General features: G+C 41.8%; 1 long non-coding RNA gene across 1 annotated transcript; it reads right to left on the reverse strand.

Annotated features, from left to right (window-relative positions):
* Positions 1–23,456: 23,456 nt before the first annotated feature.
* Positions 23,457–51,725, reverse strand: LOC129487402 (uncharacterized). Its single transcript, XR_008659312.1, has 2 exons — positions 51,558–51,725; positions 23,457–23,801 (listed from the first exon to the last, which is right to left on the reverse strand). It is a non-coding gene; the product is annotated as an uncharacterized lncRNA (long non-coding RNA).
* Between the last annotated feature and the right edge of the window lie 20,364 nt (positions 51,726–72,089).

Genomic DNA, 72,089 nt, shown 5'->3' on the forward strand with positions numbered 1-72,089 from the left:
TGAAGTGTGAAAAAATTGCTATAAAAATTATTGTGATAATTGTGAAAATTTAAATATGGGCTATGTATCAGATAAAGTATTATATCAATGTTACATTTCCCGAATTTGATCCTTGTACTGTGGTTATAGAAAAGAATATTCTTATTCTTAGGAGACAGAGGTAGAAGTATTTAAATGGAAATGAGCATGATGTCTGCAACTTATTATCAAATAGTTTCAGAAAAAATATATACAGAGAGGAACAGGGTGAAAAATCAAACCGAAAATGTTAACGAATTTTGAATCTAGGTGAAGTTTCGAGGTATGTGGAAGTTCTTTGGACTATTCTTGTGACATTTCCATATATTTATTGCTTTTCCATATATTTATATAGAATAAATATATTTATTTTTATTCCATAAATATACATAGCATATATATTTATATGACTTATAAACCATCATATACATAGTGTGAGTCTCACATTAATTACCAATTGCATCTTTCTAAAACATCTATAAAACTCTTAGCTTGGAGGCATTTATAGGTACTTTAAATTTAAAAGTAATAAGGATAATAATGGTAGTAATAATTCAGAGCCACTTAACTAAGAGCTTCACACTAGCTACATTTTTCTGCTTCAAGTTAGTCTCCTGTGGTTGGACACCCTTATCTCATCATCTATGATACTTGTAGACATAAGCATGCCAGTGTCTGTGTACAGAGTTTACGTTAAATTTCTTTCATTTTAATTGATTTACATATTTATTTAATACATTATTAAATATTGTTATCACAGAAAAATTATCAGTACAGTATGAAGAACTTCTTTCTTTGAATCATGGAATGTAAGTTACCAACCTTGATATCCCAGAACTGATGCAAGGCAGATGAGCCCCATAGTGAGGCTCAGTCCACAAGGGTTCTTGGCTTTGCCCAGGAAAGAATTCAGGCGCAAACCGGAAGTAGAAGAAAACAGCTTAATTGAAGCGGCAGTGTTCCCCCTCTGGTGGTGTTATAGCTCCATGACTGCTCCTGCAGAGCAGGGCAACCCCCTAGGAGAGAGTAGCAGCTCAGGGCAGTTTTGCAGTCATATTTATACTCCCTTTTAATTGCACGCCGATTAAGGGATTATGCAGAAATTATGGTTTATGCAGAAATTTTTAGGGAAAGAGTAATAACTTTTGGGCCATTGGGCCATTGCCATGGAAAGGAGTGGTAACGCTGGGGTATTGCCATGGCAATGATAAATTGACATGGCACAGTGGTGGGTGTGTCTGATTGGAAAGCTTCTCCCCGCCCACCCGAATCCTGTTTTACCTAGTCCTCAATCTAGTCTGGTGTCTGAGCCCCACCTTTGCAGTTGAGTCATGCATCCTACCTCAGAACCATAGAATACTTTAGTGCACATTTCCTGCAAAACCACAATTCAACCACCAAAAATCAGAGAATTCACGTGGATACATAATTGCCATCTAATCCTCAGACCCTGTCTCACGAGTTGTCCCAATAATGCCCTTTACAGCAAATGGATCCACTTTAGAACCATAAGATGGATTTAATTGTAGGTCTGCTCATTCTACTTCACTCTAGAACTGTGTCTTTGACTTTCTTGACTTTTATGACCTTGGCACTTGCAAAGATTACAAGAAGGTTACTTGGTAGAGTGTGCCTCAATTTGAGATTGTGGTTTCCTCATGATTGGATTTAGGCTGGTGTCTTTGGCAGGAGGGTTACAGATGTGAAGCTGTGGTCTTCTTATCATCCACTCTTGGTAGGACACTATTTTAACATGTCCTCTTAGTGGGAATATTCGCTGTGGTCATTTGAGTAAATCTAGTGTCTGCCAGACTTCTCCAAGATAAAGTTATTCTTTTATAATAAGTGTTTTGTGGAGGGGTACTTTGAGAATAAATATCCCCTTCGTTATCACATTTACAAATTATTAATAACAGTATGGATTCATAGTTTTCTATTTTATGCAGTAGGTTATAAATAACTAATATTATTATTTATTTTGAAATGCAAATTGTCCCAGATTTGGCCAGTAGGAGCCCTCTCAAGTTGGTCCTCAGTCCCTTTGACATGTCCTCATCATTCCCTGAGCACTTTCCTTTTTTTGTTTTGTTTTGTTTTCTGAGATGGAGTCTCACTGTTGCCCAGGCTGGAGTGCAATGGTGTGATCTCAGCTCACTGCAACCTCTGCCTCCCGAATTCAAGCGATTCTCCTGCCTCAGCCTCCTGAGTAGCTGGGATTACAGGGACCTCCCCCACCATGCCTGGCTAATTTTTGTATTTTTAGTAGAGATGGTTTCACCTTGTTGGCCAGGCTGATCTCAAACTCCTGACCTTAGGTGATACACCCACTTCGGCCTCCCAAAAAGCTGGGATTATAGGCATGAGCCAGCACTCCCAGCATCCCTGAACACTTTCTTAGTTTCTGACACAAGAAATTTCTGTCTCATCTTATGCTTTGTCTACCCAAGCCCTGAAATAAACCCAGTTTTGTCAGGAAACTGGTTCTTTTTTGGAGGACAATGGTATTGAGATGACCAGATCTGGGTGCTAGTGATACAGGAGGTGGAAGGAAGCTATTTAGGCAGATAGTGAGGGAAAAGAGTCTTTGGCAGAACTTCCTTTTAACAAAAAGCAGCCCAAGAAATCACTTATTTTCTAACAAAGAGCAGCCTGGAAGCTCTGGCTGCAAACATAAATAAGGAAGCTGGAAGCTTGCACTGGGAGGATGCCAGCAGCTGCACAGATAGAAAGGGCTACCTGGGGCCAGGCACGTCCACCATGGGGGCTCCTCCTTTTTTTTAGCACGTGCACAGTAAGAAAGAAATGAGCAACGAGGAGTAGCTCAGGCTGAGTACCCGCCTGCATAATAAAAGGTTAGGATGAAGGCTGTCAGAGATTCATGCCCTATGCAGATGGCACACTTGGTCCTAACAGTTTTCTGTGCCCTATTTAGATCAGATACCACCTCCACACTAAGTCATCTATGAACACCCCTGCATTTCACTTGAGCACGGCAGCGCTTTTTCCGGGACCCCTCTCTGTAGCGGAAGGCTGCTGTCTTTATTTCTCCTATTAAATTTCTGCTGTAAGCCTCACCCTTGGCCTGTCGCTGTCCTTCATTTCCTTGGCTGTAAGACCAAGAACTCTGGGCGTCACCCCAGACAATGAGACCGCTTCACTAGGAGTCTTGTTCACTGTCTTTGGAGCATCAATTCACCCAGACCCTGTCAGTGGTCAGAGCCAGGAATATATGTAGATCTATTTATATGTCTTTATCTACCTCTGTGTATATTAAAAATCCACGTGTGGCTCATGCCTGTAATCCTAGCACTTTGAAAGACCGAGGTGGGCGGATCACGAGGTCAGAAGTTTGAGACCAGCCTGACCAACATGGTGAAACCCCATCTCTACTAAAAATACAAAAATTAGCCAGGTGTGGTGGTGGGCACCTGTAATCCCAGCTACTAGGGAGGCTGAGGCAGGAGAATCACTTGAAACTGGAAGACAGAGGTTGCAATAAGCCAAGATCATGCCACTGCACTGCAGCCTGGGTGAAAGAGCGAAACTCCATCTAAAAAAAAAAAAAAAATTTCCATGTGTTCACACATACTGCCCATTCCAATCCAAGAGCACTGGGTTCATTTAGTTTTCTCCCCCTCCCTAGCAGTAAGAAATCTGTCTCCTGCATAACCAAAAAAGAGAATTTCAGACCAATATCCTTGATGAACATTGATGCAAAAATCCTCAATAAAATACCAGCAAACTGAATCCAGCAGCACATCAAAAAGCTTTTACACCATGATCAAGTGGGCTTCATCCCTGGGATGCAAGGCTGGTTCAACATATGCAAATCAATAAATGTAATCCAGCATATAAACAGAACCAAAGACAAAAACCACATGATTATCTCAGTAGATGCAGAAAAGGCCTTTGACAAAATTCAACAACACTTCATGCTAAAAACTCTCAATAAATTAGGTATTGATGGGACGTATCTCAAAATAATAAGAGCTATCTATGACAAATCCACAGCCAATATCATACTGAATGGGCAAAAACTGGAAGCCTTCCCTTTGAAAACTGGCACAAGACAGGGATGCCCTCTCTCACCACTCCTATTCAACATAGTGCTGGAAGTTCTGGCCAGAGCAATCAGGCAGGAGAAGGAAATAAAAGGTATTCAATTAGGAAAAGAGGAAGTCAAATTGTCCCTGTTTGCAGATGACATGATTGTATATCTAGAAAACCCCATCATCTCAGCCCAAAATCTCCTTAAGCTGATAGGCAACTTCAGCAAAGTCTCAGGATACAAAATCAATGTACAAAAATCACAAGCATTCTTGTACACCAATCACAGACAAACAGAGAGCCAAATCATGAGTGAACTCCCATTCACAATTGCTTCAAAGAGAATAAAATACCTAGGAATCCAACTTACAAGGGATGTGAAGGACCTCTTCAAGGAGAACTACAAACCACTGCTCAATGAAATCAAAGAGGATACAAACAAATGGAAGAACATTCCATGCTCATGGGTTGGAAGAATCAATATCGTGAAAATGGCCATACTGCCCAAGGTAATTTATAGATTCAATGCCATCCCCATCAAGCTACCAATGACTTTCTTCACAGAATTGGAAAAAACTACTTTAAAGTTCATATGGAACCAAAAAAGAGCCCGCGTCGCCAAGTCAATCCTAAGCCAAAAGAACAAAGCTGGAGGCATCACGCTACCTGACTTCAAACTATACTACAAGGCTACAGTAACCAAAACAGCATGGTACTGGTACCACAACAGAGACATAGATCAATGGAACAGAACAGAGCCCTCAGAAATGATGCCGCATATCTACAACTATCTGATCTTTGACAAACCTGACAAAAACAAGAAATGGGGAAAGGATTCCCTATTTAATAAATGGTGCTGGGAAAACTGGCTAGCCATATGTAGAAAGCTGAAACTGGACCCCTTCCTTACACCTTATACAAAAATTAATTCAAGATGGATTAAAGACTTACATGTTAGACCTAAAACCATTAAAATCCTACAAGAAAACCTAGGCAATACCATTCAGGACATAGGCGTGGGTGGGGACTTCATGTCTAAAACACCAAAAGCAATGGCAACAAAAGCCAAAATTGACAAATGGGATCGAATTAAACTCAAGAGCTTCTGCACAGCAAAAGAAACTACCATCAGAGTGAACAGGCAACCTACAGAATGGGAGAAAATTTTTGCAACCTACTCATCTGACAAAGGGCTAATATCCAGAATCTACAATGAACTCAAACAAATTTACAAGAAAAAAACAAACAACCCCATCAAAAAGTGGGTGAAGGACACGAACAGACACTTCTCAAAAGAAGACATTTATGCAGCCAAAAAACACATGAAAAAATGCTCATCATCACTGGCCATCAGAGAAATGCAAATCAAAACCACAGTGAGATACCATCTCACACCAGTTAGAATGGCCATCATTAAAAAGTCAGGAAACAACAGGTGCTGGAGAGGATGTGGAGAAATAGGAACACTTTTACATTGTTAGTGGGACTGTCAACTAGTTCAATCATTGTGGAAGTCAGTGTGGCGATTCCTCAGGGATCTAGAACTAGAAATACCATTTGACCCAGCCATCCCATTACTGGGTATATACCCAAAGGACTATAAATCATGCTGCTATAAAGACACATGCACACGTATGTTTGTTGTGGCACTATTCACAATAGCAAAGAGTTGGAACCAACCCAAATGTCCAACAACGATAGACTGGATTAAGAAAATGTGGCACATATACACCATGGAATACTATGCAGCCATAAAAAATGATGAGTTCATGTCCTTTGTAGGGACATGGATGAAACTGGAAAACATCATTCTCTGTAAACTATCGCAAGGACAAAAATCCAAACACTGCATGTTCTCACTCATAGGTGGGAATTGAACAATGAGAACTCATGGACACAGGAAGGGGAACATCACACTCCGGGGACTGTTGTGGGGTGGGGGGAGGGGGGAGGGACAGCATTAGGAGATATACCTAATGCTAAATGACGAGTTAATGGGTGCAGCAAAACAACATGGCACATGGATACATATGTAACAAACCTGCACATTGTGCACATGTACCCTAAAACGTAAAGTATAATAAAAAAAAAATAAAAAAGAAATCTGTCTCCTGTTACCCTCAGTCGATTTACTTATTTGATCAATTCCCTAGTATGTCAGCACTCTGATTCCTGCCACCACCCACTCCCCCGTAAGAATGTGTTGTTCCTCGCCACACTTGGGCTCCCATACTCCAGGATTTCGCTGCCATCTCTGCCTCCCTCCATGGACTCCCCTGGATTTTCTTAGGGCTCTGACTCCCCAGGTGGCCAACCTCCTGCACAGATGCCTTCTCACCCAGCCGGGGCTCCAACACTCCCACATCAGGCCACCTGTCTCTGGAGACATTCTTCCCGTGCTCCTGAAGTTCTAACACCAGTGGGACATTATCCATGCATGCATTTCCTCCTCCCAATGCCCAAGACTGAGAGTTCCTTCATCTTCTAGCAGGCTTGTCTGTTTGTCACCATTATAAAATCAGATGAAAATAACAAGGAAAGTGAAATTTACATGGAGGGAATTCTGCAACTGAAAACACATCAAGGTATTTACAAGCTTCAATGCTGCAGGCTAGACTTACTGAGTTATCAATACGATAACCCATGAAGCTTTCAATTCTCTGAGCTCCAGTCCTATGACATTTGTTGAAGTATTGGAAGCTTGGTAGACAGCATGGGATTCTGAAGCCGAAAAGACAGAACCTGCTCTTCCTCCCTTCCCAAGATTGTGGAATGTTTTATCAGTGTCCCAGATAATATCAAGAATTTAGAGAATGTGCCTCAAAGCCTCCTCCATTTTAGCAAAGTCATCTGCCCATTCTGTTTTTATTCTTAAACAAGTCTTCAGATGTGCCAGATCTTCTCTTATCACTGAATGACTCATGTATTGAGCAGTTCTCTGCCCAGTATTTACTTCAACGATTCGGATCACTCTGGCACGATGATGATGGCACGCTGCATTTGTTTCTCCTCTTTTCTCTGACTTTCAAGAAGCTGTAGGCAATTTAAATGGTGTGGAGGATGCCATTGACGTGGTACCTTTCGGGCCTCCACTCTCAGCTCTTGATCCCCATCTCAACTTTCAGCTTTTCACCAGATGCAGCATTGCATGCAGGAAAGAAGGTGGGTTTTGGAGGCAGTCAGATATAGTTCAAAATCTGTTGAAGTGAAGCTTCATTAACTTATCTGTAGAATAGTGTCAAAAGTTATACGCATTTTGCTAAATTTCTGTGAGGATTTGGGACAACATCAATATAATGGGGAACATAATTTGACCATATTGTATTTGATTTTTTTTTTTTTTACTTCCCGCTTTCCAAGTACATGGTCTTGATTCTAGTACATTCAAGGCACACATCAGCCTGAGAAAGGGGGATGTTTTCTATAAAAGGAACGCAAAACAAAATTAACAAACAACAGTGCAACAGCTAATATTCAATTTCTGTCTTTCAACCTATGATTTATGTTCTATCAAAAAGATACAGGCACTACCATGTTCATCATAGCACTATTCACAATAGAAAAGACATGGAATCAACCCAGGTGCCCATCAACAGTGGACTGAACAAAGAAAATGTGGTACATATACACCATGGAATACTATGCAGCCTTAAAAAAGAATGAAATCATGTCCTTTGGAGCAGCATGGATGCAGGTGGAAGCCATTATCCTAAGGGAATGAATCTACACAGAAAACCAAATACGGCATGTTCTCACTTATAAGTGGGAGCTCATGCCTATAATCCCAGGACTTTGGGAGGCTGAGGTGGGCAGATCACCTGAGGTCAGGAGTTGAAGACCAGCCTGGCCAACATGGTGAAACCCCGTCTCTTCTAAAAGTGCAAAAAACAAATTAGCCACGTGTGGTGGCACATGCCTGTAGTCACAGCTACTCAGGAGGCTGAGATGTGAGAATCACTTAAACCCAGGAGGTGGACATTGCAGTGACCAGAGATCATGCCACTGCACTCCCTCCTGGGCAACAGGCAACAGAGTGATACTCGGTCTCAAAAAACAAATAAATAAAGTAAGTGCAAGCTAAACATTGGGTCCTCATGGACATAAAGATGGCAACAATAGACACTGGGGATGATTAAAGGAGGCAGGGTTAAAAAAACTACCAGTTGGGTACTATACTCAGTACCTAAGTGACAGGATCAATCTCACCCCAAACCTCAGCATCATACAATATACCCAGGTAGCAAACCTGCACATATACCCCATGAATCTTAAATAACAACTGAAAAATTAAAAAAAAATTAAACCCCTATGGTTTAGTTGAAAGGGGCAAAACATTTAGAAGTTTAAAAACATAAGAAGTGTACTTTTAAATGGAGCAAAACAAAAGCCTATTGGATGAGGCATTTGCCCTCAAAAAAGATTAGCTGAATTCATTTCTTTTTCGTTAGCATTGTGGGTTAAACTGTAGAGTTTTATGTAAGGTACAATCAGCAGAAAGAAGAGGAAAGCAACTTGCCCTTTTCCAGCCCTGAAACAAAAACGTAAAGGAATAGGGATTGAGAAGGGAGAATTAGATGGAAGGAGAGCCACGCCCAATTCTTCCCTGCAAAGTGTGCTGTACATGCTAAGTTCGTGGACTCTTGTCTTGTTGCTTATTGAGGTCCCAGGAAGGAGGATACCTCCAGAGCAGCCTCATACCAAACAGAACATCATCCATCATGGTCAGGCAGAGAAATGCCTGGGAGTTGAGCTCCTCAGCTCCTCTTCCTTTCTACAAGGTAAGGACACTGGAGTCCAGGGCCAGCGGGGCTGCTGCAGGGCTGCTCAGATAAGGCAAAGTGATCCACAGCAGAGGCTGAGGATACATCATCTGGCCAGGTGACCACATGGAAGAGAAGGCAGGTTCAGGAGTCAGTAGGCAGTGAGACAGGAGGAGACTCCTGGTCAGCTTGTGGAGGTGACTGGTACAGCCCAGAGCATTGCCCAGAAAAATGGCCCAGGCATTCATGAGCCCAAAACAGCAGGATTGGAAGCAGTCGATCAAGGGACATCATCCTGGTGGGCAGCAAATGTTGCCAGATCACACCCCAAATCCAGCACGAGATCAGGGTGCCCCTTTACCCCAAACCCAAGAGGCTATGTGGTCTCCCCTCAGTGACTTCTCTGCCAACTGCACCATCTTTGAGGGCAGGCAGGGAGAGAGGGGGTGTTTGGAGAGACCCTTTTGCTCTCAGCTTATTTCTTCATTCTCTTACAATTTTTATCTAAATTAGATTTTTTAAATCCAAAAAGTATTATTTAATTTTCTTAGGTTGGGCTGTTTAAACCATGATAAAGATTTAAGTTTTGCTTCATCCCACAGAGAGTGGGGGAAAGGTACACCTATGAAGGTCTTAGAGTCTTTGACGACTGAAGCTGTTCGTACCTGACTTGTTCCCACAATGCTTTTAGGTACAACTCTGTCCCAGTGACTTCCACCAAAATAAACAGCCAAGAAACTGAAAACAGGGCCTGAGCACAGCCAAGTCATGTTCCAAGAAAAGTTATTAACATCCCATCTGTCCCTGGATCTCTCAGCCAACCGTGAGTATGCCACTAGTGGCCAAGGATAGGAGAATGGGGAGGACCGCTGACTTCCATTTACTTCTTTATCGATCATACCCAGTGAATTCACCTCTTTTCCATTTTTAAGGACCTGATGTTAAGAGCCTTGAATTTCATGAAAACAAGAGAAATTATTAGGGAAGTTTTGCATGTGCTAATCTAAGACTTTCTGCTACTCTGGCCACGGTAGGACAGCAATATCAGCCATTTCTCACTCCCATGTGTCCCAGGAGATGACAACAAGGAAAAGCCTACATACCACATCTGAGTAGAGACTTAGCTTTTTATTCTTTTTTATTTATGCATTTATTTTTATTTTATTTATTTATTTTTTGGGGGGGTCTTATTCTGTCGCCCAGGCTGGAGTGAAGTGGTAGAGTCTGGCTCATTACAACCTCCGCCTCCCAGGCTCAAACGATCCTCCCACCCTAGCCTCCTGAGTATCTGGGACTGCCAGCACATGCCACCACACCCAGCTTATTTTAAAATTTTTTTATAGAGATGGGGTTTCACCATGTGGCCAGGCTGGTCTCAAACTCCTGGGCTCAAGCAATCCACCTGCCTCGGCCTCCCGAAGTATGGGGATTACAGGCGTGAGCCACTGCACCTGGTCTAGACTTACTTTTTTAAAAGAGCCTTGAGCTCAAGTGAATTTTAAAGACTTGGATTAAAGGAAGAAAACAAATCACAAGGCAAAGCAGGAGAGGAAAGTGCACCACCTGTAACTGTATCATAAAACATCAGTGATTCAGCCTGGGAAGCTGCCCTGCCAAAATAGTGTTTTCAGTGTGCTTGGAACATAATTTGTGCTTAATTTTAAATGAAACTGATTAGAAGTATATCTATATTTTATTTACCAACAAGGCCAAATGACTCACTAGTGTGAGCTGTGTGTCTGCCCAAGCTTTGCATGTGCTGAAGTCTATATAAAAGGATTCCTAATTCGGAAGAGACAATGGGAATTTTCCGACTGGCAGCTCCCGTCTTGGTTAATTAGATGGTATTAAGAAGAAAAAGGTTGGCCACGTTATCTTGAAGAAAGTATTATTAGAGATGGCAGTAGATCCTAAAACATTTAATACCCTGTGTTCTGGTCTCTAACGTGCCATCTGGAGTAGTTACTTAGGGAAAATTACAACAAATTGATAGAAATAATAAAAAATTGCCTCAACTAACAAAAATAAAAGCTCTTTTGATGAAAAATAGCATTTTAAGTGTAATTTGTGAATCATGATTTGACAGATGACAAATATAGGTTTTAAAGTGGCACAGGACTTGTGTCTCTCATTAGAATCACCACCACATATGTACTATTAAAACTCAAGGGCCGGGAGTATTGGCTTATGCCTGTAATCCCAATATTTTGAGAGGCTGAGGAAGGTGGATCACCTGAGGTCAGGAGTTTGAGACCAGCCTGGCCAACATGGTGAAACCTCTGTCTCTACTAAAAATACAAAAACTAGCTGGAAGTGGTGGCACATACCTGTAATTCCAGCTACTTGGGAGGCTGAGGCAGAAGAATTGCTTGAACCCAGGAGGCAGAGGTTGTGGTGAGCCAAGATTGCGCCATTGCACTCCAGCCTGGGCAACCAGAGCAAGACCTTGTCAAAAAAAAAAAAAAAAAAAGTCGAGTAACTTCTCCAAGACCCGTTTAAAACACACACAACCTATTAGAATGGCCCAAATCCAGAACACCGACAACACGAAATGCTGGTGAGGAAGTGAAGCACCAAGAACTCTCTTTGCTGGTGGGAATGCAACATGGTTCAGACCCTTTGGAAGAAAGTTTGGAGATTTCTTACAAAACTAAACATACTCATCATATGATCCAGCAATTATGCGCCTTGGTATTTACCCTAAGAAATTGAAAAGTTGTGTTCACACAAAACCTGCACGCAGATATTTATAGCGGCTTTATTCCTAATTACCAAAATGAGGAAGCAAGCAAGATGTCCTTCAGTGGGTGAATGGATACGTAAACTGTGATACATCCAGACAATTGAAAATTATTCAGTGCTAAAAAGAAATGAGCGATCAAGCCATGAAAAGAGATGGAGGAAAGTTGCATGCCTATTACTAAGTGAAAGCAAGCAATCTGTAAATGCTGTGTGCTGTATAATTCCAACTACATGACATTCTGGACAAGGCAAAACTAGAGACAGGAAAAAGATCAGCGGTGTGGTTACCGGGGCAAGCAGGGAGGGAGGGATGAACAGGCTGAGCACATTTTTAGGACAGTGAAACTATTCTGTAGGATACTATAATGACAGATACATGTCACAATCCATAGAATGAACAATACCAAGGGTGAACCATAATGTAAACTATGGACTTCGGGTAATAATGCTGGGTCAATGTAGATTCATCAGTTGTAACAATTGTACTACTCTTGTGGGGGATGCCAATGCTAGGAGAGATTATGTGGGTCCTAGGGCTGTGAGTCTACAGTTTATCTCTGTGCCTTTCCCTCTGTTTTGCTGTAAGCCTAAAACTGCCCCCAAAAAATTGTCTTAAAAAAATAGCTATCAACTCACAAATCTCATACATATTTTTCTTTATTTTCTGGCTTAAACAAAGAAGGAATATTCTGATGAGTTACTTTGTTTTTAAAGTCACAGATAAAGAAAATTATATCATGACAACCTTTTTTCAAAAATTTTCTCATGCTCTCTACCAGTTAGTTTAGGATAAGCAGAAAGACTGAAAGGCTTAAGACATGGTTCTCAGAAATAATAAACAACGGTGAACACACCTGCTGTTTACTTACTTCTTGCCAGGTGCTACAAAACACCTGATGGAAAATGAGGGAAAAGTGCTGGTCTCACAAAGGTCATTTCAGCTTTATCCGGGCCCATTGGCAAGTAAACACCAGCAGAATCCTTTTGGACCAAGGACAGCAATATGGTAACTTTACAGTGAAAGCTTTCCATTTTTTCCTTCAGAAATGTCTTTTTTTTTTTTTAATAAGTGGGGCAAAATGGAGGTTAGGAGATAAAACTTTCTTCTGACATGTTTCATTTCTGGTTTTGCTAACAGAATTGCTCATCATTTTCTCTTTGAGAAAAAGCATTTTATCATTCTGAAGCCTAGAGCATGCTTGGAAAAGAGGAATAGTTCTAACCTCAGACTCATAATTTCAAAGCATAGATTCCGTAGTCATATCTAGTTATATGTTTTGAAATTCAGTTCTCTTATGAGTAAATAAATAGGGTTTGGAATGTTTCGTTGACAAAAAAAATTGTAAGACAGGATGAAAGCGTCTTTTAAAGTTAATGATCATGTGATAGCACACTGCAAAGAAAAAAGCCCAGATAAAACACAAAAAGTAAAGATAAATGGAATATATTTTGGCATAGCCAAATTACCTGCTACAAAGAGGAGTAGCTATGCTTTAGGTGGAAAATAAATGAGGCACATTCTGTCCAAAACAAAACTTTTTGAAGGGAATATATTTCATTGAAGTTTTTAAAGTGTGGCTGAAGCTATTATCTAACTTTATGGATCCATTAAAAAATGCCTACAAGAGAACTCTGTGGACTCCCTTGCCTTTTCTGTATCATATTTAGGATCATATATCTTTCCTTCTGAAGGGGGGAAAAAACCCATATCTAGCTGGTACAGGATAATCTCTCGATTAACCAGATAATTAAGCAGCTTTGACCTGGATTCCATAGTGCCAGTGACGTAGCCCCTGGTGTTTACCCTAACACACCTCCTGGACTCCATTACGTAAGTCATATGCAGAGTCCCCAGGCCTTCCCACTCCCACCTGTGGGTAACTCAATCACTGATCTCTGTGTCACAAATGTTACTCCATGGCCAAAAGCACTCCATAGTTTGAGAGGGTTCTTTTTAGGGCATGGGGTACCATTTAATGCAAAATCTACTTTGAAATCTTCAAAGATTAAATGCTGTTTTATCACTGATTTCAAAGTTCGAAGACGTTTAAGAGCGCTTATGATCTGGTCTTATCATCTCTTTCCAGCTTTTCTACAACTCTCTCTCCCATTATCCCACACTGTTACACAGCTGGAACACTAGGGTGTTTTTTTTTTTTTCTTGTTTGTGTGTTTGCTTAATGCTTCCACTAATTTGTTTCATTTGCAAAAATCTGCTTCTCCTCTAATTCTGACTATTTATGTCTCACCCACCCTTCCTCCAAGCAGCATTTAAATGGCATTTCCTCTGTGAAGTCTTCCCTGGATCTCTGTCAACTCCAGGCTAGACATAATCTCTTCTTTCCTTTTGTATTCTCATAGCAGTTAGCTAGTACTTCTCTTATAAACAGATGATCATATTCTAGTTCACATTTGTTATTCAAATGCAACTCTTATTTTCTCTAATAATAACAACAACAATAATAGCATCTACTATTGTTTTGAGGGCTCACTATTGCACGAGCACTACCTAGCTGGTGCTTTATTCCTCACAGTAACTCTATCAAGCAAATATTACAATATCTGTTTTACAGATGCACAAACTGAGGCTTAGAGAGCTTAAAGCAGTGTCCAAGACCACAGAGCCACCATGTGCTGGGATTTAGTAAGTCCCCAGTCCAAATTTAGAGCCTATTATCTCAGCCACTGCTATATTGCTAGATCCTGAAGTTCTTTAAGGGAAAAGAGAGGGAACTCACATTTACTGAACACCTAATCTCTGCATGGCACTGCAGCAGGAACTTTCATGCGTATTATCTGATTTATCTGTGAGTGAGATGGTATAATCCACATTTTGCAACTGAGAAAACCAAGCTTCACCATAAATACATATGTTTTAAGGGGAGCTGACTGGATTAAGATATTTATGGTACATATAAGTGATGAAAGATTGATAATCAGAATATATAAACATGTCCTACAAGTTAATGAGGAAACTAATAACTACCCTATAGGGAAATGGGCAAAGGAAATGAACAGGCAATTCATCAAAGAAGGAGGCAGAATGAGCCAAAATCTATGAAATGGTGCTTAGCTTTACTAGAATTAAGGAGAATACAAATTTAAACAATGAGTTACAACTTCATACTCATCAAATTGACAAAAATTAAAATATCTAATGGTCCCCAAATGTTAAGGTAATGAGAATTTTCATACACTGGAACTGGGAATAAAAATTGATACAGCCATTTTAGAGAGCAATTTCACTTCTACATACTGTAGAAGTGAAACTGGAGGTTTGAATTGTCCCAAGATAAGTACAAGTGTGTTCACTCCAGTATTGTTTAGAAAATATAAAACTATGATATTATAATATAATGGAATATGTTACTAAGAAAAAAGAATAACCTATATACATCAAAAATAGATAAATCTTGAAAGCATAATGTGATGACACAACTAGAGGGCACTTTCTGTGAATGAGAAAGTGGGCTGTCACCAGAAATCAAATCTGCTGGTGGTGTGATCTTGGACTTTCCAGGCTCCAGAAGTATGAGAAATAAATTTCTGTTGTTAATTTTTTTAAGTTGCAAAAGTGTTGACCAGCCTGGCCAACATGGCAAAACCCTGCGAAAAATACAAAAAAATAGCCAGGCGTGGTGGCACATGCCTGTAATCCCAGCTACTCCGGAAGCTGAGGCATGAGAATTGTGTGAACCCAAGAGGCGGAGGTTGCAGTGAACCGAGATGGCACCACTGCCCTCCAGCCTGGGCAACAGAGGGCCACTTTGTCTCAAAAACAAAAACAAAAACAAAAACAAAAAACCCACCACAACCAACAACAAAAACTCACTTATGGAAGCAGAAGAGGAGGAGAAAGCAGGGAGGAGCCAATCTTGAAGACATCATCACTCTGTATTTATACCTGATTCTAAGAGTCCCAGAGAAACATCCTGATTATTTTGGGGCCTATTTTTAAAACAAATGAACTCATGGATTTAATGTCTGTTCTTCATACCCAATTAACAAAATGGATCTGTGTTATATTTTCACTTGATGAAACAGGAGATGAGTTCCCCTGGCTCCCAACTGTTGATGTTTGTAACTGGATGGCATCTGGTTTATTCTCACCATTGCCATCTAACAGCTACTGCAAATCCAAGAACCTGGTGCCCACAATTATTAAGTAAATTTTTGGTCCACATTCCTTCAGAAAGAAAATTTACCCCACCTCCCGTCACTTGACTAAGTGACAGAAATTGATGGTGTCAGGCAAACATCTAGTGAAATGCAGCTTAAGTGTATGGCCCAAACTACAAAAATGCACTGACTTTATATTAGGAGTTAGCAAAGCACAACAAGTTTTAACAAGATCTGAACAGACTGGAGGTTTGAATTGTATAAACATATTTTGGTGCCAAAAGAAAACATTGTAGAGTGGTTTGAGCACCTCAAAAATAGACGGTTCTCCAGGAAAGGAGAACCTAGTGCCTCTCCTGAAGGGTAGGGTTGAGGAAGGTATTAATACCTGGTTTAACATTTTCAAACTGTCTTCCTTGATCCTTTACTTATTTGAAATTGGTTTGCCATTTTATCTGCGTTTGATTTAAATTTTTGTTTGTTCTACCTTTTTCACTAAAATCCAGTACAAATAAACATAGAGAAAAATTAGAAGGCCCTTCTGGAGAGTACTTATTTCACCCTTCTCTCAGCCTATCCCTGTGAAGTTTCAGGGCATTAAAGTGTTCCATCTAGCCAAGAATAGGACCCATCAAAAATTATACTATGTAAGTCTCTCTACTGATTTCTGTATGATATAGACTTAATTTGAACAAGGACTGTATTAATTGAAAAAAGAAGTTGCAATAGAGCATTCTGGTGGCAGGGAAAAGACTATATATGGAAGCTGCCATCTGATCTGATCTGCTCAAAGTTAGTGACAGTTAAAGAGATTGTACATTGACTGTGTATCTATGAGCCTCAGTGCTTTGCCCAAAATGGCAGAGATACTTCCCCTTCTCATATTCCCATCTTTGCTGAATTATTAACCTAATACCACTGTATGTTGTCCATTACTCTGTAAAAAAAATTACCTCAAAATTTAGCAGTATAAAACCACAGACCTGTATTACACATAGTTTCAAAGAGTCAGGAATCCAGGTGTAGTTTAACAGACTGGCTCTGGCTCAAGGACTCTCATGAGGCTGTCATCAAGGTATAATCCACGGCTGCAGTCTCATCTGACGACTTGACTGGGTATGTAGGTTCTGCTTTCAGGATGGCACACTGACATGGCTGTTGGAAGAAAGCTTTAGCTCCTTGCTGACGGGTGGCAGAAAGCCTCAGTTCCTTGCTCCATTAGGCACTCTGTAGGCTGTTTGAGTGTCTTCATGATATGATAGCTGGCTTCCCACAGAGGGAGTGAATTGAGGGAGAAACAAGGCTGAACCACATTATCTTTTATAATATAGCCTAAGGAGTCACATGGCATCACTTCTGCAGTGTTCCACTGATCATCCAGACCAATCCTGATATCGTCTGGGAAGGGATTATCTGGAGTGTGACAGACAGGAGGCAGAGATCATTTCAAGCCATCTTAAAGGCAGGCTACCACAACTACCCCTCCAGGTAATGAACTATTAATATTTGCTTTAAAACTCTGAATCCCTGTTTCAAGTAACTTCTTTTCCCTAGTGCACTCAAGTTTATATTACCCTTGGGAATTAAAAAAATTGAAAATGTATAAATATTACTGCTGGACTTTGTGTTGCCACTCCAGAAGTATGTTCAAAAGGACAGTTTCTTTTGGAGCGCAGGGGAAATAGTCTGGAATCAGATTGTGATGATACTTGCATAACATTGTGAATATATAATACTAAAACCCTTGAACTGTGCACTTTAAAATGCTTAAAATAAGTTATGTGAATTTTATCTCAAAAAAATGACTTAAAAAGAGAGGGCATGCATGGTATTATTATCAAATTGGCTAGTTTAGAAAGACTTAGAGTTGCTTTTAGCTCTTTCTGTTCTGTTTGTTTTGTCAGCTCAAAATTTTAAGTATGATTAACAAGACACTATTAGGTCCTGGGAAAATGGATTCATGGAAATAAAGCTCATGATAGGTTGGAATGTGCTGGTGCAGTGTAAATGACAAGGGTTTTCAGAGCACGGTGGCATACATTCTTGTGATCTGACTCCCATGATCCTTCCACTAAAACAATAATTATAGCATATTTTATTCTGGCCTAACAGGTGTTGAAAACGTTAGTAATGGACTTATGTATTGTTTGAGCAGTTCTCCCAAATGCTTTTTTTCGGGGCATTTTTCACAATTTGTGATTTCACTTGGCAATTGTTTTGCATTATGTTGTAGTGTGTTGTCAGTTATTTGGAGAGGCACCACAATTTTTTGTCTCACATTTAATACTATTTATGGCTATGAGACCTGAGTCTGACAAAGCTCCTTGAGCAGTTTTAACTGCAATGTAAGCATCATCCTTATCAGTAAATAGGAAAACAAAGTCAATATCAACTAGCACTGATTGTCTCCATATACCAGGAATCATGTATATTGCATCATTTAATATTAAGCAACTGTGCTGAATAGTTGTTAGTCTTGCCATTGAGCTTCAGATTGACCTTTCCCAGAGGTCATATAACCAGTTAAAAATATATCACCAAAATTACAATGCTCAAACACAAGGTATCTATCCACTTTGAAGCAATTCAATATATCATAATCAAATTGAACTGAAATTAATAATATTGAATTCATTCAACTAGAAATGTACAAAGATTGTGTGTCAGCTGGAACTCTCCAAGAAGCCATTGTAGGATAAGCTGAAATGGCACAACTACTTAGAAGAAGGAGATAAATAAACAAACAATTCTAGGTGCCCTAAACCACATTTCAAAATCATTCAGCTTAGTAAGAGGAGCTCTTTGAAACAGCAACTTATAGATAGATTACTTTGGAATATTGCTAACCAGAAAACATCAATTGTGGAGAATCACCTTACAGGAATACTAAAATTTCATAGTAAATAGTTAAAAAAAAGATTTAATCTTGAAAAGTAACCAGGGGAATTGTAAATATAAGCTGATTTTATCTTATATTTAATAAAATGTTGGTTTTCATTGCATCTATATGTTAATTCTTTAAAATGAACAAAGAATAAATGACATGTTTATGTATAAAGTTTTGGGGGACATTGTCTTTCTAAAAATGTAGGTTGGCACCTTTCCTTTATGTGCCTCATTGATACAGTGGAATTATAAAGAGGATTATTTCACTAAAATATTCTAGGATTTGACCTGTTTCCCAGGGGCCATTACTAATTCTCTAATACTGAAATCACATCCTGCAATCATTGGCTCTGCCTTCCTCAGTTGTAAACTGCTGTTACTTTGTCAGGTCCTCATTATCAACACATATGTGTATGATTCTAGCAGTTTCCCGAAATCTGTTTTTTCAAGGCAACTTTTGCATGATTGCTGATTTCACTTGTCAATTGTTTTCCATTATGCATTGTGATAACAATTTTATTTCCAAAATCAAAAAAGAAAATCAGCGACAATCTCCCTAAGTGGACAGACAGTTCATTCGTGAGGGCTTTTGTTCAGTTGACATTTGCTTCCCTCTACAACCTTGTAACTCAAATAATAAATACTGTGACATTGAGGCCATCCTCTTGGTAAGAGATGATGTGGCTTCCTGGCTTCTCACAACCCCAGTGGTATCCACCTCGAACATGGTACCCACCTGTTTTTCAGGGAATTATTCCTTACCACCCCCATTCCATTGCTGTTGTGGTTTATAGAACAGCTACCTTACCTTTCTGGCCTCAATGATTTGTTTACCTGCAGAGACCTTTCTCAGCATGGCTCGTCATAATATCGTATCTTCCCAGCCATTTTGATTTTTGCAGAGAAGGGGCCTTATATCCAAGGTCATGACAATCAAAATTTCCCTTAGAGATTGTTTTTAGAAAAGAGCATGAAAGAGGATCCCTTTCCTCTCAGAGTTGATGAGCTGTCACCCATTGTGTCTGCTGCAGCTTGGAGAAAGGAGAGGTTAAGTAAGAGACAAGCTATCACGCGGAGCAAAGCAGAGGCAGTAAATGAAGAGGAAAGTGGATGACATTTGAGTCCCCTGTCCTAATCATTACCAAGGCCACCTGCACTCTGATACGGAAGTGCTGAGAAGGGAAGAGTGTGGTCCCTTTGAATAATACGGAAAGGGGGAAGGGAAGTGCTGGGTAGAGGAGGGCATGGTCCCTGGCTAGGGCTCCACCCCCACGGACCTAAGTGAGGACAGGCACTCCTGCCTTCCCGCCCAAATGCAACCGCCCAAATGTTGCATTTCCCAAGACCACCCTGGACCGCCATGCCCCCACCCTGGGCCTGTAAAAACCCCAGACCCTAGCAAGGCAGAGACACAGGTGGCCAGACATGGAGAGAAGCACATCGGCAGAAGACAAAGCAAGGGGCAGGCAGGCAGAAGAGCACACCAACAGACTGCGGCATGCCCGCAGGCCACTGACTGATGGGACGAGGCGGAGTTTGGCCAGGGCAGTCAGAGAGCTGGGGCGCCCAGTGGCCCAACTCCAAGGGAAAACCATCTCCCTGATAGTTCCCCCATTGACAGAGAGCTATTTCCACTCAAAACTTTGCACTCATTCTCCAAGCCCACTAGTGATCCAATTCTTCCAGTACACCAAGGCAAGAACCAGGGATACAAAAAGCCCTCTGTCCTTGCAACGAGGTAGAGGGTCTAATTGAGCTGGTTACCAAAAGCCGCCTATACGTGCAAACTCAGAGCACCCTGTAACACATGCCCACTGGGGCTTCAGAAGCTGTAAACAGTAATACCTAGAGTGTGCGGCGGGCAGCGTTGTAGCCCCACAGCCTGTCCGTCTGCATGCTTCCCGAGAGGTGTGAGCAGCGCGGCACTGAAGCAGCGAGCCACTCCCCCTGTCTCATGCCCTGCAAGGGGGACAAGGGAACTTTTCCCATTTCAACTCCATCCAATAAATTTCCCTCCTTGTCTCCTCCTACTCAATCTCGTGTGAGTTGAATTCTCTCTTATAATCTAAATTAATTATGGGTCCAAGTGTTAAGGCCCATTGGTTGCGTTGCAGTCAACAGAATAAACAGCAGAATAAGGGAAACTCCCAACTTCACTGTAGTGTCTTCTGGTATCCAGTATCACTAGTATCACTAATAATAATAAAATAGCCACCAGGAGTGATACAGTAAAGAGGACTTGCCTGGGAGTTAGGAATTTAAGTTTCTAGATCCATTTAACTCTTCTACTAACTCACTTGGTCTCCTAAGAAGGTCACTTTTTCCCTCTAAGGTTCACTTTCTTCATATGTAAAATTAAGCCAATGTTCTCTTCTTACCTTATTAAAGATCAATGCACCTCAAAGTGTCATGAACATGATTCTAATACGTGCTGCAACGATTAAATGCCAACTCATTAATTTGACCCGATTGTAACCTAAGAGATTATTTTTTCAAGCCACGTCATTATACTGATCAGGCCACTGGAAACACAAAAACCATCCTTCCCATTTACCAAATTCTCCCTTATCATTCTTTGATCCACCGCTCGCTTCGGCAGCACATATATCATTCTATGATCCAGACAAAGAAGGAAGTGAGGAAAAATTCACAGTAAATGGGGGTGGGGAAGCATGCAACTTTCAGACAGGTCCTGATCATCTCATCTCATCTGTGCCTCTGCCCACTGTTTTTTCTTTTCCTCTCTCTTACCAAGTGCTATGGTCTGAACAAGTCCCCTAAAATTCATGTGTTGGAAATTTAATCCCCAGTGCAAGAGTTCTGGGAGGTGGGGTATTTTGGGAGGTGTTTAGATCATAAGAGCTCCATCCTCATGAACAGAATGCCATTAAAAAAAAAAAAAGCTTGGTGGAGGGAAAAACTTGACCCCCTTTTGCCGTGTTGTTCCTCCTGCCATGTGAAGACCCAGCATTTCTCCCCCGGGAGGATGCAGCATCAAGCTGCCATCTTTGAAGCAGAGACCACACCCTCATCAGACATGGAATCTACTGGCACCTTGATTTTCGACTTCCCAGATTCCAGAACTGTGAGAGAATAAATCTCTACTCTTTATAAATTACCCAACCTCAGGTATTTTGCTATAGCACCCCAAACAGACTAAGACATTATGTCCCGAGCAGAATTGTCGGTATGAGATCAAACATGACTCCACTTGTACACTTTGGTCAAAACTGGAGGGTCAGCACAGCAGATCTGCTCAGTCCTCCTGAAGCCTGGTTGGTATTTTCAGTCTCTTGAAGACCTCTCAGATGCCTCTTACAGGCTCTGTTTTTCAGGTTTTCTATGGTGACTGGTTAAAATAAGGGAGGCATTGACTCTTGAGATTGGAAATCTCTACCATAAGTTAGATTAAATGCTTTTGTTGTTTTTGTTCTGTATTAATATCTTCTATTTGCCAGAATCCTAAAGTATCAGGCTGCGTGTGGTGGCTCATGCTTATAATCCCAACACTCTAGGATGCTGAGGTGGGCAGATTGCTTGAGTCCAGGAGTTCAAGACCAGCCTGGGCAACATGGTGAAACACCATCTCTAATAAAAATACAAAAAAATTAGCTTGGTATGGTAGCACATGCCTGTAGTCCCAGTTGCTTGGGAGGCTGCAGTGGGAGAGTCACCTGAGCCCAGGAGGTCGAGGCTGCAGTGAGCCTAGACTGAGCCACTGCACTCCAGCCTGGACAACCAGAGTGAGACTCTGTCTCAAAAAAAAAGTAAATAAAAATAAAATATCTTAGGTAGAATCATAAATTAAGCAGCAATAATAACATGTTCATTAATCAAACAGATGTTAGTCAAATGTAGTAAAATAGGAAACAACCAGTTTTTAGTATTTATTATTGTTTAAAAATTATTTTATTTAATGGTAAGTTTACATAACTTAATTTTCAGTTATGGCTATTTTTAATAATTAGATTGCAAAAACTGGGCTCTTATGAGGCAGTACAAGCCCGCATAGACACACGACTATTTATGACCCAGATATTACACTTCTAGGTATATATCCAAAGAAATAGGTACATGTGCTCTCAAAAGACGTGAACAACAATTTTTATTGCAGCATTTTCCATTATGGTCAAATATTAGAAAGAATCTAAAGGCCCATTATTGGTGGAATGGAAAAATAAATTGTTACATTTTCATAGCACAGAATATGAGTCAGCAATAAAATTGAACAAATGACTGCTTCAGCAGACTCAAGGAACAGAATATTGAGCCAGGTACCAAACAGTATGTACTGTCCGATTCCATTTACAGAAGTTTGGAAAAGCGGCAAATTAATCTAGAGTGATAGGAGTCAGAAAATGAGCTTGTTATATTCTGGGGTGGGGTAGGGCAGGGGAGTGACTGCAAGGTGCCTTATAGGAGCTTCTGGGGTGCTGGCAAAATCCTATTTCCTGTTCTAGTTGTGGTTCCATGAGTGAGTTTCTGCATAAAGTTTCATGGAGCTGTACCCTTAATGTTGGCACGTGTCTATGTTATGCTTCATAAGAAAGTTTACATTTAAACAAATCACTTCGGGAGTTATCGTTCTTTGTTCTCACTTCCCATCCCACCCCCCACCCCCCACTAGGGAATGTAATGTGATATCCGGTCCTGCAAAAAAATACACTGATTTTAAGAAAATTGTTGGGAAAAGTGAAGATGAGAGGCTGCTTATGGTAGAATCCCTGGATGAAGGAGAAAACGTGGCCTGGCCCTTATGTGGAAACCTCTTTCCCAGAGGGTGAAAAACGTTTCGTTATAATGACCTACTCTCTAAGTGAAATGCCTAAGTAAGATCATATTAAATTAAAGTTTAGGGAAGATAACAGAAACCACCAAGAAAAGTCAGGGGATGCAGTTTTTACTGATGTTCTGGGAAGGCCAGAGAGCATGGTAAAACAGTGTGGGATTATCGTACCGTAAGGGAGAGGAGGCTGCTTCAACAAATGTGCTCAAATGCTGTTGTCTTCTACTGTAGTACACTCTGATTTCCAGCTTGAGATTTTTCAGGGTCGGTGATTCTGCCCTTCGAGGCTTCGTCTGGTTTGAATGTACTGTGTTATGAAAGCATTCTGCCCTGTCTGAGGTTTTCTTGAATACATAAACGTATTCTCCAGTGTTTTGGCTTTGTTACTCATTATGCTGAGAACAAAGTCACACTCCACAGTCATTAAAATGATACAGGACATTCTGAAATGGTAAAGAAATCAATCGGCCAACTTCATTTTAAACAGTGGAAGATTGCACAGGAAATTCTAGAAGGTCAGAGTTAAAAGGCATTTAAGTCAAGTAATGAGTTGAAGTACAAATAGAACAGAGTATTTGGAAGCCTGCCTTGTTTTTCCAATGTTCATTAAAGGGGAATCATATGATCAGTATTCACCCTCAACTCCACTCTTTTCTCAATATTTTAACTATCAAGAATCCCTGTTTAAGATCTCAATCTCCCTTTATCCTCATGCTTTATAAGATTTTGCATATCAAAAAATTGCACATTATAAGTAAGTTATTTTTATTTATTTGGATTGATATATGATTGCCAAAGAGAACGTTTACACAACATGAGATAACCAGTATTACTATTGATAAACAATGTAGTAAGTTCTATCCAAAGGAAAAGGATGAACATTTGAGTTACCCTGCACTAAGTGAATGAAAATATGATTTGGGGACCTTCTGCAAAACTAAACTAGCCTGCAAATTCCCATTATTATCACCAGTTCTAGAGACGAAGTCACTGGTTTATGAACCATGGCCCTATTATTCCGTTATTATCATGTTAAGGGCACATACAACTGAAGCTGAGAAATTTTAGATTAATTAATATGAAGTTGGTTTTTTTTTTTTAAGAAAAAGTCTTCTGCTGGCATTTTTCAGTCTTTTACTCCAAGTTGAAACTCCATTAAAGAATGATTATTGAAGCAATATGGACATTTTCCCATTACTGGATGCTTCAGATTCAATTTGAGAATTGGCTGCACTGACAAGGACTTTCCTCATCATCTAACATCACTTAGTAGAGAGTGAAAGGGCAGCAATATAAACAAAATTATGTCCTTGTCTAGTAGAGAGATGAATGAGGTAGAGGCCAAAATCATTGTCTAAAGTAAGGTGTGAGATCATATGCCAAATTTCAATTATCCACATTAGCCATGTTTCTCTTTGAAGACAATAACACTTCTATCATCATTGAAAGGCTACAGAGCACTTTTCTATATCTTTGTTACAACCCTTACAGGGAAATCAAGGAGTGTATTGTTATCCTTGTTTATGTATATAGAAATGTAGCCTAGAGATTTTTTATTTATTTTTTTATTTTTTATTTTTTTTGAGATGGAGTCTCGCTCTGTCGCCCAGGCTGGAGTGCAGTGGCACAATCTCGGCTCACTACAAGCTCCGCCTTCCAGGTTCACGCCATTCTCTTGCCTCAGCCTCTCCGAGTGGCTGGGACTACAGGCGCCCGCCACCACGCCCGGCTAATTTTTTGTATTTTTAGTAGAGATGGGGTTTCACCGTGGTCTCGATCTCCTGACCTCATGATCCGCCCGCCTCGGCCTCCCAAAGTGCTGGGATTACAAGCATGAGCCACCGCACCCGGCCAGCCTAGAGATTTGCTAAGTGCCCACTGAGGTCTTCGGACTCCTAACTCAGAGCTCTGTCCATCATCACATTATGCTGCTCTACAGAAAATTAAGGAGTCTTTGATGTTACCATGGATTGAATTGTGCCCCCTCCAAAAAGCATGTTGAATTCCTAACCCCTGTAATAGGAAAATGCCATGTGAGGAAAGAGGAAGAGACTGAAGTGGTGCAGTTGCAAGCAAGAAATGCCAAGAATCAATGGCCACCACCAGAAGGTAGGAGGAGGCAAGGACTGCTGACACCTTGACTTTGAACTTCCAGTCTCCAGCGATGTGAAAAAATAAATTTCTGCCATAATTAGTCACATGGCCTTCCTTAGCTGCTGGGGAACTTGAGAAAGGTAGGGTACATGCAGTCACGCAGTTTATACTTTTTGTAGAAACCCTAGAAGATGAATACAGGTGTAAATGCTTAAATTTCAGTTAAAGACAAGAAGCATGGTGTCAATTATTTTCCTGTAATGAAAATGTGGCTCGCATAAATGAGCCTGTAGATTTCTCCAAGCACTGACATTAAGCACAGAAATGGGTCCTTTCTGCAGAACTACGTCTCCATTGTGGTTGTAGCTTTCTGCATCCCACCATCAAAGATCTTCCTCATGGGAGATGAAACCTCAGTGTGACTCCAACTCCCTTGAACTCACACCCTTTCCTCCACAGGTTATCTAACATTTTGTACATGTCATTCTTAGCTTTTGTTGGAGACCTGAGAGATGCACCAGTGTCAATGCAGAAATGACAATATTGTTGGAATCAATGCTTACTGAACAGCAAACTCCAGACAGGGAGCAATTTTAAACAATAAAATCAGGAAGAAAAATCACCTTCTTCCACTAATGCTACAAAAATAAAACAGCTTCCCCAAAGAGATAGTCAACAAATATTTGCTGGTGAGACCAGGAGAGTGCTTTCAAATCATGCTTCACAAAAATATAACCCACAAACTACTTAAAAAGGGGGTTTGGTGGTCCAACACGTTTAGGAAATACAGCCTTCTCTTGTGCTAGGATATTCACTATGCACATTCCCACATTGCTTTATCTGAGAAATATTGTAGTTAAAAACATAGACAAAGTTAAGAAAATGTGGCACATATACACCATGGAATACTATGCAGCCATAAAAAATGATGAGTTCGTGTCCTTTGTAGGGACATGGATGAAACTGGAAAACATCATTCTCAGTAAACTATCGCAAGGACAAAAAACCAAACACCGCATGTTCTCACTCATAGGTGGGAATTGAACAATGAGAACTCATGGACACAGGAAGGGGAACATCACACTCCGGGGACTGTTGTGGGGTGGGGGAAGGGGAGGGACAGCATTAGGAGATATACCTAATGCTAAATGACGAGTTAATGGATGCAGGAAATCAACATGGCACATGGATACATATGTAACAAACCTGCACGTTGTGCACATGTACCCTAAAACCTAAAGTATAATAAATAAAAAATAAAAAAAACATAGACAAAAACATATTAGCTAATATTATACTTTTCTGTTACTCTTTTATCTTATAACAATTATTAATATCTAGGAATGTACTTTGAGAAACAATGGGCTGTGCTATTCCTAAATTTCACCAAGCAGATGATCTGATGCAGGAGAAACTGTGAACTATTTACCGTGCTACATGTAAGGTGGGCTGACCAGAATGGCGCTGCCCCACTGAAGAGGCACATGGGAAAAGACTCACTGGCTTATCATGGATGAGGTGTGAGGCTTATGCAATTGAGGAACCCTTTAAAGAAAAGAATATAAGATGACCATGTGACCCCAATGTCGGGGTTCCTCCTCAGGCTTTGGAGTCATCCTGGCAAGTGAGGGTTTCATTTTGTTGTTGTTGTTGTTTTTTAAGGTGGAGTTTCACTCTTGTTGCCCAGGCTGTAGTGCAATGGCGTGGTCTTGTCTCACTGCAACCTCCGCCTCCCAGGTTCAAGCAATTCTCCTGCCTCAGCCTCCCGAGTTGCTAGGATTACAGGCACACACCAATATGCCCAACCCAATTTTTGTGTTTTTGTAGAGATGGGGTTTCACCATGTTGGCCAGGCTGATCTCGAACTCCTGACCTTAGGTGATCCACCTGCCTTGGCCTCCCAAAGTGCTGGGATTACAGGCGTGAGCCACTGCGCCTGACCCAAGTGAGGGTTTCTAAAGCTTCTGCTCCATTAGCTTTGAGGGAAATCCACCTTGGCTTAAAATATGACTGGGTTCATGAAATAAAATTAAAACTCAAGTGAACAGTGGTAGAAACAATATACAAATGTATTACTTTTACCCCAGAGTCCAGAGATAGGGTTTCCAGGGCTGACATTGTCACTGCATTGCATGAGGTTTCTTCTGGGACATTGCCTTTGACACCAAGTCCCTGGTCCGAACACCAGGGTTGAGGAAGGGCTGAAGAATGGGTGTGTTCCTAACATGCTCTGTGAAATGCACTTTGAGTTTCTTACATCCCATTGGCCGGAATTAGTCACATGGCCTTCCTTAGCTGCTGGGGAACTTGAGAAAGGTAGGGTACATTAGCTAAATATCAAGGGTTTGTAGAAGAGGAAAATCCGTATTAAGGCAGCTAGGGTTTTCTGCTCTCACTCTCTCTCCCCTCACTCCTCACTCTCTCGACTTTTAAATGTATGAACTCAGAGCTTTATTATCTAGCATTAATATCTTTGCACTGAGGAATGGATGCTCCTAAAATCATCAGAATGGGCTTATACTGTATGTGCTTTTAGAAAATAAAAGGCTTTTGAGAAGAAAGTAAAATAGAAAAAAGAAAATCATGGACTGCAGGGATTCCCACATTCTTCGTAAGCGAACAGTGTTCTTCATTTCCCTGTGTGATCCGGGAAGACCTGATTGAGCGTGAGGCCAGGGAGATACCAAGTGAGAGGAGACAGGGAGGGGGTGGCCGCCAACTGCTGGCCCTCCCCACCCACCCCTTGGAATCAGCAGAACTTGAGGGCTGAAGGGAGGGGAACTGACTCCATTTGCCTTAAAGTACCTTAAGCCTTTTATTTCGTCACCCCCAGGGGGAAGCAGGAACGTAGACATTTTTTTGGAAGAAGGTTTTTAAAAGAAAATCTGTACTTGGATTGTTAAAAAGAGAGAAACGAAGGAGAGAATGGTCTGAGAAATTTGAGTAGGTTGATTTCTGACTATCTGAGCTATATATTCCTATCAACAGCCTGAGTTCTCAGCTCAAGAGCCTGTCAACACTTCAGCAGCAGCAGAAGATTCCCGGGAAGCATCTCTGGGTGTTTGGCAGGCTCCCCCGGGGCCAACTGCCTGGCCCTTCAGACTGATGGGCTTGGAACTGCTCTTTAAGGAGTGCACTCCTGGAACAAAGGGGCCTTGTTTGTCTCCTCTGTGTTCTGGAATAATCGCTGCCTTTAAAGATGTTGTAGAGTGAATGTGTTGCAAACTTCCTATACTCACATGAATTTTTTTTTTAATTTTATTTTTTTAAACTGAGCTTGAGGCATGTGGTTGAAACAAATACACACTTACCAAAGGGGTCTGTCTGTTCCACTGGGGTGTTAGATGCCATTCCTAACCCTCCTGGGGCACAAACTTGCACCAGTAAAACAGAAGGCATGAGATATGGCCTATAAGGAACTGTTGTTACCTTTTGTTATGAATGATACTTCAACAACCTCTTACTGGTTTGTTGAGTCTATTTAACTACCTTGATTAGATGTGATCTACAATAGAAAAACCACGTTAAGTCCAAAGAAAATAGTTCTTAACCAGGTGGAGAAAAAAATTTTGGAGAGGTCTGAACTTCCAGTAAAGGCTAAGCAAAAGTTAGGATGAATGATTAACAGTTTATAATACTTCACTAAAGTGAAGAATTAATTTTAAAAATACATGTGATATATACATAAATATAAAGTTAGGTTATCTGGTATTTTGACTAAATACATGTAGTGTTCTACAATACTAATTAATTTATATGGTTCTCTTCTTTAGATAAGTAGTAAAAATTTAGCATTAGGGTTGGTGCAAAAGTTATTGCAGTTTTTGCCATATATGAGCTGGTGAAGCGGCATCATTTGTCTGTAATAACCGAGGTTTGTTGCCTCGCACCAAGGAAATCAAGGACGCAGACACACAGTGAGGTTGAGAGCAGAGGTTTAATTGGCAAAAGAAAATGAAGAGTTCTCTCTCCTGCAGAGAGAGAGGGGCACCCCAGCAGGTGTTCCGGTTCACAACACGTGCATAAGATTTTACAGATGAGTTTGAGGAGGCGGTGTCTGATTTATATAGGGCATGAGAGATTGGTGAGACCAGGTGTGCCATTTGCATAGCTGGCCACCCCACCCTAATCTTTAATTATGCAGTTGCTTCTCTACCTGGCCAGCGCCATGTTGCCTGTTCCTTTACTGTACACGTGGTGACAAAGAAAATCGAAGATGGAGCCTCCATGTTGAACATGCCTGGCCCCCAGGTAGGCTTCTCCTATTGCAATGCACAGCCGCTGTCATTCACCCGTGCAAGCTTCCAGCTTGCTTACGTATGTTTGCAGCTTGATTTTACAGGCTGCTCTTTGTTAGATAAGAAATTATTTGGGGGCTGCTTTTTGTTAAAAGGGAAGCCTTGCCAAAGACTCCCTTACTCTCACTGTATGCCTAAATAATTTCTTTTTAGCTCCTGTATCATTGATAGAGAGTCAGGTCTGTTTTGGCACATTAAGTCCATTCCGTTGATCAGACATGTATTGACTGTGTATATTGTGCAAGACAGCTGGGTGGGGATGGAAGAGACAAAAAATGGGCAGCTATTGTTTCAGTGTCAGCAAGTGAATAACCAATGGGAAGGGATAACTTAGGTCTACAAATAGATATAATTTACCATATTTTGTCATCAATGCTAAAATATAGCTACAGGCAGTAATAGTAGGCTCCCTTTTTGGTGACCGATGGATACTTGCCATTATACTATTTAATTTATATTATGTCCATTAACATGACATGGCAACTCCCTATATGATATTTTAGGAAACTGAGTAACAACAACAAAAAAATAAGTAATTTGCTCAAGGTCAGAGCCAAGAAGCCAAGGAGCCAGGTTTCAAATGCAGATTGCCAGATCCTTGCTCTGGGGCACACTTTGGATACACAAATAAAGGCTTAACTGTTTCTGGCACAGAAACAGAGTGTCTCATAGAAGTGGCATCTGAGCTGGGTCTTGAGGGGTACATATGTTAATGATGGAGTGAGGAAAGGGAATAAAGTCATCAAAGACAGAGAGATGGAAAAGTACAGAGATTGTTTAAGGACCTGAAAAGAAGTCTGATTTGGTTGCAGCAGAGTGAGAGTAGAGGGAGATGAAACGGAGAGGCTGAAGCCAGCTGGGAGTCAGGTGGCCACGCAATGATGACAAGTCATGGGTTTCTAGAATTGTGGGAAGACCCAGGGCAAATCACAGCTCTGTGGACTGGTTTTCTCTGTAAAATAGAAATAGAGTAAGATCATAAACTCACATTCCAATTCTGGATCTATGCTTTCCTGTCCAGGAACATTTAGTCTCCCCTTCCCAATTCCTACCTCTGTCCATGAGGGAAGCAAAATGTGGCCATTCTTCTGCCCACGCCCAGTCCTCCACTAACTCCTCCCCAAAGCAGAGTAAGTGGTTTCCTGGTTGGTGAGAACATGAGAGTGTCACCACACTGGGTTTTACCCGTGGTCGGAATTGCTGAAATTCCTGAGTGGTTAAGGACAAACCCACCCGAGTCACTCTACTGCTGTTTCCTGTGTCCACATGGTAAACTCTCTGCTTCTGGCCAAAGACCTTGGTGGACCCTGCTGACTTGCTGTAAGATCTTCTTACATTTTTTTTTTTTTTTTTTTTTTTGAGGCAGAGTCTCACTGTCTCACCCAGGCCAGTCTGCGGTGGCACAATCTTGGCTCGCTGCAACCTCCATCTTCTGGGGTCAAGCAATTCTCATGCCTCAGTCTCCTGAGTAGCTGAGATTACAGACATACACCACCATGCCTGACTAATTTTTGTATTTTTAGTAGAGACAGTGTTTCACTGTATTGGCCAGGCTAGTCTAAAACTCCTGATCTCAAGTGATCTGCCCACCTCAGCCTCCCAAACTACTGGGGTTACAGGCATGAGCCACCGTGCACGGGCTTCTGATATCGTTTTTGATGTGTTTTGAAGCATAGGTGGACTCCCTGATAATCTTAGAGTCAGGCACAGGGACTTAGGCTTCCTTACTTCAACTTTATTCTGCAAATTCCTCTTGCTAGAGAGCATTGCATTGGGATGATTGAGTCCTTGCCTAGCTCTTAATGAAGTAATATTTTGTTTTCCCACTGGCAGTTGTTCTTTGTGTGTATAGATTTCTTGGTTAGAAACTTCCAGGTTAGGGAAGAGGAGAAAGGGAAGGAACAGGAGCGGGTGGGGAGAAAGAGGAGGAGGTAGGAGCAGGAAGAGCAAAGGGAGAAGAAGGAAGGGGAGGGAAGACAGGATACTCATTCCCCAGCCTAGGAAAGGCAGATGCTTGAGAGGCTGATGTCTGTGGGTGGTTGTGGGGAAGACTGGTAAAACTTCCTGGCTTCATATTTTTTTATTTTCATTTTCAAAAGAAGGAAAAATTTCCCAAATTCGATTTAATTCTACAATTATAGGGCATTCACTACATGCAAGAAACTGTTCTAGAAGTTGGGAGTAGGTTGGACATAGATAGGAAAGAGATAAAATAAGTTCCCTCTATTTAGTGTCTTAAGGAACTAAAGTACAAAATAGTTTGTCATTGAAGTTAGGCAGAAGAATTCACGTCTTCCAGTTTACTGCAAACTCCACAAAATGTCAAATGACAAACTGACTCATGAGAGCTCTTAGAAGTGAGAACTGGGTGTCTTCCAGGGGGTTATATAAGACAATAGCGTTTATAAAAATGAGCTTCTTTTGTAGTTTTTCTTGATTCTGGAAACTTCAATTACCCTTCTCACTTCTGCTAACTTTTAAAAATCGTGCAGAGATGTTATCCAACAAATGCCTGTTTAAGCCAAGGGAGGTCACTCCTAAAGCCACCATCCAAAAGACCTGCTCTTTTCAAATCTCTTCACAGATAACAGAAAGCAAATGTTCAAAATAATTATAAACAAAGGAACAAGTATGAGATTTCCAGAAGCGAACACTTTTTAAATTAGATCTGAGAAAACACTATTTCAATAGTTAAGATTTATCTCCATCTAGGAACATTAATGCTTAAAACAGCCTGCCTCTGATAAAGCTTTTCTTTCCCACTGAAAATGAGAACATGCAATGTTCTTTCTCACTGTTCAATAGTGTTTCTGCCTCCTTCTGGGTATACTATGCTGTAGGATATAAACGTCATTCTTTTTATTACAGAAAACATTTCTAAACTTCTACAGGCATATTCTTAATATATTTTTTCTGGTTTTAATGTTTTCTGTGGTAATTATGAGATTAATTTGTTGTTTTCCAAGTAGCTCTGGTGTTCTGTTGACTCTAGCCCAAATTAATTGTTTCAAGAAGAAACTAAAACCAAAGAATTTTGATAGGAAAACTTAGAGAGAGAGTCATACATATGCTAGACTATGGAAAATAAAGTTTGGAGAAGGCAAAGGCAGATTTATAGATTTCACTGCTGAGTTTGGTTTTTTGTTTTTGTTTTCAGACAGGGTCTCACTCCTGTCACCCAGGCTGGAGTGCAGTGGCACAATCACGGCTCAGTGCAGCTTCAACCTCCTGGGCTCAATCCTCCCACCTCAGCTTCCCGAGTAGCTGGGTCCACAGGAGTGCACCACCATGCCCGGCTAATTTTTTTTTTTTTTTTTTTGAGACAGAGTCTCACTCTGTCGCCCAGGCTGGAGTGCAGTGGCACAATCTCGGCTCACTGCAAGCTCCGCCTCACGAGTTCATGCCATTCTTCTGCCTCAGCCTCCCAAGTAGCTGGGACTACAGGTGCCCGCCACCAGGCCTGGCTAATTTTTTGTATTTTCAGTAGAGGTGGGTTTTTGCCATGTTAGCTGGCGTGGTCTCAAACTCCTGGGCTCAAGCAATCCTCCCACCTTGTCCTATCAAAGTCCTGGGATTACAGGCATGAGCCACCACAGCTGGCATACTGCAAAGTTTTTGACAGTAGACTTCAAGATACACCCATCCACACATTTTTCCCCATTTTTTTACCCCTCTCAGAAGCCAAATCTCCTAGCAAATAAAGAAAACAAGCTAAACACTGAAGTGCAACTGCCACGACTTTTGCACACTGTGTGGGGAAACACAGTAAACACGAAAAGGGAGTAAATGGATTCTAGTGGGAGAGCATCAAGACGTGAGTTTTTCCAAAGCATGCCTTTACTGGTTTGCGTGGTGGAGATAATCAGTGACATTGTACCCTGTGCTGCAGGAATAGTATGGCATTTTGTACTTACAATCCCCCCCATCAGAGGAGCAAATACAGAGGGACTCTTGCAGTTTTCCTGGGTGCAAATGATGGCACTAAAGACATAGTAGGATCTGGTTCTTACAGGGGTGAAAGAAAACACTAAAGTGGAAAAGAGGGCCTGGCATGGTGGCACACACTTGTTCTCCCAGCACTTTGGGAGGCTGAGATGGGAGGACTCCTTGAGGCCAGGAGTTTGACACCAGCCTGGGCAACACAGTGAGACCCCATCTCTACAAAAAAGAATTCTCAAAAAACTAGCTGGGAGTGCACACAGTGGCTCATGCCTGTAATCCCAGCACTTCGAGAGGCCGAGGTGGGCAGATTACCTGAGGCCAGGAGCTTGAGACCAGGCTGGGCAAAATGTCGAAATTCCGTCTCTACTAAAAATAAAAAATTAGCCAGCCGTGGTGGCACACACCTGTAGTCCCAGCTACTCAGGAGGCTGAGGCAGGAGAATTGCTTGAACCTGAGAAGTGGAGGCTGCAGTGAGCTGAGATAGCACCACTGCACTCCAGCCTAGGTGATGTACTGAGACATCATCTCAAAAAAAAAAAAAAAAAAGAAAAGCTGGGCATGGTGGTATATGACTGTAGTCCTAGTTGTAGGAGGATTGCTTGAGCCCAGGAATTCGAGATTACAGTGAGCTATAATTGCATCAGTGTACTTTAGCCTGGGTGACAGAGCGAGACTCTGTCTCTAAAAAATAAATAAAGTGAAAATAATAAAAAATATTAAATGGAAAAGAGGATCATCTTCCGCTGCTATCAGAGAACACCTGTGGTTCAGAGTGTGTCTGTGCCAGTTGGGGTGATGAAAATCTCTGATTAACTCTGATTATACCTTTACATAGAGAAACAGAAACTTGAGAGAATTAGGTTACTGTCCTTGCTACCTTCCAAGGTACCATGGTCCAAGTCCATATCTATCCATGGCAAGTAAGGGCTCTGGCATCCTGATCTTTTTCAGCAGCCCTCAGGGAGAGATATGATTCATGTTGGTTCCCATAGGGCCCCTCTTTCTACTAAGATTGCACATCAGGTGGTCTCTGAAAGGGATGCCGGCAAACTCAGACCACACTGAGTACGGCCAAGAGATCTTTATTGGAGAGGTTGAGGTCAGGTCGCGCAGGGGAGAGAGAGGAAGAGAGCTTTTGGGTGGAGTAATTTATAGCCCCCAGGGCTATATGGGCACTGATGATTGCATGGGGGGCGGGCCTGAAGGGAGGAGTAGGAGGTGCCTTCTTTTATTGGGTCTCATTTGGCAGGCCGATGTAGTGCTGGGTGAAGAAGAACCCGGAACCAGCGCCATCTTTTGGCGCCTTGCGTCACCTAACATTCCTCCCTTTTGTTTCTCTTAGAGGTGGGTGGAGGGGTGTCGTATCTCATCTGGCTACTTCCTGCTGAGTGGGGGCATTGAGGGGGAGTAAAGGGAGGACTGTTAGGGGCATCTATCGGTAGAATAAGTCCGAGTAGTGTGGCGGCGTATGTAAACACCTCTTGGGGTGTGAAGTCCGTGAAGGTTCCTCCAACATTGTGATCCATTCAAAGGGTAGCGATGGATTGGCTATGAGCCAGCTGTCGGCGTGGAGATCGTTGAGAAATTTGTGGAATCAGTTGGCAGTTGTCATGACTGGCTTGGGTTAGCAGGTTGTGAGCCTGTCTGTGTAATCTGTCCCGTCCTCACTGGTGGCTAAAAGTTGGTAGTTTCTGAGGAGAAGCTGGTTAAGTGTTTGGTTAGATATGGAAGAGATTTGGTTTTTCATAAACTTAATGAGGCAGGGGAGTAGCGTGAAGAAAGCGAGGATACCCATTAGGGGGCCTAAAAAGGGAAGGAGCCAAGCTAAGAGGGGGGTTTTGAGGGTTTCCCAAAGGGAGGGAGTAATGCTAGCATTTATTAGTTTACGTTTTATCTGATGTAGGTTTTTAATGCTAGTTTCAGTTACTTGGGACTTATTAATATAATAACAGCAGTTCTCCTGTAAGAAGATGCAAGTGCCACCTTTTTTGGCTGTGAGTAGGTCGATGGTGCGGCCGTTTTGAAGGGTGACACCAGCTACAGATGTGATTTGTCATTGGAGGGTGGCTAGAGACTGAGCCGTTTCCTCAATGGCCGTCTGAAAATTGGGATACGCTGTATACCTATGAGAGAGTTTGTTAGACAGATTCCAAGCGTGATAGGTAGGAAGATTGCTTTTTTTTTCCGACGGTCCTCAGGAGAGTTGGGTTTAGGGTGATTAAAGTGATAGGCTTGAAGGCCTTCAGAAAAGGAGAGCAATGTGAATTGAGGGACTATTGTGGTGGGTATGCAGGGGCCAGGGATAGGCGAATTAATGGCCGTTACACCAAAAAAAAAAAAAAAAAGGCCGCCTGGAGCTGGAAAGTTGGCGGGGGGGGGTGACAGTTTGTTCGCATGTTACATTGTAGGGCGATGGGGGGTGATAGCTGGTGTTGTAACAGGTAGGGATAGGGACACTGAGGTTGGCAAGGAGGGGGACATGGGAGATTACAAACTCGGTGGTCGTGGGGGGAGGAGTTGCTTGTGTTTATGGAGCTAGATAGTGGAACTGCAGCAAGAGGGGGTTTGTTGATGTTTGCGCATAAGAAACAATTGGAAGTAGGGACCTGAGGTGTTTAATAGTAGTAATCCTTGATTGAGGAACAGAAGCCAGGAAGCCTGTATGGAGGTTGTGTTGGCCTGTGGGTGTAGCTGGGATTGTAGTTCAGTCTGTCCTTGAGAAATATGTGTGTTAATTTCGGCTAGAACCTGTTGAGAGTCAGTTTTTAGGGTACGGGTGATGGTTATAGTTTGTGCTGCATAAGACCAGGCATTGCTTTGGTATATTCCCCCTGTGGCTGCCTGGCCCCAGATTGCATTGGCTGGGTTGGTGATGTGAATTGCTGGAGATGAGGCATTGTTTTTGGTGACATAATATATGAATGGGGTCTGTCTGTTTTTTTTTTGGTGATTTAATTCATCCAGGGACACCCATGGTTTTGGGGCCATTCAATTTTACAGGCGCTTCGGGATTGTTGGTGTGGAAAGCAAATGGCAAAGTGGGACATGTGGAAATGAGGGTCCTAACCGCTATTTATTATAGTGAGTTTAGGGAGGGGAAGGTTTACTGAGGATGCGTCGATGGAGCATCAGGTGTAACTGATGATATTGATGTGTGACCTCCAGTTAGCGTAGTAGGTTTCTTTGAGGGTGAACAGGTAGTAGGGTTGTGAAGGGGGCCTGTTGGTGGAGGAGGGTCCTTAGAGGAAGATGTAAGAGGCGGAGAGCCAGAAGAGCGGGCTCAGAGCAGGCATGAGGGTGGCAGCTTACGCCTTAGGAATAGTAGGAAGGGAGGGCGTTTTAGAAAGCGAACTTTGAGAGGGTTGTGGGGTGAGGGCGTGCCTGGCTTTAGCGGGGTTTGTGGGTTCGTGTTTAAGGAACTGGAGGTCAGAGGAGTCTAGAGTAAAGAAGGCGTTGAGAAAAGCTTTGAGCGCTTGAGAGCTTGTATGGAAAATGGAATGGAGATATGAGAAGAGGGCGTGTTTTGGGGGGTCAGACTGTTGTGTCCTATCTGTGTTTAGCATGACGGTGGGGGGTAGAGTTGTTAGAGTCGCACGTCTGGCTTCTCGATTCGCTTTGTTATTGCCTTGTGTGACTGGGGATGAATTAACTTGAGAGAAGGATGTGGTAAGTGTGAGTGAGGTATCTGCTGCCAGTTGGAATGCCTGAGTGGCTGCAATTAATTCAGCTTGTTGATTGGTGGTATTAGGTGGTAAGGACTTAGTCTCAATAGTTTGGGTTAGGGATACTATCGTGTATCCTGTGAGGCGTTGTCCATTGAAGGTGAAGGAGCTACCGTCTGTGAACCACATGTGGTCAGGGTGGTTTAAGGGGCCTTTGATAATGTGGGTTGGACAATGTAACAGGGACTCTAGAATCTTGATACAGTTGTATGAGGGAGGATGTTGAGAGGCAGGCAGGAGGGTGGTGGGATTGAGGGGTGCACATGTTTGGAAAGTTACAGCGGAATCGTGCCGTGCAGTACGCGGCAAGGGGGAAGGGTTTGTAGACTTTTGTAGGTCAGGAGTTCCTTGAGTTGATGGGGGAGCGGTAATGACAACAGCTGCCCTAGACGTTAATTTCCGTGACTCTTGAAGTAGTAGGTAGGCTGCAGCCAGGGCCTGAAGGCAGGGGGCCCACCCTCGCACAGTGGGGTCTAGTCGGCCAGCACGGATGCAGAGCCTCCCATGGTGAGAGGGGAAGGGGTATATGTATACGGCGGCTGGCTGAACAGGGCGTCCCCTATTAGCCGATGGCCGTGTTGCGAGTCAGAGCCTTCAAGCCGGTCATCACCAAAATGAGAGAACTGATGGGCCTCTGTAAGGCCGAGGGCCGTGGGTTACCTGGTACCAGGATTTTTTGAGCGAGAGAAGGGAGGAAACCCAGGCCAGAAGAGTGAGGAGGGAAAGGAGAAAACTCAGTTCCCTGCAGGCCGAGTTTGCTCTCAGAATTGTTTGGATAGGTATGCAACTGCCACAAAGGTGGGTCTGTGCATCTGACCTATGACTCCAAGAGCCAAGCCATTGTGCTCATGTACATATAGAATTAAAGGTTGTTGTAAGTCTGGAAGATGTAGGGCTGGGGCTTTGAGTAGTGCCTGTTGGAGTGACAGGAAGGGCTGCTTGACTGTGGCCTCTACAGGCTAGGATGGGGTACCTCGGGAGAGATCATATAGGGGCTTTGCTAATAAAGAGTAGTTGGGGATCCAAGTTCTAAAGTAGCCTGCTAGTCCTAAGAAGGAGAGTATCTCTTGTTTGGTTTTTGGGATGGGAAGACTTCTAATGAAGCACTTTCGGTCTAGGGTGAGGGCCTTTGAGTCATGGGCAAGGAGGACTCCTAGATAGGTGACTTGAGTGAAGGAGAGCTGGACCTTTTGGGGGGATACTTGGTAGCCTCGGTCAGCAAGGAAGTTGAGAAGAGAGCTGGTGTCAGTTTGTGAGACAGTTAGAGAGGGACTGCATAGGAGGAGGTCATTAACGTATTGTAGGAGGGTGGACTGGGGAAAGTGTAATTTTTGTAGGTCTGAGGCAAGAGTTTGACCAAAGATATGGGGCCTATCTCTGTACCCTTGGGGAAGCACTGTCCACGTGAGCTGTTGTGACTGTTTAGTGTCTGGGTCAGTCCAAGTGAAGGCGAACAGGTCTTGTGACTGAGGGGAGAGGGGAATGGTGAAAAAGGCATCTTTAAGATCTATGACTGAGAAATGTATGGCACTAGGAGGAATAGAGGATAAGAGCTGAGGTCTTGGACGAGGCAGAACGTACCATTGGGTTTTTTTACTGCTGGAATAGGGGTGTTAAATGGAGAATGGGTTGGCCTGAGGAACCCTTTTCTTAAGAGGTCTAAGATAATTGGTTGTAATTCTTTCAGGCTGGAGACGGGGAGAGGATATTGGGGTTGGCTGGGGAAGTGGTGTGGGTTTTTAAGGAATATTTGTATGGGAGGACAGAGTGCTAATGAGGGGGTGGCGGTGTCCCACACTATGGGGTTGACGCTGGCTGGGAGCGAAGGCAGAGTAGGAGCAGAAGTTTGATCTATGGAACTCGCTACCAAGGCAATGAGTGAGGTGGATTGCGGGAGGGTGATTGGGTTGAAGGTGATGGAGGTTTTAAATTTAGAGAGACTATCTCTTCTTAACAAAGGGAGTGGGCATTGTGGCATGACTAGGAATCGATGGGAAAAGATGTGGCCAGAGAAAGTGAAGGAGAGGGGAGGCGTGGCTCTTGGACGTATGGTTTGGCCTCCGACCCCGACTATGGGAGATCCAAAGAGGGAAGTAGCGCCCCAAAATTCCCTTAAAACTGAGAAAGTAGCTCCGGTGTCTAGGAGAAAGGTGATGGGACGTCCATCCACTGTTAAAGACACCCTGGGCTCCTGTGTGGTGATGATTTGTGTTGGGAAGGAAGTCCCAAGGCCCTGTCAGTCTTGAATGGCCAATCCTAGAAGATCAGCAGTTGGGATGGTGGCCGGCCCGGCCCCCCTTCGGGAGCCGGGGCAGTCTACGCCCCAATGGCTAGATTGGTGGCGTTTAGGACATGGCCAGTTGGGGGGCCTGGGATTTGGGTAATCTCGGACCTAGTGTCCTTCTTTTCCGCAATTGAAACAGGGCCCTGGGGGCTGACGTTGGGATGGACGGGCAGACGACAACTTATGGCCGTGTGATCGAGGGGAGGCATGAAGGGCTTGTGCCAGTAACTGGTAGTTTTGCCTCTTTGCCTTCTCATCTCGATTGTGATACACCTTAAATGCTGTCGCTAAGATCTTGGTTTGAGGGGTGAGGGGGCCTTTGTCCAGTTTTTTTAGTTTACCTTTGATATCAGGAAAACACTGAGCAAAAAAATGGGACATGAGGAGTTGTCTACTGTCTGGGGTTTCGGGATCTATGTTGGTGTATTGTTGGAGTGCCTGTGTAAGGCGGTCTAGAAAAGTGGACGGGTTTTCATTTTTATCCTGTAACTGCCTTTTGAGCTGCCCTCTGTAGACCGGCTATGATGCAAGTAGCGAAATGGTCTCGGGCTGATACTCCATTTCGGGTGTTATAATCCCAGCTGGGCTCTCGCTCAGGTCCTGCCTGCACTCCTAGCGGTAGGGCTGGGGTTGTTTGATGAACCTCATCTGCATAAGTTCGAGCTTGTTCCTAGACTCGCCTATGCTCCTCGGGGAGGAGGGTGTTAGAGAGAATCATATAGATGTCATGGAAGGTAAGGCTATAAGCTTGGATGAGGTGTTGGAATTCTTTGATATATAAAGCAGAATTGGAAATGTAGGAGCCTAGGCCTTTTTCTATTGTCATAAGTCAGCCATAGAAAAGGGGACGTGGACTCGGAAAATACCTTCAGCTCCTGCCACCTCTCTAAGGGGGGCAAGGGGGGGGTTGTGACTTCGAGCGAGTGGTGGGGGGGCTGAAGGCCGGGGCTGACGGGATAAGTGGTTGAGGGCATGGAGTGGGGGGCAGCGGGAGCCTGGGCGACTTCTGGTTGGGTGGCGGCTGGAGGGCGCGGCGGAGGGTGGTGGTATGGGGGGGGTTCATCGGCTGGGTCCAAGTCAGGGGCAGAGGGAGAGTTTGGCGCTTTAAGAGCGGCAAGGAGTTGCTGCGGTTTGCAAGGGAGACAAAGGTTAGGTCTATCCCGTAGGGGAAAGGAGCCGTGGATATATGGGATCTCTACCCATTTTCCTGTTCGCTCGTAATAATTGTAGAGATCCCGGAGAATGTTAGGATTGAGAGACCCATAAGTGGGCCATTTGCTTTGCTTGTCTAGGGGATATGTGGGCCAGTTTTGCTATTTGGTGTCTACCGTGGCCTTAGGGGCTTGAGGCGAGGCGCTTCGTGGGGTCTCTTGCCTGCCTAGAGAGGCAGACCCTGGAGGGGAAGACTTACCGAGATGAGGCCGGTGTTGGGCGAATAGCTTGGTGAACAGGAGAATGAGTGAAGGCCAGTTGGGGGCTTGGGTTGAGTCTAAGAAGAGATCGGGATCCCACTAGAAGTGGGGAGTCCCGATCCGAGTCACGGCACCAAATAAAAGGGATGCTGGCAAACTCATACCACACCAAGTACGGCCAAGAGATCTTTATTGGAGAGGTTGAGGTCAGGTCACACAGGGGAGAGAGAGAGAGAGCTGTTGGGTGGAGTAATTTATAGCCCCCAGGGCTATATGGGCACTGATGATTGGATGGGGGGCAGGCCTGAAGGGAGGAGTAGGAGGTGCCTTCTTTTATTGGGTCTCACTTGGCGGGCCGACATAGTGCTGGGTGAAGAAGAACCTGGAACCAGCGCCATCTTTTGGCGCCTTGCATCACCTAACAGTCCCACCCTCTTTAAAGGCTGAACCGAGCTTCTTCTTGGTCCAAGTCCTCATGCCCACCAGCTGGCACCTCATTGTTCCTAAGGGAACTCTAAGGACTCTGAGGGAGCTGCTCTCTTGCTCAGCGATGAGTCGGTCTTGCGTTGAGCTCAATCGCGGCTGCATCCTCAGCTCATCCTTGGCTTTCTTCTTGATGCCCTAGGTCTTCAGTGGCCTGGCTCCTATACTATCCTCCTAGAGTCTTTCTTGTTCTACACTGCAGTCTTCGTCGTGGCTGGATTGTTCTGTTTTTGACCTCTTTCCTTGCAGTGACTCCTATCCTGTCAATGCCCAACTGCCCACCCATAAGGGCTCTTTATGAATGTCTGGCCCACTTTTAGTTTGCCAGATACCATGAACTTTTACTTTGTATATTGTCTGGTTTTCTTCTGAGGGCTAACTCTTTGTTTCTAAGTGCTCCCTTTAAGCTGATGTCTCTGGGTACCATTTGTTCCTAAAATAGCTGGCCCTTGACCCTACTTGCTTGTTCAGAAGCATAGCCTTCCATAATGCTGTGGATCTAATTGGATATTTAGTCTTTCCTTTTTTCACTTTGGCTCATTTTGCGGCCTCTAAAGTCTGATTCAAGAAGACTAAATCCAATAACTGCAAAGAGCACTTAAAACTGATTAATTGGGGTTCTGTCTACAACTGTGTTTTCAAGTGTATCATACTCTTCTGCTTTCTCTCAAATTAACATTTCTTCTCATGAATTTATTCAAATATATAAACGTTTGTTTATGTTTGATTTTCATAAGTCTTACATTTTTAAGCAGTTGGTATTTTTTTCATAATGACACCAGCAGATAAAGCTTGAGACCTTCCTTGAACTAATAAGTTGTTAGCTTATAGCTGAGCTCTATGTAGGATTCTTATTCTTTAATTTGCTAATGGCCTATCATAAGAACATAGGATTTGAACTGAGTCATACCGGCATTAATCCGTATCAGTGTTCAACTATGAATAGTTACCTCAAATAACATGCAGTGAGAAGATACAACTGTTCTTCCTAATATACTTTAAAAATAATTATATCTCAGAATGCTAGTAGCAATTGATGCCTCTATTAGTCATAAGTTAGTCCTTACCTTTTATTATTCTATTTGTGTTTCCTAAGATAACTGCGTCTGCTGTAGACAACAGTCACTCTCTTCTGTTGTATCAAATAAAGAGAAATAGGTACAGAGAATGATGGAGAAAAAATTGTATTCTTTATGCCAATAAAATATAATAAATGTATGGCTTGATCTACAAAAGCAGACATAGATAAAATTTTTAAGTATTTTTATATATTTGGTAGCTTTGGCATGATGTACTGGAAAAATACAGACTTCAAAGTCAGACAGGTCTAGGTTTAAATTCCAGCTCTGTCCTGTACTATCTTCATGACCTCTCTGCACTTCAACTTCACTGTGTAAAAAAAATTAATATTTATCTTGAAGGTCTTTTGTTAGAATTAAAAGTAATAAGGCTGGGCGCAGTGACTCATACCTGTAATCCTAGCACTTTGGGAGGCCAAAGCAGGTGGATTACTTAAGCCCTGAGCCCAGGAGTTCAAGCCCAGCCTGGACAACAGAGGGAGACCCTTGTCTCTAAAAAAAAAAAAAAAAAAAAGAAATTAGAGTTTTGTTTGGTTTTGGCAACATATAGGCAAAACTGTCATAGGGAACATGGTCTCGACCTGTACTTTCTGACAGTAGCCTCTAGCCACCTGGGGTTATTCATATTTACACATTTACATTAAAAACTCAGTTCCTCACTTGTACTAGCCACAGTTTATATGCTCAATAGCCACATGTGGCCAGTGGTTACCATATTGGATAGAGTGGATGGAGGTCATTTCCATCGTTGCAGAACATTCTGCGGGGCAGTGCAGGTCTAGACCTGGAGATTCTTTATAGGCTTTATTGATAATGTCACAAAGGTCATAAAATGTCTAGGATCAGGCAGCCCTTCCGGGTGCTGGGAATAAGATGATGCCTATTTCTGGGTCCCTTTCCCCACCAAGTCAATTGTCTTCCCGGTCCCTGCCCCTTTACCTCATTTTACAAAACACCAAGGCAAATTTTCCATCCTTAAGCCATCTGCTAGTAACCCGTCTTGTTTCAAGGTATCTGTTCATTAAGCCCAGTTGAGATAGCCTTTGGGAGCATAATGTAAAACCTTTTATGGGAATAACGGAGTTTCAAATTCAAAGTAATGACTGAGATGCCGCTCCTTATAGGATTTCAGGGGGAAAACTGGGGGTGAGGATTGCTATAAACTGAATGTTTGTGTCCTTCTAAAATTCATATGTTGAAACCTAAACTCCAAGGTGATTGTATTAAGAGGTAGACCCTTTGGGGATGATTCAGTCATGAGGGCTCTGCCCTCATGAATGGGATTATTGCCCTTATAAAAGAAGCCTTAGGGAGCTTTTCTGCCCCCTCTGCCATGTGAGGACAGACAGAAGTCACCAACCATATGGAATGGGCCCTCACTGGACAGTGAATATACTGGTGCCTTGACCTTGGACTTCCCAGTGTCCAGACCCACGAGCAATAAAATTCTGTTGTTTATAAATGACCCAGACTAAGGTGTTTTGAGGGTTTTTTTTGTTTTGTTTTGTTTTTGTTTTTGTTTGTTTTGTTTTGTTTTGTTTTTGAGATGGAGTCTCACTCTATCACCCAGGCTGGAGTGCAATGGCGTGATCTCAGCTCACTGCAACCTCCGCCTCCTGGGTTCAAGCAAATCTCCTGGCTCAGCCTCCTGAGTAGCTGGGATTACAGGCGTCTGCCAACATGCCTGGCTAATTTTGTATTTTTAGTAGAGACAGGGTTTCACCGTGTTTGTCAAGCTGGTCTCGAACCCTTGACCTCAGGTGATCCACACACCTCGGCCTCCCAAAGTGCTGGGATTACAGGTGTGAGCCACCATGCCTGGCCAAGTGTTTTGTTATAGCAGCCCTAACAAAGTAAGACAGGGATCTGCTTACTATTTGGGTGGCTATCCAGTTCCCTTAATGTCTGTGGCTAGTTCTGTTCTGGCTGACTGATTGGCTAGGTTAAAACAAAATATTTCTTAGAAGGATCATATTTTTGGAGATAGACAAACATGGCAGTTATATTAAAGTAGTATATTGTTTGGGGAGTTTTTGTTTATTTATTCAGCATGTACAATGCTAGTTCAGTCCATATACTAGTAGTGAATAATTAAACAATAAAACCTTGAGGTTCTACTGCTTGGTAAAGCATTTAATGATATTTGACTTGAGTGTCAGCCAATCATCAAGTGTTAATTGACTTACAGAAGTAAAGGGTCATAATCTGCTCAGATTCAATCAGAAAATGACTCTTTCTGACTGAAGTTGCTAAGTTTAAATGCTTCTATTGCCATAATAGGGCAGACATTTAAGTCAGAGAGAGAAATCCAAGGTCACCTAATAGAAGAGACTTTCCCATTGTGTGGCATGCATTTCAGAGGGATCCTTTGAGGAAATCAACCCCTATAAATACCCCTGGCAAAGACTGTATCTAAAACCAGCACCTTGAACATTTATAACACAAGAGACTGTTTTCTGCACTTAATACACAAGAGTGACAATCTCGGTATAAAACAGCCTGAGACCAGAATTGCACAGAAGACACATAAAAAAGATCAATAGAATTTGAATATGAGAGTTCTGATCAGACTAGAACAAAAACAATTCTATTTGTCACACCGAAGGGAGAAAGTTAACAAGTCAACATTCACTGGAAAGGAAGGATTATAAATTGGTGATGTTGCTAGTGATACTGCATTGGGATGGACCCTTCAACCAAGGAGATCAAGACAGCCAGAGCTCTAGATCAGCAATCTCAGTTCTTGTGATAGTGAGCAAAGAATTGCCAACTAACACCAAAATGCAAGCTCAAAGCAAAGTTTACTGAAGCACAGTAATGCACTCTCAGAGGGAGAGTGGGCTGATCTCTGCAAAGTGAAATCAGCCCCTTTTTACAGAGATCAGTGTGCTTTTACGGGGTTTATGGGGAGGAGTCGAGGCTTGGGCTGTGTTTCAGTGACAGGATGGTGTTATGTAATTGGTGGTTTATGGTTATATCACTGAAGTTAAACTGCGCATTTTTTTACCCATAATTCATTTAGGAAAGCTCACTCAAGGGGGCAAACACACATGTAAATTTTATTGTAATGACGTATAGTGAGGATGAAGTTACCTGGGGTTACAGCCCAGATGGACTGGGCATTCAAGACTTTAGGGGATTTTTATCTGTGCCCAGTTCTTCTTCCTCCAGGATGTGCTGGCCACAGACTTTACCACGAACTCCATCCATTAGGTTAGAGTTAGGGTGGTCTTGGGGGCTGAACATAGGTGGGTCAGGGCCTGTCTTAGTGACAGCCCTTCTGCTATCCTCTCTTACCCCTTCCCAGCTGCACCTAACAATATCTAACCACCTAACAATATCAGAATTCTTACTGTATATTAAAGATTGCTCAATTAAATTATTAATTGAATTTTATGATTAAATGTATACAGCTCATGATCTATAGTGTGAATTAGTCTTTTTCAATTATTTCTTTAAATCCTAGTTAACAGTTATCTCATATTCAAATATAAATAGATCTCCTATTCATCATTTCTAGTTATAGATAGATATTTGGGTTGGATACTTGGATTTGAGATTGTGTGCCCTAAATTGCAATGGAAATGGGCACTGTACCAAATATATCTTTTTTTTTTCTTTTTTGAGATGGAGTCTCACTCTGTTGCCCACGCTGGAGTGCAGTGGTGCAGTTTTGGCTCACTGCAAGCTCCACCTCCTGGGTTCATGCCATTCTCCTGCCTCAGCCTCCCAAGTAGCTGGGAGTACAAGTGCCCGCCACCTCGCCCAGCTAATTTTTTGTACTTTTAGCAGAGACAGGGTTTCACCGTATTAGCCAGGAAGGTCTTGATCTCCTAACCTCATGATCTGCCTGCCTCGGCCTCCCAAAATGCTGGGATTACAGGCGTGAGCCACCACGTCCGGCCCAAATATATCTTAATAGGGCTTGTTGCTGTTTCACCAGTAAATATATTGAATAAGCTGTTGGAGAGAATAGAGATGTGATACACTTCCAGAAGTTAGCAGTCTAGAGAAGGGGAGTTATACAGAAAGACTTGCCTACAATAAAAGTATTCTGGCTTTCTATAAGAACAGTAGCTGCTATTCTAAAGCAAATATATTTTGTGGAAAGCCAGTTTGTTAAGCAGCTAATTCACAAAAAGCCATTTCAGCAAAAATCAATTCACCGTGATCCACTGTTACATTACTGAGGGTTTTTCTTTTTGTTTTAGTTTCTCCTCAGCATCAGAGAGTCATCTCATCATGAATTTCTAAGCTCAGCTCAGTTGGATGTGAATTTCAAGTGGTTCAGTTGGTTTTAAATTTCAGACACTAGAAAACTTATCTTAAGGTACAATGGTGATGGGAGCAGCAGCCCATCTAGAGTGGCCACTGCCATGACACCGACTGTAGTGGGGAGGCACTGCCAGGGCAGGGCTGCGCACTCCAGGGAGCCAGCAGAAGCCTCCTGGGCATAGCTGCAGCTGCCCAAGCTCTGGCTGTAAACCTGGGCATCTCTGCCTGGGAAGGCCCCCCAAGCCCTGTAGTCTCAGGGGTGTCTGCTCCCACTGCCTGGCCTCTCCCTGCTCCTGGCACCCACTCTGATTTTGAAGCAAGTTTGGGCCCGAGCTTGGTTGCTGTTGCAGCCTGACCAGGAATGTGCACACCAAGGGCAGTGCTGACACGCCATCCCCCTGCCACCTCGGCCCCCTCTCGACTTTGGGCACTAATGAGCACAGGAGGGAGGCCAAGGGGGGCTGAGGGCAGCTTGGGACTGGCCTGCAGGTGCCCCTTGACATGAACAGCCTGGGCATCATGAATGGTAGCAGGAGGCAGAGAGGCTTCTGGACAGAAGGAGGTGGGTCCCCAGTGAAACTCCACCTTCAAGCTGGGGAGGACCTGAAGCCTGGGGGCCAGGCTGCCAGTCCCACAGACCAGAGTGGGAACTTGTGGTGCTTTTTCCAGGCCCACCTGTGGCTGCCCATAGACCAATCAGCATGCACTTCCTCCCCTCTAAAGACCATAAAAACCCCAGACTCAGCCAGACTTGGGAAGATGATGGGACAACCAGCTGCAGAGAGGAGCTACCCAGTGTTGGTGTCTTTGAGTTGTTCTGTCACTCAGTAAAGCTCTTCTTCGCCTTTCTCACCCTCCCCTTGTTCACGTACCTCATTCTTCCTGGATGCAGGACAAGAACTTGGAACCCTTCGAATGACAAGGCTAAAAGAGCTGTAACACAAACAGGGCTAAAACACTCCCCTTGCACATTGCGGGTGACAAAGAGAGAAGAGAGAACGAGAGAAGAGCTGTGGTCCTTCAGGGAGTCCAGAACTAAGAGCTCCCCACACCAGGGCTGTGACACCCCTTTTGGGGCTCTGCAGTTCCTGGTGTCTCCAAGCTTCTGGGCGCCATCATGTTCCCCAGTGCCAGCTGTGGAAGCTGCTTGTGGTACACCTGGTCCAGCTACAGCCTCACAGGGAGCCATTGCCCATGCTAGCACCTGGAGCTGCCTGCCCTGCTGCAGCTGGTGTGCCTGGCTATGTGCAATGGCCAGACCCCATGCTTGCTCACACACCCCTTGCCGCTCCACACCTGGCTCACCCTTGGCAGGCCTGGGGGATCCAGGCTGGTACCACGAGCTAAGTGCAGCCTGTCAGGCCAAGTGGTGGAATGAACCCAGATTGGCCCCAAGCAAAACTCAGGCAAAGGCACCACTGGCCACAGAGGTTTCCAGCTGGCAAAGCAACACCACAAGGATCCTGTAACAGTGGGACAGGATGAGCCCAACTTCACTGCAGCTTACTCTCTTCTTTATTTTTGAGAATTTATGTCCTATCCCAGTTATTTCCCATGCATTTGCTTCCACTTCTCAAAGCAAAGCACTAAAAGATCTGGTTTAAGATATCTGTCTGTCAGTATTCTTTGGGTTGATTGGTTAGCCAATTATTCAATGAACTGGCTTTTAGCAAATGGGTCATCCAGTGAGATGGCCTTAGTTAAATGATGACTTAGGGAATCGAATACAGTCAGTTTCACTTCTTTCTCATCTTGAAAGTGATGTATGGGCCATCACCAAGAATAATATAGATCACCCATGACTTGTTCACACCAGCACATTGATTTCCCCATACCCTGTTTCCTAAGTGTCAGTCAATCTCATACCAACTTCATGATTTTTGCAATATACTCTTAGTACCTATACTATTATGTATTTAATATTTTTCTTGAGTCTGACACACCTGTAATTTTTCATTCACTATTTTAAAGGGAACTTTCATACTGTTGTACTGAAAACTGCCAGACTATGCCACTCCAAAGTATGCCAGTGTGACATGAGGATTATTTTGAGCTGAAGGCACTTGAAAAAACAGTAGGTATGAGAAGGATCCTCTGATCTTCCCTTTTTCTTCCTAAAGGAAGACATAAATCCCCACATGGAAGATGTCCTTCATATACCACAAAGAAAGCAACATTCTTATCACTGGAAATGGGGAGTCAAAATTGAGACCAATCTGTAGAAACCTTGTTAAACTAATCCTTATCTTCCTAGTTACTTTTCCACCATAACTGACGCACCCAAGCCCCTTCCATTTGTCACACTTTCATAATTTACTCCTCTTTGTCCATTTCAATATATGTGTTCTACCCCAACTGCCTGTTTGGGTCTTATGAGGGCTTCTGTGTCATGTAAAACTTATTTTAAATAAATGTCTATGCATTTCTCCTGTTAATCTTTCTTTAGTCAATTCAATCCTCAAGCCCAGCCAAAACCCTGAAGGCAGAAGTACGATTCTGCCTCTCCTTCAGTACTGAGCAAAATATCTGTGCATTCATAAGTTTGACATACCAGTTATATATTTTTAAGTGCACATAAAAAATATTTAACTATTTGGATAAAAAATGTTCATCTTTGAACTACTTAAACTCATCTCCCATGTGAATATACACTGGGTAAACAGCTGGAATAAAGAAGTAAAGAACATGATCACATAACACCTTGCATAGCAGCTGTCTGCCCCACAGTAATATTTATCTGATCAATAGTTCTTGAGCACAGCTGCACCCTGCCTCTTCCCCAGGTCAAGTGAATAAGGATCCCTGGGAGAGTGGGACCCAGACATAAGATTTATAAAAGCTTCCAGTTGATTCTAATCACAAACAGAGTTGAGAATCACTGTGCTAAACCATATCATTCTGGTAAGTTCCATAAAGGCATGAACCTAGACAGCTTGTTTAATGCTCTATCCCCTGCCTTTAGAACAATAGCTGCCTGAGTCAGTGTTGAGCTAATTTATATTCTAAGAAGACTGGCAAAAAGGAGCCAATATCTCCATCCGGAGAGCAAACTAATCGCTTATAATTCTGCATTAAGGTGGAGATAAACTGCTAAGACAAAGAATAAGAGGGCTGTCCTAGAAGGCTGTGCTTGGAATGAAGGAGTTAGGAGTTTCTTTCAATTGTATCCTTTGATTTTTTTTATGTTTCCTTTTTGCTACTCTTCACTTTTGTGGTCCAAACAGGATGTTTGAGATCTAACCTCTGTCTCGAATTTTCTCTTTGTCCTGAAGCATAGTGGCTTAACTTTTAGCTGCCTCAATTCCCTCATTAAAAAAAGAAAAATCAAATCACTGAGCCAGTTAACAGATGTGTTAGCCTTCTATGCTGGAGTTATGCTCTACAAAAGGCCTGGTGAATAATAGCTTGCTTTAAAATTGTATCCAGTGCATGTATACGTTTTTAGGAAAGATTCAGAAAATAGCGTTCACAATAGAGAAACCCTCCCTCCCTTTCCCCTACACTACCCAGGCTGAGCATACTTGGAGGAACACAATGTGAGCTTTCATTGTGTTGGCAAGGATGTTTATAAATGTAAATGTGTGTGTGTTTACCCAAGTAATTTAAAAATAACTGAAGTGAACTAAGTAAGTGCATGCCGTACTTACCAAGAATATTAGGAAGCAAAGGTCCTTAAATATCTGAATTAGCTCTGACACTGATTCAGGAAAGAACTGGCTCACAACTCTTGCGTAAGACTTATGTAAGAGCTTTGATGTGGTGCCTGAACTATTCCAGTTATCTACAGCATGGGCAAAAAAGCAAAGTATGCTACATTGTTGATACTTGCTCAGTTCTTTTCATTTCAACAGCTTCTGTTGCTTAGAGAAGTAAAACATCCCTGATTCTTTTTTGAAAAAAATGCCGAGTATTTGCTACACATAGGTAGAAGTAAACTAAAAGAACAAAGCTATGGTATAGGCAGTAGGTAATTTAGAAATTAGGTAGAGATTTAAATTTATTCATATATAGACAGTAACAAGAGTTGTAATTTTGTGATAAAACTTGAAACTCCAAGGCCACATTCCACACTTAGGTGTTACAGATTTTCCCACATCTTATAAAATAGCTTCTCAAAATTTAGAGCACAATTCATCTTAATCATTATACGCTGAAAGTGATTTTTGTCAAATCTAATTTCCAGATATTTTGACCGAAATAGTAATGATGATCATACATGACTCAGATAGCCTGGTTTCTACCATAAGCTTCTGCTTGGTTCTCATTTAAAATACACACAGACACACACACACACACACACACACACACACACACTCCTCATGGGGCTATTTGATATAGAGAAAAGAAGAATTTTAGAGTCAAACCATTTAATATAAGTACAAATACCAGTACCATCACTTACTTGCTGTAAGATCCAAGAAAATTAATTACTCTGAGCTTATTTTCTCTATTGTAAGATGGGAATAATAATGTGTACCTCTTAGGGTGGTTGTGAGGATTTAGAATTAAATAATCAGCGTGTGTTAAGTGCCTACTATGTAACAGGCATGTTCTCAGCTCCTTAAAAAATTATTGAATCCTTATATTAAGAAGCAGGTATTATTGTTACCGGGGGTCCTGAGTTGGGATGGACCCTTCAGCCAAGGAGATCAACAGAGCTGGAGGTCTAGATCAGCAGTCTCGGTTTTTGTGATAGTGAGCAAACTAACACTAAAATGCAAGCTCGAAACAAAGCTTACTGAAGCACAGTTATACACTCTCAGAGGGAGGGCGGGCTAATCTCTGTGAAGTAAAATCGGCTCCTCTTTACAGAGCTCAGGGCTTTCATGGGGTTTGTGGGGAGGAGTAGAGCTTGGGCTGTGTTTGAGTGACAAGATGATGTTATTTGATTGGCATTTATAGTTATATCATTGAAATTAAACTGTGCATGTTTTTACCCATAATTCGTAATTCATTAAGGAAAGCCCACTCAGGGGGGCAAAACCACATGTACAGTTTATTATAATGACTGTATAATGAAGACAATGGGGAAAAGGCCTCAAAGGCATTTCAGTCACCTTCATGGTAGCCCCTTCCATTACAGGCCTGAAGGCCCAGGAAGAAAAAAATGGTTTCATGTGCCAGGCCCAGAGCCTCACTCTGTGCAGCCTTGGAACACTGCTACCTGCATTCCACCTACTCCAGCTCCAGCCATGGCTACAAGGGGCCCAGGTACAGCTTGGACAGCTGCTTCAGAGGCTGCAAGCTGGAAGCCTTAGTGGCTTCCATGTGGTCTTGAGCCTGTAGTTGCACAGAATGCAGGAGTTGAGGCGTAGGAGCCTCTACCTAGATTTTGGAAGATGTATGGAAAAGGCTGGATGTTCAGGCAGAAGCCTGTTACAGGGATGGGGCCTTCAGCCTAGAGAACCTCTACTAGGGCAGTGCAGATGGAAAATGTGGCGCTGGAGCCCCCACACAGAGTCCCCATTGGGGCACTGTCTAGTGGAGCTGTGAGAAGAGGGCTACCGTCCTCCAGACCCCAGAATGGTAGACCCCCAGCAGCTTGCACCCTCAGCCTGAAAAAGGCACAGGGACTCAATGCCAGTCTGTGAGAGCAGCTGCTGGGGATGAACTCAGGAAAGCCACAGGAGTGAAGCTGCCCAAGGTTTTGGGAGCCCACCCCTTGCACCAGTGTGCCCCAGATGTGGGACATGGAATCGAAGGAGATTATTTTGGAACTTTAAGATTGAATGAATGCTCTGCTGGGTTTCCGACTTGCCTGGGGCTTATAGCCCCCTTTCTTTTGGCCCATTTCTCCCTTTTGGAATGAGAATGTTCACCCAATGCCAACACCCCCATTGTGTCTTGGAAGTAACTAACTTGTTTTTGATTTTACAGGCTCATAGGCAGAAGGGATGTGCCTTGTCTCAGATGAGCCTTTGAAGTGGATTTTTGAGTGAATGCTGGCATGAGTTAAGACTTTAGGCAACTGTTTGAAAGGCATGATTGTATTTTGAAATGTGAGAAGGACATGAGATTTGGGAGGGGCCAGAGGCAGAATAATGTGGTTTGAATCTGTGTTCCCACCCAAATGCCATGTTGAAATGTAATCCCCAGTGTTGGAGGTGGGGCCTGGTGGGAGGTGACTGGATCATGGGGTTGGGTCCTTCCTGAATGGATTAGCACCATCCCCTCAGTGCTCTTCTCATGAGAGTGAGTTATTGTGAGTTCTGGTTGTTTAAATGTGTGTAGCCCTTCCCCTATCTCTCTCTCTTCCTCCTGCTCTGGCCATGTGAAGTGCCTGCTTCTTCTTCACCTTCACCATTATTGTAAGTTTCCTGAGGTCACCCCAGAAGCTGACGCCACCATGCTTTCTATACAGCCTGCAGAACCGTGAGCCAATTAAACCTCCTTTCTTTATAAATTACCCAGTCTCAGGTATTTCTTTATGGCAATGCGAGAACAGACTAATATACAACTGGAAATGACTATAATTATTCTCAAAAAGACAGGGTAAGTGCTCAATTTTTTGACTAAAACATTTCAGAGTAAGTGGTTGACATAATAGTAGCCTCTGGCTACTATTTTTTTCTTTCTTTCTTGTTTTTATAGTATCATGTGGACTCATGAATTCTTACTTATTCATTGGATTACAATCAATTGCAGTCATTATTGTTTTGAATAGTCATAAATTCGGCCAGTTGGAGGCCCTTCAAACTCACTGTGTCCTTTTTAATTTGTTCTACTTTTATTTTGAAAAAATTTCAAACTCACAGCAATGTTGTTAAAATAATACAAGACTCCTCATTTCCTCACCTGGTGGTTAAAGTTTTATGACATTTGATTTGTCATTCTCTCTCTATTTGTTGCTTTTTTTTCCCTTAAACCGTTTGAGTAAATTGTAGTTACAAAACCTTATTAACTAAATACTTCAGCGTTTCCCAAAACCAAAGTATTCTTTTATATAACCATAAAACAGCCACCAAATATGATAATCAATCATATAATATTATCATCACCTCCCATCTGCTTCATTCGATTTTTCACTCAGAAAGAAACTTAGTGCTCAGATCTTGATAGAAAGAAGGCAGCCTGAAATGTTACAATATGCATGTTAAAAATGAAATATCTGTTTCCTATGACATGTTTGTAATTCTAGCAATTTTCTCTAGAACTGGGACATTATTTCACCAAATATTCTTAGATTAAGGTCTTACTGATGAAGATAGTTGAGAGAAATCAGTCACAAATCTAGACCGTTATTTTTGTTTTTCTCCAGCAAAATGCATTCTTTTTCCATGTAAGGATATGGAGAACCACAAATAGTTATCAAGATTTACTTAAAAGCAAGAGTTAAAAAAGAAGACCTCTAAGCAAATGCAGGGCCTTGCTGACTTTAAAACAGATTTTAGTGTAGTTTTTTTATTTTTAGAGCTGCAAGTTTAATTCTTACATTAAGTTTTCGGCTATCATAAATGGCGCCACATCTTGGACTGTGCACAGAATAGCTGATTTGCAAACACCGGAAGTCTGGATGTTGGAAGTCTTCAAAAAAGTCTTTAGCTGTCTGAGGTCTAAAAATAAATCTGAATATTGGGCTTGTTTTTATCCTTTGACCTTAATCACAATTTTATTTTGTTTTATACCAACACATGCTGTTTTAGAAAAAGTTATTTTATTTAGTTTTTGAAAACTGTATTTTAAAATTTGAACTATGAGGTGGTTTGATTACTTATTAACGTATTCTTTTGAAATTCTTAAATCACAACTAATGCATATGTTACATTATTGTGAAATATTATGGCCAGGCGCAGTGGCTCACGCTTGTAATCCCAGCACTTTGGGAGGCCGAGGCGGGCGGATCACGAGGTCAGGAGATCGAGACCACGGTGAAACCCCGTCTCTACTAAAAATACAAAAAATTAGCCGGGCGTGGTGGCGGGTGCCTGTAGTCCCAGCTACTCGGAGAGGCTGAGGCAGGAGAATGGCGTGAACCCAGGAGGCGGAGCTTGCAGTGAGCCGAGATTGCGCCTCTGCACTGCAGCCTGGGCGACAGAGTGAGACCCCATCTCAAAAAAAAGAAAAAAAAAGAAATATTATGGTGTTTGCTTCCTAACTCAAACTGCCCTGCTGGCTTCTTTTCAGGAGCCTTTCTCTTGAGCAGCATGAGCCCAAGTGAGTTTACCCTTTCATGCATAATTCGTCCCCTAAATCTCCAGTCCCCTACACTCCCGGGGAGAATGGGAGAGATATGGCTCTTTTCCGATGATGTGCTGGCTGCAGTACTTTTAATGTAAGTTTGCTCTTAGCTTATTTCATTTGTAAATAAAATAGTTACATGCCACAGATTCTAGTTCTATTCCATGTAAAACCCCTCACATGACTCGCAGTTAGAACTTAAGATTTAGGGATTTGTTCTTTAAGCATTTTGCCTTCTGTTTTTAGTTGCCATAACAGGAGTGCTATGGTTTGACTCTGTGTCCCAACCCGAATCTCATCTTGTAGCTCCCATAATTTCCACTTGTTGTGGAAGGGACCCAGTGGGTGAGGATTGAATCGTGGGTTTGGGTATTTCCTGTGCTGTTGTCATGATAGTGAATGGGTCTCACGAGATTTGATGGTTTTATAAACAGGAGTTTCTCTGCACAAGCTCTCTCTCTTTGCCTGCTGCCGTCCACCTAAGATGTGACTTGCTCCTCCTTGCCTTCTACCGTGATTGTGAGGCCTCCCCAGTCATGTGGAACTATAAGTCCAGTAAAATTCTACTTTTTTTTTTTTTTTTTTGAGTCAGAGTCCCGGTCTGTCGCCCAGGACATAGGGCAGTGGCGCGATCTCGGCTCACTGCATGCTCCGCCTCCTGGGTTCACACCATTCTCCTGCCTCAGTCTCCGCAGTAGCTGGGACTACAGGCGCCCGCCACCACGCCCGGCTAATTTTTTTGTATTTTTAGTAGAGACGGGGTTTCACCGTGTAAGCCAGGATGGTCTCGATCTCCTGACCTCGTGATCCGCCCGCCTCGGCCTCCCAAAGTGCTGGGATTACAGGCATGACCCACCGCGCCCGGCCAAACTCTTTTGTAAATTGCCCGGTTTTGGGTATGTCTTGATCAGCAGCATGATCTGAAAACAGACTAATACAAAGAGTATACCAAAATCTTGGAGTATCCCATCTTCCCTTGTACGTTTCTTTGCTCCATGTCCTTACCCAAAGATCATAAACATAATCGCATCCACCACAATTCTTGACATGCAAGAAGAAACTGCCCTGCTGGCTTCTTTTCAGGAGCCTTTCTCTTGAGCAGCATGAGCCCAAGTGAGTTTACCCTTTCATGCATAATTCGTCCCCTAAATCTCCAGTCCCCTACACTCCCGGGGAGAATGGGAGAGATATGGCTCTTTTCCGATGATGTGCTGGCTGCAGTACTTTTAATGTAAGTTTGCTCTTAGCTTTTTATCTTCTGGTCTGTAGGTCATTAAACATTTTATAACCATTCCCAGTCTCAGGACTGCCAGCTAATTTTTCTATCTCAGGTGTAAGATGAGCCAAATCATTTTTCCTTTATAAATATTTTAAAATATATTTGAATTTACACAAAGACATAGCAAACAATATCTTTAATATAGAGTACAAATATTTCCTCAACATATATTACATACGTATTACTTAGCAATATAATTTATTTGGACTTCAGGAGTGAGGAAACCAGTTTAAGTCTCTGTTTAAAAAGACGTGTTGGGCCAGTGCGGTGGCTCATGCCTGTAATCCTAGCAATTTGAGTGGCAGAGTGGGGAGGGTCACTGGAGTTCAGGAGTTTGAGACCAGCCTGGGCAACACGGGGAGAGCATAGGGCAATGCAGCTCAGGAGGGTGGGATTACTTAGGGGGGTGAGGTAGGAGGATCACTTGAGCTCAGGAGGTTGAGGCTACAGTGACCTGTGATCATGCCACTGCACTCCAGCCTGGGCAACAGACACCCTATCTCAAAAAAATAAATAAAAAGTCTTGTTATGTGTTCCTCTCTGAGGCCTATTTTTTGCAAAAGACACTGGCCCATTAAGAAAACATTCCATCTAAACCCTAAGTAATAATCTCAAGTCATTGTTCAAATTAAACGACGCTTCACATCTCATGAAATGTATTTGTTTTGATAGCAGACCCATGGATCACACGCTGTTTATAATGCTTGGTAGACTGCAGAAGAGGGTGATATACAGGCAATGTGACCCATGTAACCACAGAGAAGAATTGGTCTTTTCCCATCTGCACACATATGACCCAACCATGCTGTCTTGCACGTATTCTAGCTTGCACTTCTTTACTTCCTGGAGGAAACAATGATTACTTTTACTTATTTATGACATCCTATCTCCAAAAAGAATCTAAAGCAGTTTGCAAAGTTGATTAATAGCCGTTGGAAAAATAGAACCCAGGGCCAAAGTTGGGTTTATCAGGAAGAGATTTACACCACACTAAGCATAACAGTTGATCAATGCCAGGAGTGAGCTAAAAATTGCATGGGAAGACTTACTGATGCTCATTATGTAATTTTTGAGCAGTGCAAATACAAATGTACTGTAAAATCTGAAAAATATAGGAGGTTACATCAACCTAGACCATTTGCAATTATGAAAATTTTGTTGACAGCTTCAAAAATAAAGGTCATTTGTGTAACAAAATATACAAAGCTTGTCTTTGAATAAGAGCCACTCTTTACCCCAACAGAAATTAGGTCCAACTACAAACAAAATTTTCCCATAAAGGAAAATGTGAGATTTGCTGATTTGTTTTTCTCTGCCAGCGTAAAGAATGATGATGCCAGGAAGAATTTTTTTGGAACATGTATACAAACAGGCAAAGATCCCCCTGAAGTAAGGCCTAGAACTTTGGCATGATACAGTATTTCCCAATGTAGAATCATTTATTATGAGGGCATTGAGCTTTTCTGAATTTTCTTCAGAAGGCATATTTTAAAATACATCTCAAATCTGAACATCCTAGTCCAGTCTCCGCCATTTCTTACTTGGACTATTGCAGTAGTTTTTCAGTTGTTCTTTTTTCTTCCATGCTTTCGGCACTACTGGCAAGCAAAGTGTTCACTGATGAGTGAACAATTACATTTACCCACAAGCTGAAATACGATGTTATTTTGTTTTGACTGAAATTCCAACTCAGTGTGAGAATACTGGTAAGTTCATATAAATCAAAAGTTCTAATTGGAAGTCATTATATGAGTGTATCATTGCCTTTTTCCCCTAAGAATTCTTTTAGACTTTTTTTTAATGACCGCCTTGAAATTTTAGTACAATAGATGCACTGTGCTTTATGTATAAAAGAGTAAGATGGGCCCAGTGCAGTGGCTCACGCGTGTAATCCCAGCACTTTGGGAGGTTGAGGCAGGTGGATCACCTGAGGTCAGGAGTTCGAGACCAGCCTGGCCAACATAATGAAACCCCATCTCTACTAAAAATCCAAGAAATCAGCTGGGCCTGGTGGTGGGCACCTGTAATTCCAGCTACTAGGGAGGCTGAGGCAGGAGAATGGCTTGAACCCAGGAGGCAGAGATTGCAGTGAGCCGAGATCATGACTTTGCACTTCAGCCCGGGCAACAAGAGCGAAACTCAGTCTCAAAAAACAACAACAACAAAAAGAGTAAGATGTGTTCACTCGTACCACAAGAACCAATTTTTGCTTCCTTTAGAATTATGATCTATTGAGTAAAATGAGGAAAACTAATGTATTACTTAGTATACTATAGTTAGTCTCATGGAGAAAATCTTCCTAAATATGGGATCCATAGGAGAAAAATAGTGGTTGTAACTGATTTTTTATTAAAATCAAGAACCAGATAAATAGCTGTTAACTCTGTCATCTTTCTGGGCTATGTCTTCTTAATGCCAGTTGTATTCCTTCTTCCATGCAGTTGAGAAACTATGGAAAATACAGGAAATATACTGCACACAGAGCCCCTGCCTGTAGTTCCTGTCTAGCTTGCTGGCTATATTGGTTGATTATATGCCTGCTATCTGTGCCTCTTTACAATTCATAAGACATTCAGGGCTTTGTGGCTTTTTCTCCTGTCTCCTACATGAAGGGGCTCAGACCACAAGCATGCAAAAAGTAAGCAATCAGAGGCAATAATAAAACAACACAGAACGAAACTATAAGAAGATATAAGGCCAAGGCAGTATATAATTAAGGGTCAGGTGACTAATCCAAGAGTTAATGATTTTCAAAGTACAGCTTGTGGAACCTCCAGAGAGGCATCCCAGAGGCTGTCACAGAGTCAAAAAAGCATCCGAATTTAGGTCCAGGAGCAGGGTTTGTCAAGATGTAAGACTTAAGGTCTCCCACCATCACTCACCCAGAACCTTCACTTTCATACATTTCTTCTGTTGGCATTTTGCATGTTTTCTTTAAAGAATGATGTAATGATTTAGTCTGTTCTGTGAAGTTTTTTCTACATTTGAACTGATTGAATTTAGAAAATTCTTTTCAGAGGTATGATTTTTTTTAATATTGGCACACTTAATATTAAAACTATTTGATCAGAAGATACTTAAATGTCAGAATCGACCGCTGTTGTGAGAATCCAAACATAATACCAGTGCTCTGAGGATACTCATTGTGCTAGTCTTTATGGCAATTGTTTCCAAAAGTTAGTATTTATCAGAATCACCTGGAGGCCTTGTTGAAACAAGAGTTCTGATTCAGTAGGCCTGGGTGGGGCAATTTGCTTTTTAGTAGGTAGTAAGACTTGGCACCAACTTAAACAAAAATGGTTTAAAATCACTACAAAAGAAGCCCAAAAGAATATTTTTCTAAATACTCAAGATTTATCTTCTATACCTGGGGATGCCTCCTGCTCACTTTCATTTTAGCCATGGTATTAAAATTAAAATACAGGTGCCATATAAGCATCAATAACTAATTTTGAGTTTGTAGGTTCTGTCATATGGTCAATTCCTATTAAGAATCAAAAGACTATGAAAGCCTAATAGAGCTGCAAGTAGTTCTGTTCCCTATACCACTTTTTTTTTTTTTTGAGACAGAGTCTTGCTCTGTTGCCCAGGCTGGAGTGCAGTGTCACAATTTCAGCTCACTGCAACCTCTACCTCCTGGGCTCAAGCCGTCCTCCCGCCTGAGCCTCCCAAGTAGCTGGGCTACAGGGGCATGCCACCTATACCTGGCTGATTTTTGTATTTTTTGTAGAGACAGGGTTTCACCATGTTGCCCAGGCTGCCCTTGAACTCCTGTGCTCAAGCAATCCTCCCACCTTGGCCCCCCAAATTGCTAGGATTACAGGTGTGAGCCACTGAGCCCAGCATCATATATCACTTTCTGCAAGAATATAAAAGGCAGGACAGTACCACCCTATGTGATTAACACAGTTGACTAGAGGTGTCCAGCACTAATCTCCTCTTCAAAGAAGGACCAAAATGGTGAGTAGAGTATGTTGAATAGAGTATGTAAGGGAGAACGCTAGAATTCAGCAGGGAAGTGACAGTGACTCTCTGAGGAGGGAAACTCAAGATGATAGCCTAGAGAGGGCAGCAAAGCAGCTGGCCAGAGCCAGGAGGGGTTCCCCATTGTGAGGATCCCCATTGCAAGAGACATCCAACAGCCCAGTTTCCCATAACACACACATGCAATCGTAGTGACAGCAAAGCCATTTGGGCCTCAAAAGCCCTGGGCTTAGTAAAGGGAGCTGCTTTGAGTCCGTGTGATTACATTGTCCAGAAGAGGGAATTCACACTGGGTTCCACTCACCCTCCAGAACCCAGGCTGCTGTCACATGACACCATTTTAAGAATGGAACAAACACCAGGCTACATCCTGCCCTGGGGTCCAAGAACTCCTACATTTCCACATCCCTGAGGCCCAGCCAACATTCCCCTCATATCTACTTAGGGCTGCAGCATCATGACACCAGCTGCACTCAGCACTGTGGCTGCATGCCAGACACCCAAGCCCACACAGTGCCCTACACTCTGGGAGACAGGTGGTCTTGCATATTAGGGAGGCTGCCCCTAGGATTTAGGGAGCTGAAGCTTGTACTCCCCAAAGCCCAAGAATCACCTGCCAGGGGCTGCCACCACCAACAATTACCTTGCCCCCTCCAGCAGCAGGGCTGCCACAGACCCGAGTGTGCCTCCGAGAGACTTAAAAGCCAATCCACCACTGGCACATGCACATGCTGCCAGTGGACCCTGGAACTGATCCTTACCAGGGCTCACTGCTGCCATAGTCTGTGCTTGTGCACAATCCAGGGACCTGAGAACCAGCCCATCTAGCAACCCAGGCTCCAGAAAAGCCTCACCACAGCCTTCATAAACAACTGTAACCTAAGCTACTAAGAAACTTACAGACACCACTGACATTGATACAGTCAAAGAAATCATATAGGAACTACACTATGACACCACTGCAACCACACCTAATGTACTCAAACCAACTGACAGTATAGATATATCTGCAGGAAAAAGTCTTTCACTGTGAAAACTACTGCATAAAACTGGAAGAAGTGACTATTACACCAGATGTATAGATATCAGTGTATGTACACAAAAAACATGAACAAGCCAGGAACATGACACCACAAAAGGAACATAATAATTATCCAGTGACAGATCCTAAAGAAAAAAACATAAAATTCTTAAAAAGGATTTCAAAATATTAATATAGCTGTATTAATAATAAAATAGTATTGATGTTAATGAAAATACAATTATTAATGAACTGATACATAATATTAATGATTAAAATATTATTTTCTTAAGAAAACAGTAAGGCATAAGAGAATACAAACAATACAAAGAAATTTTAAAAAACAATTCATGACGGGAATGGAAAAATTCGAAGAGATAGTATATTAGTCCATTCTTGCACTGCTACAAAGAAATACCTGAGACCAGGTAATTGATAAAGAAAAGACATTTAATTGGCTTACAGCTCCACAGTCTGCATAGGAAACATAATGGTGGAATCTGCTTGGCCTTTGGGGAGGTCTCAGGAAACTTACAAATATGACAGAAGGCAAAGGGGGAGCAAGCACTTCGCATGTCTGGAGCAAGAGGAAGAAAGAGAAGGGGAGATACTACACACTTTTAAACAACCAGATCTTCTGATAACTCACTCTCTTCAAGACAATACCAAAGGGTATGGTGTTAAACCATGAGAAACTGTCCCCCATGATCCAATCACCTCCCAGGCCTACCTCCAGCATGGGGGATTACAATTTGACATGAGATTTGGGTAAGGACACAGATCCAAACCGTATCAGATAGATATTATTAAAAATAACCAAACAGAAATCCTAGAACTGAAGAATTTGATGATAAAATAAAAAATACAATTGAGTGCTTCAATATTAAACTAGATCAAGCAGAAGAAAGAATTTCTGTACTTGAAGACAGATCTTTTAAAATAACCCAGTCAAACAAATAAAAAGAATAAAAAGGAATAAAGAAAGCCTATGTGACATACAGGACAACATCAAGGGAACAAATATTCAAATTATGAGTGATCCAGAAGGAGAAAAGGTGACAAAAGGCATAAAAAGCCTATTTAATTAAAAAATAGCAGAAAACTTCTGAAGTCTTGGAAGAATTATAGAAATGCAGATAGAGGAAGTTTAAACATTCCCAAATAGATTTAACCCAAAAATGTCATCTCCAAGGCACATTATTGTCAAATTGTCAAACATCAAGAAGTAAAGGAGAATTCTAAAAATAGCAAGAAAAAAAGCATCAAGTCACACATAAGGGAATCCCCATCAGACTAATATCAGATTTCTCAGCAGAAACCTTACAGGCCAGAGAAAATGGGATGATAGCCTCAAAGTGCTGAGAGAAGAAAACTGCTAGTCAAGAACACTAAACTGAGCAAAGCTGTAATTCAGGAATAAAGCTAAAAATGAAGTCTTTCCTAGAGAAGCAAAATGTGAGGGAATTTATCACCACTAGACTAGCCCTATAACAAATGCTTAAGGAAGTTCTACAAACAGAAGCTAAAAGATGATATCTATGCCTGTAATCCCAGCACTTTGGGAGGCCGAGGCAGGTGGATCACGAGGTCAGGAGATCGAGACCATCCTGGCTAACACGGTGAAACCCTGTCTCTACTAAAAATACAAAAAATTAGCCGGGCACGGTGGCGGGCAACTGTAGTCCCAGCTACTCGGGAGGCTGAGGCAGGAGAATGGCATGAACCTGGGAGGCGGAGCTTGCAGTGAGCCGAGATCGCGCCACTGTCCTCTGGCCTGGGCGAAAGAGCAAGACTCAGTCTCAAATAAAAAAAAAAAAAGAAAACACGTGAAAGCGTAAAACTCACTGGTAGAACAGATACGCAAGTGAGAGGGAGAAAGGAATAAAAGGTTATCACTACAGAAAACCACCAAAATGCAAAGATAAGCAAGAGAGGAAAAAGGCCACAAAGGATATATGAGACAATCAGAAATCAACTAACCAAATGACAGGAGTAAGTCCTCACCTATCCATAACAATCATGAATGTAAACCATTTAAATCCCCTATTTAAGAGATACAGAGTCACTGAATGGATTTAAAAACTGAAGACCCACCTATATACAAGAAATGCACTTCATCTGTAAAGACACACACAGACGGAAAGTAAAGGATTGGAAAAAGGTATTCCACACAAACGGAAACCAAAAGTGTGTGGGAGAAGCTCGACTTATATCAGACTAAATAGACTATAAGTCAAAAAAATAAATAGAAAGAGACAAAGAAGATCATTACATTATGATAAAGGGATCAATTCAGCAAGAGAATATAACAATTGTAAATGAATATGCACCCAACACAGGATCACCTACACATTAAAAGCAAACATTATAAGAGATAAAGAGAGATACTTACCAATACAATAACAGCTGGGGACTTTAACATCCCACTTTCATCATTGGACAGGTCATGTAAACAGAAAATCAATAAAGAAACATAGAATTAAACTGCACTATAGACTAAATGACCAAACAGACATCTACAGAACATTGTATCCAACAGTTATAGAGTATGCATTCTTCTCATCAGCACATGAAACATTATCTAGGATAGATCATATTTTATACCACAAAACAAATCTCAACAAATATAAAAAATAGAAATCCTATCAAATTTAGGAAATCTCAGAAAAAAATTGATAAATTCCTGGACAGACATAACCTACCAAGATAGAACTAGGAAGAAACAGAAAACCTGAACACACCAATAGCAGACCAAAGTAACAAGATTGAATCAGTAGTAAAATGCCTCCTAACAAAGAAAAGCCCAGGACCAGATGGCTTTACTGCTAAATTCTACCAAACATTTAAAGAAGAATTAGCGAGAATTCTTTTCAAACTATTTCAAAAAATTGAAGAAGAGGGAATTATTCCTAACTCATTTTATGAGGCCACCACTACCGTGATAACAAAACCAGACCAGGACACAACAAATAAAGAAAACACAGATGCAAAAATCCTCAACAAAATACTGACAATCTGAACCTAACAACACAATGACATTATACATCATGATCCAGTAGGATTTATCCCAGTGATGCGAAGATGGTTCCGTGAATGCAAATCAGTACTTGTAATTCTACACATCAACAGAATAAAGGATAAAAAATATATGATAATCTCAATAAATGCAGAAAAATAATTTGATAAAATTCAACATATTTCATGATAAAAACCCTACAAATATTATGTATAGAAGGAACATACCTCAACGAAATAAAGGCCGTATATGACACACTCACAGCTACTATGCTGAATACAGAAAGGCTGAAAGCCTTTCCTCTAAGAACTGGGGCAAGGCAAAATTGCCTCTTTCACTATTCTTTTTTTTTTATTTTATTTTTATTTATTTTTATTTTTTCTCTTTGTTTGCCTAAGTTTTACTTTTTTTTATTATTATACTTTAGGTTTTAGGCTACACGTGTGCAATCTGCAGGTTTGTTACATATGTATCCATGTGCCATGTTGTTTTGCTGCACCCATTAACTCGTCATTTAACATTAGGTATATCTCCTAATGCTGTCCCTCCCCCGTCCCCCCACCCCACAACAGTCCCCGGAGTGTGATGTTCCCCTTCCTGTGTCCATGTGTTCTCATTGTTCAATTCCCACCTATGAGTGAGAACATGCAGTGTTTGGTTTTTTGTCCTTGCGATAGTTTACTGAGAATGATGTTTTCCAGTTTCATCCATGTCCCTACAAAGGACATGAACTCATCAGTTTTTATGGCTGCATAGTATTCCATGGTGTATATGTGCCACATTTTCTTAATCCAGTCTATCGTTGTTGGACATTTGGGTTGGTTCCAACTCTTTGCTATTGTGAATAGTGCCACAACAAACATACGTGTGCATGTGTCTTTATAGCAGCATGATTTATAGTCCTTTGGGTATATACCCAGTAATGGGATGGCTGGGTCAAATGGTATTTCTAGTTCTAGATCCCTGAGGAATCACCACACTGACTTCCACAATGGTTGAACTAGTTTACAGTCCCACCAACAGTGTAAAAGTGTTCCTATTTCTCCACATCCTCTCCAGCACCTGTTGTTTCCTGACTTTTTAATGATGGCCATTCTAACTGGTGTGAGATGGTATCTCACTGTGGTTTTGATTTGCATTTCTCTGATGGCCAGTGATGATGAGCATTTTTTCATGTGTTTTTTGGCTGCATAAATGTCTTCTTTTGAGAAGTGTCTGTTCGTGTCCTTCGCCCACTTTTTGGTGGGGTTGTTTGTTTTTTTCTTGTAAATTTGTTTGAGTTCATTGTAGATTCTGGATATTAGCCCTTTGTCAGATGAGTAGGTTGCAAAAATTTTCTCCCATTCTATAGGTTGCCTGTTCACTCTGATGGTAGTTTCTTTTGCTGTGCAGAAGCTCTTGAGTTTAATTAGATCCCATTTGTCAATTTTGGCTTTTGTTGCCATTGCTTTTGGTGTTTTAGACATGAAGTCCTTGCCCACGCCTATGTCCTGAATGGTATTGCCTAGGTTTTCTTGTAGGATTTTAATGGTTTTAGGTCTAACATGTAAGTCTTTAATCCATCTTGAATTAATTTTTGTATAAGGTGTAAGGAAGGGATCCAGTTTCAGCTTTTTACATATGGCTAGCCAGTTTTCCCAGCACCATTTATTAAATAGGGAATCCTTTCCCCGTTTCTTGTTTTTGTCAGGTTTGTCAAAGATCAGATAGTTGTAGATATGCGGCATCATTTCTGAGGGCTCTGTTCTGTTCCATTGATCTATGTCTCTGTTGTGGTACCAGTACCACGCTGTTTTGGTTACTGTAGCCTTGTAGTATAGTTTGAAGTCAGGTAGCGTGATGCCTCCAGCTTTGTTCTTTTGGCTTAGGATTGACTTGGCGACGCGGGCTCTTTTTTGGTTCCATATGAACTTTAAAGTAGTTTTTTCCAATTCTGTGAAGAAAGTCATTGGTAGCTTGATGGGGATGGCATTGAATCTATAAATTACCTTGGGCAGTATGGCCATTTTCACGATATTGATTCTTCCAACCCATGAGCATGGAATGTTCTTCCATTTGTTTGTATCCTCTTTTATTTCATTGAGCAGTGGTTTGTAGTTCTCCTTGAAGAGGTCCTTCACATCCCTTGTAAGTTGGATTCCTAGGTATTTTATTCTCTTTGAAGCAATTGTGAATGGGATTTCAGTCATGATTTGGCTCTCTGTTTGTCTGTGATTGGTGTACAAGAATGCTTGTGATTTTTGTACATTGATTTTGTATCCTGAGACTTTGCTGAAGTTGCTAATCAGCTTAAGGAGATTTTGGGCTGAGATGATGGGGTTTTCTAGATATACAATCATGTCGTCTGCAAACAGGGACAATTTGACTTCCTCTTTTCCTAATTGAATACCTTTTATTTCCTTCTCCTGCCTGATTGCCCTGGCCAGAACTTCCAACACTATGTTGAATAGGAGTGGTGAGAGAGGGCATCCCTATCTTGTGCCAGTTTTCAAAGGGAATGCTTCCAGTTTTTTGCCCATTCAGTATGATATTGGCTGAGGGTTTGTCATAGATAGCTCTTATTATTTTGAGATATGTCCCATCAATACCTAATTTATTGAGAGTTTTTAGCATGAAGTGTTGTTGAATTTTGTCAAAGGCCTTTTCTGCATCTATTGAGATAATCATGTGGTTTTTGTCTTTGGTTCTGTTTATATGCTGGATTACATTTATTGATTTGCGTATGTTGAACCAGCCTTACATCTCAGGGATGAAGCCCACTTGATCATGGTGTATAAGCTTTTTGATGTGCTGCTGGATTCGGTTTGCCGGTATTTTATTGAGGATTTTTGCATCAATGTTCATCAAGGATATTGGTCTGAAATTCTCTTTTTTGGTTGTGTCTCTGCCAGGCTTTGGTATCAGGATGATGCTGGCTTCATAAAATGTGTTAGGGAGGATTCTCTCTTTTTCTATTAATTGGAATAGTTTCAGAAGGAATGGTACCAGTTCCTCCTTGTACCTCTGGTAGAATTTGGCTGTGAATCCATCAGGTCCCGGACTCTTTTTGGTTGGTAAGCTATTGATTATTGCCAGAATTTCAGAACCTGTTATTGGTCTATTCAGAGATTCAACTTCTTCCTGGTTTAGTCTTGGGAGGGTGTATTTGTTGCAGAATTTATCCATTTCTTCTAGCTTTTCTAGTTTATTTGCATAGAGGTTTTTGTAGTATTCTCTGATGGTAGATTGTATTTCTGTGGGATCGGTGGTGATATCCCCTTTTTCATTTTTTATTGCATCTATTTGATTCTTCTCTCTTTTCTTCTTTATTAGTCTTGCTAGTGGTCTATCAATTTTGTTGATCTTTCAAAAAACCAGCTCCTGGATTCATTAATTTTTTGAAGGGTTTTTTGTGTCTCTATTTCCTTCAGTTCTGCTCTGATTTTAGTTATTTCTAGCCTTCTGCTAGCTTTTGAATGTGTTTGCTCTTGCTTTTCTAGTTCTTTTAATTGTGATGTTAGGGTGTCAATTTTGGATCTTTCCTGCTTTCTCTTGTGGGCATTTAGTGCTATAAATTTCCCTCTACACACTGCTTTGAACGTGTCCCAGAGATTCTTGTATGTTGTGTCTTTGTTCTCGTTGGTTTCAAAGAACATCTTTATTTCTGCCTTCATTTCATTATGTACCCAATAGTCATTCAAGAGCAGGTTGTTCAGTTTCCATGTAGTTGAGTGGTTTTGAGTGAGTTTCTTAATCCTGAGTTCTAGTTTGATTGCACTGTGGTCTGAGAGACAGTTTGTTATATTTTCTGTTCTTTTACATTTGCTGAGGAGAGCTTTACTTCCAACTATGTGGTCAATTTTGGAATAGGTGTGGTGTGGTGCTGAAAAAAATGTGTATTGTGTTGATTTGGGGTGGAGAGTTCTGTAGATGTCTATTAGGTCCACTTTGTGCAGAGCTGAGTTCAATTCCTGGATATCCTTGTTAACTTTCTGTCTCGTTGATCTGTCTAATGTTGACAGTGGGCTGTTAAAATCTCCCATTATTATTGTGTGGGACTTTAAGTCCCTTTGTAGGTCACTCAGGACTTGCTTTATGAATCTGGGTGCTCCTGTGTTGGGTGCATACATATTTAGGATAGTTAGCTCTTCTTGTTGAATTGATCCCTTTACCATTATGTAATGGCCTTCTTTGTCTCTTTTGATCTTTGTTGGCTTGAAGTCTGTTTTATCAGAGACTAGGATTGCAACCCCTGCCTTTTTTTGTTTTCCATTTGCTTGGTAGATCTTCCTCCATCCCTTTATTTTGATTTTATGTGTGTCTCTGCACGTAAGATGGGTTTCCTGAATACAGCACACTGATGAGTCCTGACTCCTTATCCAGTTTGCCAGTCTGTGTCTTTTAATTGGAGCATTTAGCCCATTTACATTTAAAGTTAATATTGTTATGTGTGAATCTGATCCTGTCATTATGATGTTAGTTGGTTATTTTGCACGTTAGTTGATGCAGTTTCTTCCTAGCTTCGATGGTCTTTACAATTTGGCATGTTTTTGCAGTGGCTGGTACCGGTTGTTCCTTTCCATGTTTAGTGCTTCCTTCAGGATCTCTTTTAGGGCAGGCCTGGTGGTGACAAAATCACTCAGCGTTTGCTTGTCTGTAAAGTATTTTATTTCTCCTTCACTTATGAAGCTTAGTTTGGCTGGATATGAAATTCTGGGTTGAAAATTCTTTTCTTTAAGAATGTTGAATATCAGCCCCCACTCTGTTCTGGCTTGTAGAGTTTCTGCCGAGAGATCAGCTGTTAGTCTGATGGGCTTCCCTTTGTGGGTAACCCGACCTTTCTCTCTGGCCGCCCTTAACATTTTTTCCTTCATTTCAACTTTGGTGAATCTGACAATTATGTGTCTTTGAGTTGCTCTTCTCGAGGAATATCTTTGTGGCATTCTCTGTATTTCCTGAATCTGAATGTTGGCCTGCCTTGCTAGATTGGGGGAGTTCTCCTGCATAATATCTTGCAGAGTGTTTTCCTACTTGGTTCTATTCTCCCCGTCATTTTCAGGTACACCAATCAGACGTAGGTTTGTTCTTTTCACATAGTCCCAAATTTCTTGGAGGCTTTGTTCATTTCTTTTTATTCTCTTTTCTCTAAACTTCCCTTCTCGCTTCATTTCATTCATTTCATCTTCCATCAGTGATACCCTTTCTTCCAGTTGATCGCTTCTGCTACCGAGGCTTCTGCAATCTTCACATAGTTCTTGATACTTGGCTTTCAGCTCCATCAGCTCCTTTAAGCCCTTCTCTCCATTGGTTATTCTAGTTATCCATTCGTCTAATTTTTTTTCAAAGTTTTTAACTTCTTTGCTATTGTTTTGAATTTCCTCCCGTAGTTCGGAGTAGTTTGATCATCTGAAGCCTTCTTCTCTCCACTTGTCAAAGTCATCCTTCATCCAGCTTTGTTCCATTGCTGGTGAGGAACTGCATTCCTTTGGAGAAGGAGAGGTGCTCTGCTTTTTAGAGTTTCCAGTTTTTCTGCTCTGTTTTTCCCCATCTTTGTGGTTTTATCTACTTTTGGTCTTTGATGATGGTGATGTACAGATGGGTTTTTGGTGTGGATGTCCTTTCTGTTTGTTAGTTTTCCTTCTACCAGACAGGACTCTCAGCTGCAGGTCTGTTGGAGTTTACTAGAGGTCCACTCCAGACCCTGTTTGGCTGGGTATCAGCAGCGGTGGCTGCAGAACAGTGGATTTTCGTGATACCACAAATTCAGCTGTCTGATAGTTCCTCTGGAAGTTTTGTCTCAGAGGAGTACCTGGCCGAGTGAGGTGTCAGTCTGTCCCTACTGGGGGGGGGGTGCCTCCCAGTTAGGCTGCTCGGGGGTGAGGGACCCACTTTAGGAGGCAGTCTGTCCATTCTCAGATCTCCAGCTGTGTGCCGGGAGAACCACTAGTCTCTTCAAAGCTCAAACAGAAATGCAGAAATCACCCGTCTTCTGTGTTGCTCAGGCTGGGAGCTGTAGACTGGAGCTGTTCCTATTCAGCCATCTTGGTGTTTTTACCAGTTTTACATCGCCTCTTTCACTACTCTTATTCAACATGGTACTGTAAGTCCTAGCCATAGCACTTAGGCAAAAAAAAAAAAAAAAAAGAGTAAATAAAGGGCATCCAGATTGAAAAAGAGGAAGTAAAATTGTCCTTTCCAGACAACAAGATCTTATATGTAGGAAAACCTAAGATGCCATCAAAAAACTCTTAGAACTGATAGAAAAATCTAGTAAAGATGCAAGCTGCAAAGTCAGCATGCAAAGATTAGCAACAATTCTACACACTAATAATGAACTGGCTGAAAAGTAATTTAAGAAAGCAATCCCATTTATGAGAAGAAAAGTAAAATACATAGGAATAAATGTGAAATATATCTACAATGAAAACTATAAAACACTGATAAAGAAATTGAAGAGGATACATACACAAAAATGGAAAGACATCCCATAATCATGGATTGGAAGGGTTAGTACTGTTAAAATGACCATACTATCCAAAGCAATCTACAGATTCAGTGGAATCCCAATCAAAACATTAATGACATTTTTCACCAAAATAGAAAAAAAATCCTAAAATTTGTATGGAATCACACACACACACACACCCACACACACACACACACAAAAAGAAAAACAAAAAAAACTGTAAATAGCCAAAGCAATCCTTTGCAAAAAGAACAAAGCTGAAGGCATAATACTGTCTGACTTCAAAATACATACAAATCTATAGTAACCAAAACAGCATGGTATTGGTATAAAAAAACAGACACATAGACCAATGGAATAGAATAGAGAACATAAAAATAAATCTATGCAGTTACAGTCAACACATTTTCATCAAAGGTGGCAAGAAGTTACATTGGATGAAGGACACCCTGTCAATACATAGAGCTGGAAAAAATGAATATCTATATGCAGAAGAGTAAAACTAGACCCCTATATCTCACCACGTACAAAAATCAACTCAAAATGTATTAAAAGCTAATGTAGAAGACTCAAACCTGTAAGACCACCAGAAGAAACCATAAAGGAAATGCTTCAGGACATTGCAAGATTTTACGGGTAAGACTTAAAACAAACAGGCATCAAAAACAAAAAAAACAAATGAGACTATATAAAACCCAAAGGCTTCTGCACAGCAGAGGAAACAATCAGTAGAGCGAAGAGACAACCTACAGAATGAGAGAAAATATTCACAAACTAGTCATTTAACCAGGGACTAATATCCAGAACGTACAAGAAACTTAAAAAAAAAACGTAAAAAATCCCACAGAAAACAAATAATCCAATTTAAAAATGGGTAAAGGAGCTGAATATATAAAAAATATATATACATATATATATAATTTTGAGACAGAGGCTTGCTCTGTCGCCCAGGCTGGAGTGCAATGGCACAATCTCCGCTTACCACAACTTCCGCTTCCTGCGTTCAAGCGATTCTCCTGCCTCAGCCTCCAGAGTAGCTGGGATTACAGGCATGAAATATTTTTCAAAGAAGACATACAAACAGCCAACAAATATGTGAAAAAAAAATGCTCAACACCACTAATCATCAGGGAAATGCAAATCAAAATCATAACGATATATCATCTTAACCCAGTTAGAATGTCTATAATCAAAAAGACAAAAAACAACAAATGCCGG

This window comes from Symphalangus syndactylus, chromosome 1 (assembly GCF_028878055.3).
Source record: "Symphalangus syndactylus isolate Jambi chromosome 1, NHGRI_mSymSyn1-v2.1_pri, whole genome shotgun sequence".
NCBI lineage: Eukaryota > Metazoa > Chordata > Mammalia > Primates > Hylobatidae > Symphalangus > Symphalangus syndactylus.